A 72,089-nucleotide genomic window follows, 5' to 3' on the forward strand; every position below is an offset into this window, starting at 1 on the left:
GGGCCGTGGCGCGTTTTAATGGAAATACAAAATAAAAACTTGATCGAACTTGTTAAAGCAATACAAACAACGGCATCCGAAACAACAAACAAAAATATTGTGGTGTTACCTAAATTCAACGCGGACCTTGATGGCGCAGACGCAACGGCGTGGTGCTCTACGGCAAATATTATTTTGGCTGAATCAACTATAAAAGGCAGCGCGTTAGTTATGGCTTTAAGTGCAGCGATGGAAGGAAGCGCGACGCAGTGGTTTGCTCAAATATGCTATCCGGAAATAACTTGGGCCGAGTTTAAGGAACTTTTCGTGCAACGTTTTGCTAGTGTGGAAACTCCAGCGGCTATGTTTTTAGCAATGCTAGCAGGTTGTCCAACTGACGGCGAATGTCTCTCCAATTATGCTAGTCGCATGATGACGTCGCTTATTACGAAGTGGCGTGAGATGGATGTGGAGGAAATAGCTGTTTCTGTGACGCTTGCTAAGTTGGCTCATGTAGATAGCAGGCTGCAACGATTAACATTTACTTCAAATGTGCACACAAGAAGTGAATTACAAACTGAGCTTAAAGCATTTACGTTTAATAAACGAAAGAAAACTCAGCAAGAAGAAATGCCTCCAGCTGACATAAAGCGCCAGTGACTTTCAACAATGAGATGCCATTTTTGTGGAAAACTCGGTCACAAGATGATCGAATGTAGAGCTAAACAGCAGCAGCAATTTTCATCTAATGCCAAGGACAGCAACGACAGGAACCCTTTTGGTCACCGTCAAAAATCGGATGTGACTTTTTCTAATTGTGGCGAGAGCGGTCATATTTCAACACACTGCAGCAAGCCCAAAAAGGACAAAGGCACACATCAAGTGAAAAGGTTGGAACTATGCGAGGTTGTTGAACCCAAGGGAGAGATGGTTCATCAAGGCGAGATATTTCAAACAACAACAACAACAACTCAGAGCCCACTCGTTCGTCAGAAATGCCTAATTCGCTGGAATAGAGCAAGGTCCCGAAAAGAAGAGGCACAAAATGCAAACACCGATTAGATGCCATAGTTGTGGTAAACTCGGACACAAGGCAATGGAGTGCCGAAAGAGAAGAGCAGAAGAAAGGAACGAGAGAAACGAGACGAGACCAGGCGATAGCAGTGGCAGATCTAAAGTTACGTGTTTCAAATGTGGCAACGTTGGACATATTGCATCGGCGTGCAGGAACAGCAACAGCGAATATAACCATAGAGAGGAGAGTCGACACGTGTGCGGTAATTAAGCAGAACGGGACAGCAATATAGTTTGGTGAGCGGTTTCCATTTTTCTTTGATTCTTGTTCCGAATGCTCGTTAATAAAAGAGACAATTAGCGAGAAGAGACGCCATAACCTTGTAGTTTTGAGAGGCATAGGCGACAATGTTGTCAAGAGTAATTTGCAAATTCTGTCCACAAAATTTCTGAATTCAATCTTGAATTGTTATTTCACGTAGTTTATAAGAAATGCCTTAAATACGATATGATGATTGAAGCTGTTGAAAGAGACAGTAGCGAAATTGTTGAAGCTGTTGAAAGAGACAGTAGCGAAATTGTTGAAGCTGTTGAAAGAGACAGTAGCGAAATTATTGAAGCTGTTGAAAGAGACAGTATGGATGCCTGAAGGGCTAATAATGAAATTTTTAAGTTAATGTAAGCACAAGTGCAAGGCAAATGTCTTGATCATGGCGTGTTGCGCATTACATATGAATAAGAAGAAAATGAATTATGTTAAAGAAAAGAAATTTTTATCGGAAATTTAAATTTGGATATTTGATTTGTCAATTGGCTAATATTTATTTTAAAATGATGTAAAAATAGTTTTGCAATAAAATTGTAGAGAACGAATCATTTTGGTAATATTTCACGAGGACGTGTAAAGGTCAGGATGGCCGTGTCGGCGCATACTTTTGTAAGCTGGTGGATGTGCTAGAATATTTCACAAGAATAATAATTCCATCAGCTCGGGGAAATCATTGGTATGTCAGCATATTGTATTATGTGTTAGAATATTCCAGAAGTACAGTAATTTCATCATTTTGGGGAAATCATTGGTATTTCATCATATTGCATTATTGCATACTGCGTTGCTATTGGTCGGCTGTATTTTTGTAGCTTTGGCATCTCCCGTTACAGCGCGGCGGCAGCGTGTGGTCGCTGTCGCCGAGTGTGGTTCGAAGGTTAGCACGGAGAAGAAGTGAGTGACACGAATTAATTGTGTGTAGAACTTCGGTGCGTTCGAAACTCGCTGCGCGAAATGGAGAATAATAATTGTGCTCCGACATATACAATGCAAATATAGAAAATAGTGCACAAAGAACTTCAGAAGTATTAAAACTTCTTAAATTTCCATCGTTATTCAGAAGCGATTTAACAAAATTATGCACCGAATATAGCGATATGTTTGGTCTTGAAACAGAAACCATATCAGCTAATAATTTTTATAAGCAAAAATTGAGATTAAATGACAAAACTCCAGTCTATATCAAAAACTATAGAATGCCAGAAAGTCAAAAGCCAGAAATTCAAAGGCAAGTTGTCAAATTAATAAAAGATGGCATTGTCGAACCATCTATTTCAGAATATAATAGCCCACTTCTCTTGGCGGAAAAGAGATGGCGATTAGTAGTGGATTATCGCCAAATCAACAAGAAACTGCTAGCAGATAAATTCCCACTTCCAAGAATAGAAGATATTCTTGATCAATTAGGTCGAGCAAAATATTTCTCGTGCCTAGACCTGATGTCAGGATTTCATCAAATAGAATTAGACGAAAGGTCAAGAAATATAACATCATTCTCAACTTCAACAGGAGCATACCGCTACACGCGATTACCATTTGGTTTAAAAATAGCCCCAAATTCTTTCCAAAGAATGATGACTCTTGCATTTTCAGGCTTAACGCCTTCGCAAGCATTTCTGTATATGGATGATAGGCTGTTCTGAAAAGCACATGCTTAAAAATCTAACCGACGTTTTCAAATTATGTAGGCAACATAATTTAAAACTACATCCAGAAAAATGCACTTTCTTTATGAAAGAGGTTACTTATTTAGGTCACAAGTGTACTGACAAAGGTATATTGCCAGATGACTCTAAATATGAGGTAATAAAAAATTACCCCAAACCAGTAAACGCAGACGAAGCTAGACGATTCGTGGCATTTTGCAATTATTACAGAAGATTTATTAAGAACTTTTCTGAGAAATCACGCCACTTAACGAGGCTTTGTAAAAAGAATGTTCCATTTGAATGGACAAGCGAATGCCATGAGGCATTCGAATATCTTAAAAGGGAATTAATGAAACCAACACTCCTTCAGTACCCAGATTTCAGCAAACAATTTTGCATAACCACAGATGCTAGTAAACAAGCATGTGGAGCGGTACTATCTCAAGACCATAACGGTCAACAGCTACCAGTGGCATACGCTTCAAGAAGTTTTACAAAAGGCGAAAGTAATAAGTCCACTACAGAGCAGGAGCTAGCAGCTATTCACTGGGCACTAAATCACTTCAGACCATACGTATATGGTAGACATTTCTTAGTACAAAGTGACCATAGGCCACTATCATATCTTTTTTCGATGAGAAACCCCAGTTCAAAATTAACCAGAATGAGACTAGACTTGGAGGAGTTTGAATTCACAGTAGAATATCTCAAGGGGAAAGATAATCATGTTGCAGACGCATTGTCCCGAATAACCATCGGAGAACTTAAAGCGATGAATAGACAGATACTAAAGGTCACAACAAGATCTACAACAAGACAGAAAAATACATGCGCAGGTGAAAAATTGCATGAACCAAATAAGAAAGAAAATATAAAAATGTCCAATATTTATCAGGTAATCAATAACATTGATGCCAAAAAATATGTTATACTCAAAATAGACAAGCATAAGTGCTTGTTGAAAAGAGGAAAACAAATTATAACACGTTTTGATATGACTAATTTTTATTCTAATGAAATAATCGATTTAGATCAATTCTTTCAAAGGCTTAATGAAGAAGCAAGAATAAATAGCATCATTCAAACACAATTGTCACCAAGTGAACAAATCTTCGAATTTGTCACTATAAAGAATTTTAAAGAAAAGGGCAATAAAATATTAAAAAACTTAAAAATAGCGCTATTAAACAAGGTGACTAAGATAGATAAAAATGATAAGGTTCAAATAAAAGCAATACTGTCTAAATATCATGATGATTCATCAGAAGGAGGCCATTCAGGAATTTCTAGAACCCTGAGGAAAATAAAAAACTATTATTATTGGCCACAAATGACAAAGGCAATAAGTAAATATGTTAAAACATGTTTAAAATGTCAACAAGCCAAGACAACAAAACATACTAAAACACCTTTGACGATAACAGAAACGCCAGCAGCAGCATTTGATATAGTTTTGATAGATACCATTGGTCCACTGCCAAGATCAGAAAACGGAAATGAGTATGCTGTTACTATCATTTGCGATTTAACAAAATATTTGGTAACGGTACCTATTCCAAATAAAAGTGCAAGATCAGTTGCTAAGGCTATATTCGAAAATTTTTTACTAAAGTACGGTCCAATGAAAACAATAATAACGGACATGGGAACGGAATATAAAAACCAAATTATAGACGACCTGTGCAAATATATGAAGATAAAAAACATTACTTCAACATTAGGAACAATAGAATGAAGTCACAGAACTTTCAACGAGTATGTTCGCTCATATATATCTGTTGACAAAACCGATTGGGATATATGGATACAATATTTTACTTATTGTTTCAACACAACACCATCGGTAGTTCATGAATATTGTCCATATGAATTAGTATTTGGAAGATTACCAAGACAGTTCATAGATTTTAACAGGATAGACAGAATAGATCCTATTTACAACATGGATGACTATTCAAAAGAAGTTAAGCTAAGATTAGAAATAGCATATAGAAGAGCTAAAAATATGTTAGACAAGGCAAAAGCCGATAGAAAGATAAAATATGATAGAAATATTAGTAACTTTGAATTAAAAATAGGAGATAAGATATTACTTAAAAACGAAACGGGTCATAAACTTGACAATAATTATTTAGGACCATATTTAGTTTCAGAAATAGGAGATAATGACAACATTACAATTATAGGAAATAAAAATAAAAAACAGATAGTCCATAAAGATAGGTTAAAAATTTTTAATTCATAATACATTTTGTTTGGTTGGCCAACCACAAATAAAAAACCAATAAAAACATTATAATACAAAACTTTTACTTTGCAAAAATAAAATATATTTTTAATATCTCTTTAATCATTCATTTCAAATATTAATATACATATTAAAAAAAAAAAAAAAAAATTATATACTTGAAAATAACTTCATATTATTACGTTATTTTTCAAAAGGAGGGATTCTGCCGACTCTAAAATCAAAAGAATAAATTGAATAAATATAAAGTCAGCCCGACGGCTGCATTCAACTCAAAACGGACTTGTGTTCTTAATTGGAGTTCATCATTACAACGGTCAGCAAACGCCACCGGTTTGGTCTAAAGCTCTAAAGCTACATGCAGAGCTAGACCACTTGCTGCAATATCAGCAAGAATTAAAGACCCAAAAACTCAAAAAAAACTCACTCAGAAAATATTAAAAATATAACCAAACCTGATGAAGTTCCAAAATCCAAGGCATGTCCAGCACCAGCACTAACAAAGCCTAAGAAGTCCTGCCCCCCGGACTGCGAAGGAATCTGGAGTCAACACTGCCTGAGAACTTGTGAGCAGCCATCAACATCATCGACACCCAAGAAATAGACAGCAGCGAGGGAGTGTCAGCGTGCCACCCCCGGCGACGCCCAGCTGACACCCAAGAAATAGACAGCAGCAAGGGAGTGTCAGCGTGCTACCCCCGGCGACGCCCAGCTGACACCAGATGAACATCAGCAGCACTAGAACATTAAATAAATAACAATAAATATAAAAAAATATATATAAGAAAATTGGAAGAAACATTGTAAAACGGAGCATATACTACTATGCCCTGTTAACCCAATATGGCCCGTGAAGCCATATCTAGAATCAGGCAGGCAATAATGTAAAATAAAATTTTTTTTTACGAACATTGACAAAAATTTAAAATTTAATTCCAAATATAAATGTCTATAGAGACAAATGGAAAAAGAAAACTAAAAATATAAATATATATAAAGAAGATTTTCTACCAAAATATAAAATTAGTATACCCAAAATGGGTCTAATAGACACTAAAACTGTGGACTCAACAGCAATATATAAATATAAATATATAAAGTGGAAGTCCAAAATGCAGACTTGTTCTGGATAACCATAATACTAATTGTAATTGCACTAATTATGGTATCCAATGCATTAATAAAAATATACAAATTACACGACAAGTGTCTTAAGAAACGATACCGTAGCACTGCTAACGGTTTAGATAATATTTAAGGGAAATTTTGAGGAAACTCAATTATGAATACAAATATGAAAAAAAAATTTTTGAAAAAAAATAATAAACAAAAATATAAACGTAATATGGAATTTATTTAGATTAGAATATAAAAATACAAATGCCTAAATTTGAAAGTATGAGTATACCACAGAATGGACTGGGAAAAGCTTATTGATCAGATAAAAGATTCAAAAGAAAATTTCAGAAAATCTTATAAATGCTTAACGCAAAATAGATCAATACAAGCTGTAAAAATAAATAAAAATGACCAAATATTGGTAAATAGTTATAATGAAGTCAGAGAGCTGATCCAACAAAATAGAACGAATTTGGACAGTAATCAGTGTGCTAAAGTTTCGGAACTACTGGCGGCATTAAGAGAAAAATTAATATTAATTAAAAAATAAATTAAGCCTCCAGATAGAAATTCCGACAATAGTAAACACTCCGCTAACAATAAATTTGAATGAAGAAAGCACTGACTCGGACGAAGAAAATGCGACTGTAGTCGAGGAAGATATTAAAGAGGAAGATCTTCACGATCTAACTATATAAGAAGATAAAACAAATAACGCAGCTGACTCCGAAAATAAATTAACCATGGCAGAACAAGTAGCAGCCATTAGATCTTACATTAAGGAAGTAGCTTGCGCAGTGCCAGAATTTGATGGACAAAAGATCCATTTACAACGATTCGTTAAGACAATCAAATTGGTAAACCTAGCTAAGGGACCATTTGAAGACATTGCAGTTGAGGTCATTAAGTCAAAAATAGTTGGCACAATTTTGAACTCAGTTCACAATGAAACGATAATTCCAGCAATTATAAACAAATTGCAGAAAGTAGTTGTCGGTGAGACATCCAGTAATGTCAAAGCAAAACTATCAACAGTTCAGCAAAGAGGTAAAACTGCAATGCAATTTACCGCTGAAGTTGATAGATTGAGAAAGCTATTAGAAGCTTCCTTTATCGATGAGGGTCTACTGGTCTAAGTACTAAAGAGGCAATTGACACCATGATAAATCGGGCTGAGCACGAAAGTATCAAAACAGTACTGGAAGCATGGACTTGCACCACTATGGATGCAGCGATAAGCGCATACATAAGAACGAGTGCAAGAGTTACCGGTGACATCAATAAAGTGATGTACTTTAGAGGTAACAGATCCAACAGAGGATACGGAAATGCCAATAGAGGTGGTAACCGAGGTAGAGGCTTCAATAACAATAGTAATAGAGGCAAATACAATAAAACCAGCCGTTGTTTTTAAAAAATCTTCTTTAATTAACATATTATTAAACATAATTATTAAAGATCCGTTCGCTTCGCGAGTGATTCTTTTGTGATTTGTGCAGTAGTTTACAAAGTAGTTTGCATTTTTCGTCTCTTTGTTTTGTTTACTCTCCCTTTTTATGCGTTGTTCGCACATAAACTGCACTTTTCGCTCTCACTCTCTCCCTCTCTCTTTCGCTCTCCCACACAAAATCTAAATCTAAGGGCGCTGGTTTTAATGGCCGTACAAGTGATGACCAAGCAAAGGGTAAAAATCTAAATTACTGTTGTGATGCTTGCACAGTTTTGGCGTAGCTAGAGATAGTTTTCGTCGAGCCGATGATCTTCTTTCCGCGCTTAATTCACAGTTTATTGGCCTTAAGCTATTAGATGAATCTCCAAAGCGCAAAAAAGCCGCTGGTGGTAGGCCGCCTAAGGCCCCGCAACCACGGGTAAATGATCAACAGGACTCCACAACTGATCAGCTGTCAATCGCAGCAAATCCACATGTGCTGCTAAGATCGGCAGCTAAAAAAGATTCGGAGCAATCCGATCAATCAGCTGTGGATGGACCCCACCCTGTGATTTCTCAAAATTCCGAATTGTCTGCACTGGTTTCTTAACCAGTGATTCCACCCGTCTCGATTAGTTTACCACCTCAAGGGAACATTGAGTCCGGACTACAGGCACAAGTTGGCGCTTCAGAAATACAATCTGCAGGGCCAAAACCCCTCGCGGTGGTTCCACTAAAGAAACAAATTTTTGTTTCTCGGCTTTCCCCTGATCAAACATCGTTGGATGTATTGTCTTATATACAAGACAAAACAAAAGCCGATAATATAAAAGTGGAAAAATTTAACTTCTCTTACGCTAGGGACATATCATCTTTCAAGATAACTGTCCCAAAAGAGCTCTTTTCGACCATATGTTCTGGTGATTTTTGGCCGGATAGTATGGTGGTAAAAGAGTTTGAAGCTAAGATCAAAAATAAGAAAAAGGTGCCCGTGGGAATTAAACTTCCCTCACGTGGCCAGACCACTGCACCATCCGCCTCTTCATCTTCTTCCAAAAAAGTCGATATATGGTCGCTGACGTGTGAAGACGTTTTTTCATCGAGCTCCGTATAAAATCGGTTGTTTTTAGTGAAGTGAATGGTTATTAATATAATACAAACAAATAAATCGAAAGCGAAAGAGACGCTCTGTGCGATGCACCATCGCTCGAATACATATTCTGTGTTTGAAATAGTATAAGCAAGTAGTTTTACACTATGAGCCAGAAAGACACTCGCGTTCAGCGACAACGCGAGCAAGACGATCGCCGGCTCTCATTGCAACGAAACAACGCGTACTTCTCTTATGTCTCCGCGACTTCTGCAGACGGCGAGCGGTCAATCACCCATAACCCGACAAGTTTACCATTGCCAACAACTCAAGAAAGAGCGCGTTCTTGCTCTCCCTCACTACTGTCACAAAACCCCCAATCTCCAAACACTTGCGAAATTTCTTTACGCTTACCTACGGTGACTAGTACTGTGACAACAACAACCACTGCAACTGCAATCACAACAACAACTGGAACTGTATCGTCAGCTCGCTCAATTTCGTTGACTCAAGCATTTGCTCCTACTGAGCCAGCGATCAAAACAAAAACACAATTTAACGGTTCTGCTGCGCTATCAGCAAGCCAAAACGTAAACAAGAACGCCGGGTCCACCATACAGACTGGAATGGATCGCTACATAACAATAAAAAGAAAACTTAGCCCTCAAAATTACAAAAGTCAACAAACAGAAAACAAATCAAAAATTACACGCGACAATGCTAACATGCTCACTAACAAAACGCCAGAAAACACCAACAGATTTGAGCTGCTGGCAAATTCTACTGATGAAAGTATATGTTCACGCCAGAAGGGCGCAAGCAGTTGAGCGGCAGTGTAAGCGGCCAATGCTTGTACTCAAAGCTCCTCCACGGCTCGCAAGCACCGCTGCTCGCGCTCTCCTTCTCTCCTCTCGCTCTCCTCCCTTCCCGCAAGGTATTCACCTCTCCGCGGTCCCGCGGTATTTCCAATGTTAGTTTTAAGGCAGTCTGAATTTTCAAGTGCGAGAATAAAGTGCAAATTTTTGAAGTCGATCCCGTGCGTTTAATTTCTGGAGGAATCAGCCGCACCAACAAGTTTTTTCCGCCCACTCCACTTCAGTATACAACCGGCAAAGTCACCTAAGAAGGTCAAGCCTCCTCCAATATACATTCGCGAAAAAAGCTGAAGTGCATTAGTGAACAAAATAGCCACACTTATAGGAGAAAACTCATTTTACGTAATACCCTTAAGAAAAGGGAACATAAATGAAACAAAGGTTCAAACTGAAACCGAGGATAGCCATCGTCTACTAACCAAATTCTTGGATGAAGCAGGGAAAAACTTTTATACATACCAACTAAAAAGCGCAAGGGGCCTACAGGTTGTTCTCAAAGGGATTGAGGCAACTGTTTCGACCACTGAAATCGTAGAAGCGCTCAAGGAAAAGAACTTTAGTGCAAAAATGGTCATGAACATATTAAACAAAAATAAGGAACCACAACCAATGTTCAAAATCGAGTTGGAGCCAGAGCGCCAGACACTGAAAAAAAATGAAGTTCATCCAATCTACAAGTTACAGCTCCTAATGCATCGGCGTATCACAGTGGAAGAGCCACACAAGCGCAATCGCCCAGTGCAGTGCACTAACTGCCAAGAATATGGCCACACTAAGGCGTACTGTACGCTGAAATCTATTTGCGTAGTCTGTAGTGAAGCTCATAGCACAGCGAACTGCCATAAGAACAAGGAAGACATCTCTGTTAAAATGTGCAGCAACTGCGGTGAAAGTCACACAGCGAACTGGCGTGGCTGTGTAGTATACAAGGAACTAAAGAACCGCCTCAACAAACGCGGAAAATCAATACGCGCTCAGACCACCCACATCGCTCACACTCCGCCTGGCATTGAAACGATGATGATCTCACTCCAGCAAACCGTAAAAGAGTTTATGACATTCATGCAAACCACAATGCAAGAGCTTACGCGAAACCAAAATATGCTGATACAGCTTCTTCTGTCATCCAAATCAATATAATGTCTCCACTTCAAATATCTATGTGGAACGCGAATGGCGTTTCACGGCATAAAAACGAACTTGCCCAGTTCTTATTCGAAAAAAATATTGACGTCAGGCTCCTCTCCAAAACACATCTAACAGACAAGCACAACTTCCATATCCCAGGATACTTATTCTACGCCACAAACCATCCGGACGGCAAAGCCCATGGGGGCACTGGTATACTTATCAGAAGTCGAATCAAACACCACCTTTATAACAGAACTGAAATGGACTACCTGCAATCCACTTCCATAAGCATGCAATCCAGCAGCGGCCCTGTCACTCTGGCCGCAGTCTACTGCCCACCTCGTTTTGTAGTTTCTGAGGAACAATTCTCGGAATTTTTCAACTCACTCGGCGAGCGATTCATAGCGGCCGGTGACTACAATGCCAAGCATACGCACTGGGGATCACGTCTTCTGACCCCAAAGGGCAAACAACTTTACAACGCGCTCATTAGGCCGCGAAACAAGCTCGATTATGTGACTCCGGGTAGGCCTACATACTGGCCAGCAGATCCAAATAAGCTACCGGATCTCATTGACTTCGCAATAACAAGAAAGATTCCAAGAAATAATATTACGGCCGAGTCACTTGCAGATCTATCATCTGATCACTCTCCAGTTCTACTTACTCTCTGGCACCGACCACATATAACTGAGCGGCCCTACAGGCTGACAGGCAACAGGACCAACTGCGCAAGTTACGCGAAATATGTTTGTACTCACATGGAACCAACTCAAACAGTATTCACCGACGAGGATGTTGATCGCCTGGTCAAATCGATAGAGGAAACACTTGTTGCTGCAGCCAAGGCCTCTACACCTCCAGACACACACAAAATGACAAATCATAGCAAGACAAATCGTGAAATCGAACAGCTAGTACTTGAAAAACGAAGACTAAGAAGAGAATGGCAGAATCATAGATTCCCAACGGCTAAAGAACATCTAAAAATAGCAACACGTAAACTAACCAGGGCACTTAAGCTTGAGGAAGCCAACGCCCAGCATCTATATATCAAACTACTATCGCCCACCAGCAAAAGGAACCCTTTGTGGAAAGCACACAAAAGCATACAGCCACCGGCAGAAACAGTCGTTCCACTGCGAGGTCCCTCTGGAAGCTGGATACGCGGCGACGAAGATAGAGCTAATGCGTTCGCCGATCACCTTCAGAAAGTATTCCAACCAAATCCTGCTAGCAACTCATTTGTCCTCCCTGTAGTAACTAAAAGCTTGCCCCCTATAAATCCAGTAACATTCAGCCAAAGTGAGATAGCATCTATCATAAAAGATCTTAATCCACCGTGTGCGGTTCTGACCTTATGCCATCTCTTCAACGCTATTACATAACTTGGATACTATCCCGAAAGGTGGAAAAAGGCGGTTATAGTAATGATTCCCAAGCCAGGCTAAGACAAAACGCAACCCTCATCCTACAGACCAATCAGTCTCCTAACGTGTCTCTCGAAACTGTTTGAAAAGGCATTTTTAAAACAACTAACTCCCTACTTAAGAAGGCGAAATACAATACCATCGCATCAGTTTGGCTTTCGCAAAAATCACGGAACGATCGAAAAGGTAATCGCATCACAAACGAAATTCGTACCGCTTTTGAGCACCGCGAATACTGTTCAGCTATATTCTTAGATGTTGCACAAGCATTTGACCGAGTCTGGGTGGAAGGACTAATGTACAAAATAACAAAACTGCTTCCCCAGAACACGCACAAAGTGTTCGAATCTTATCTCTTCAAAAGAGTGTTCTCAACCAGGTGTAACAGTTCGACTTCACACGACCGCGTTATCAATGCTGGAGTCCCCCAAGGTAGTGTACTGGGCCCCGTTCTTTACACCCTATTCACAGCAGACATGCCTACAAACTATCAGCTCACAACCTCTACGTTTGCTGACGATACCGCAATACTTAGCCGATCTAGATGCCCAGCAAAGGCAACAGAGCAACTTGCCTGCCATCTTAAAATAGTGGAAAGATGGTTTGCGGACTGCCGCATTAAGATAAACGAGACCAAAAGCAGACATGTAACCTTCACACTGAACAGACAAACCTGCCCACCCTGTACCCTGAACAATACATTTATCCCACAAGCAGACGTTGTAACATATCTCGGCGTTCACCTAGATAGACGCCTCACCTGGCGGCGACATATAGAATCTAAGAGGACTCATATGAAGCTTAAAGCAGCCAATCTTCACTGGCTTATTAACTACAACTCTCCCCTTAGTCTGGAATACAAAGTACTCCTCTACAATACCGTGCTGAAACCCATCTGGACATACGGCTGTGAACTATGGGGAAACGCTTCAAAAACCAACATTGAAATCATACAGCGAGCTCAGTCCACGATTCTGCGAACTATCACTGGGGCACCATGGTACCTACGCAGCGAAAGCATCCATAGAGACCTCCACATAAACCTTGTCAATGAGGAAATTCAGATGAAAAAAAGTAAACATCAAGCAAAGCTCGCCGCACACGAAAATCCTCTCGCGAAGTCGCTTTCGCGAGTCTACAGTCAGAGCCGACTGAAGCGCAAAGATTCTCCAGCCCAGCAAAGAAATCCTAGGGCCGTCTCTAACTAATACAATTATTTCACATTGTAATTAATATAAGTTATATAATAAGATTTGAATAATAATTGTTAGTCTCACAAAAAGAGAAGATCCAATAAATAACGCAATAAGTTAAAAAAAAAAAAAAAAAAACAATACAATTTGATTAATTTGCTACGCAAGCCTCTAACATTTTGATAGGAGATAGTCAATTTTGTAGTTAGTTTTTTGAAGAGGAAGAAGATGAAGAGGCGGATGGTGCAGTGGTCTGGCCACGTGAGGGAAGTTTAATTCCCACGGGCACCTTTTTCTTATTTTTGATCTTAGCTTCAAACTCTTTTACCACCATACTATCCGGCCAAAAATCACCCGAACATATGGTCGAAAGAGCTCGTTTGGGACAGTTATCTTGAAAGATGATATGTCCCTAGCGTAAGAGAAGTTAAATTTTTTCACTTTTATATTATCGGCTTTTGTTTTGTCTTGTATATAAGACAATACATCCGACGATGTTTAATCAGGGGAAAGCCGAGAAACAATAATTTCTTTCTTTAGTGGAACCACCGCGAGGGGTTTTGGCCCTGCAGATTGTATTTCTGAAGCGCAAACTTGTGCCGGTAGTCCGGACTCAATGTTCCCTTCTGGTGGTAAACTAATCGAGACAGGTGGAATCACTGGTTGAGAAACCAGTGCAGACAATTCGGAATTTTTAGAAATCACAGGGTGGGGTCCATCCACAGCTGATTGATCGGATTGCTCCGAATCTTTTTTAGCTGCCGATCTTAGCAGCATATGTGGATTTGATGCGATTGACAGCTGATCAGTTGTGGAGTCCTGTTGATCATTTGCCCGTGGTTGCGGGGCCTTAGGCAGCCTACCACCAGCGGCTTTTTTGCGCTTTGGAGATTCATCTAATAGCTTAAGGCCATTAAACTGTGAATTAAGCGCGGAAAGAAGATCATCGGCTCGACGAAAACTATTTCTAGCTACTCCAAAACTGTTGATCAGTTCTTTCAAGCCACCTTTAGTTTGGCGCATAACGATTTCATCTCGTTCGCAACCACAAGGCAAGCATCACAACAGTAATTTAGATTTTCCCCTTTGCTAGGTCATCACTTGTACGGCCATTAAAACCAGCGCACTTAGTATGCACCATTCTATCACATAGCCAACAAGTCATTTTTGGCTGCTCAGGTTTTATAACCTGGCAACAATTTTTATAAAAGCAGACAACATTTACGGTTTCCGTGTTTAACTGAAATCAGACCACTGTGCGTGCACGAAAACGCAAGACCAAAACTTTCAAGCGAGCTGTTAAAAGAACCGCACGAGAGCAGTCTGCACGCTGAGAAATTTAGATTTTGTGTGGGAGAGCGAAAGAGAGAGAGACAGTGAGAGCGAAAAGTGCAGTTTATGTGCATGCAAAAAACAACACCAAACACCACTGCGAACAAAGAGACGAAAAATGCAAACTACTTTGTATATTTGTTTAAACTACTGCACAAATCACAAAAGAATCACTCGCGAAGCGAACAGATCTTTAATAATTATGTTTAAATATATGATAATTAAAGAAGATTATTTAAAAACCACGGCTGGTTTGACAAACACAAAATAAAAACCGGGGAGCAAAAAAAACACGACCGTTCGTTTTGAAAGCTAATAGATGATTTTGATGGTGTATACTCTACGATCTTCTTCTACTGAGTACCTAAAGGCTGTTGCGAGTTTCCCTGATCTTGGATTACTCGTACATTGCTATTATTTTCGTTATAGTTATTCTGGTTGTTGTTACGGCCTCTGTTTCCATTATTGCGGCCTCTATTATAGCTATTATAGCGGTTATTATTTCCATTATAGCGGTTTTGATAACCGTTATTCTGGTAACCGTTATTGTAGTTGCCTCTATTACTATTGATATTGAAGCCTCTACCTACCAAAAGTTGACCAAGAGAATTTTGAATATAATTTACTTGCGACAGCGATAAGTCGAGCAATCCGTCAATAAAGTCATGTTGTGCTAAATGGAGAAGGATATTCGTGTGTTTTTCTGGGGACCACATTGTGCCAGGTACATTAAAATCACCTAGAACTACCAATTGGTCCCTGTCAGAAAGTTTATTCAAGATGGACTGGATAGCAGACAGATGATTCTGATATTCTAGGAATTCAGAAGATGGCGGAATATAGGAGCACGTAATATAAACTGATCTGTCGGAAAAAGACAGCTTTACACATACGAATTCCGAGTTACGGGAATCGTCCAAAAGTAGCTCCTCCGACGCGAGGGTAGATCTAACCGCAATTAAGACTCCACCTCCCCGTCTGGAGGGACGGTCAAACCTATATATAGTGTACATACCTGGGAAGACTTCGGAGTTAAGTATCTCCGGCTTTAACCAAGTCTCTGTGAGCACTATAATATGGGATGCAAATGAAAGACTATCACAATACAATTTGATTAATTTGCTACGCAAGCCTCTAACATTTTGATAGGAGATAGTAAGTTTTGTAGTTAGTTTTTTGAAGAGGAAGAAGATGAAGAGGCGGATGGTGCAGTGGTCTGGCCACGTGAGGGAAGTTTAATTCCCACGGGCACCTTTTTCTTATTTTTGATCTTAGCTTCAAACTCTTTTACCACCATACTATCCGGCCAAAAATCACTCGAACATATGGTCGAAAAGAGCTCGTTTGGGACAGTTATCTTGAAAGATGATATGTCCCTAGCGTAAGAGAAGTTAAATTTTTCCACATTTATATAATCGACTTTTGTTTTGTCTTGTATATAAGACAATACATCCGACGATGTTTGATCAGGCGAAAGACGAGAAACAAAAATTTGTTTCTTTAGTGGAACCACCGCGAGGGGTTTTGGCCCTGCAGATTGTATTTCTGAAGCGCCAACTTGTGCCGGTAGTCCGGACTCAATGTTCGCTTGTGGTGGTAAACTAATCGAGACAGGTGGAATCACTGGTTGAGAAACCAGTGCAGACAATTCGGAATTTTTAGAAATCACAGGGTAGGGTCCATCCACAGCTGATTGATCGAATTGCTCCGAATCTTTTTTAGCTGCCGATCTTAGCAGCATATGTGGATTTGCTGCGATTGACAGCTGATCAGTTGTGGAGTCCTGTTGATCATTTGCCCGTGGTTGCGGGGCCTTAGGCAGCCTACCACCAGCGGCTTTTTTGCGCTTTGGAGATTCATCTAATAGCTTAAGGCCATTAAACTGTGAATTAAGCGCGGAAAGAAGATCATCGGCTCGACGAAAACTATTTCTAGCTACTCCAAAACTGTTGATCAGTTCTTTCAAGCCACCTTTAGTTTGGCGCATAAACGATTTCATCTCGTTCGCAACCACAAGGCAAGCATCACAACAGTAATTTAGATTTTTACCCTTTGCTAGGTCATCACTTGTACGGCCATTAAAACCAGCGCACTTAGTATGCACCATTCTATCACATAGCCAACAAGTCATTTTTGGCTGCTCAGGTTTTATAACCTGGCAACAATTTTTATAAAAGCAGACAACATTTACGGTTTCCATGTTTAACTGAAATCAGACCACTTTCAAGCGAACTGTTAAAAGAACCGCACGAGAGCAGTCTGCACGCTGAGAAATTTAGATTTTGTGTGGGAGAGCGAAAGAGAGAGAGACAGTGAGAGCGAAAAGTGCAGTTTATGTGCATGCAAAAAACAACACCAAACACCACTGCGAACAAAGAGACGAAAAATGCAAACTACTTTGTATATTTGTTTAAACTACTGCACAAATCACAAAAGAATCACTCGCGAAGCGAACAGATCTTTAATAATTATGTTTAAATATATGATAATTAAAGAAGATTATTTAAAAACCACGGCTGGTTTGACAAACACAAAATAAAAACCGGGGAGCAAAAAAAACACGACAGTTCGTTTTGAAAGCTAATAGATGATTTTGATGGTGTATACTCTACGATCTTCTTCTACTGAGTACCTAAAGGCTTTTGCGAGTTTCCCTGATCTTGGATTACCCGTACATTGCTACTATTTTCGTTATAGTTATTCTGGTTGTTGTTACGGCCTCTGTTTCCATTATTGCGGCCTCTATTATATCTATTATAGCGGTTATTATTTCCATTTTAGCGGTTTTGATAACCGTTTTTCTGGTAACCGTTATTGTAGTTGCCTCTATTACTATTGTTATTGAAGCCTCTACCTCGGTTACCACCTCTATTGGCATTTCCGTATCCTCTGTTCGATCTGTTACCTCTAAAGTACATCACTTTATTGATGTCACCGGTAACTCTTTCACTCGTTCTTATGAATGCGCTTATCGCTGCATCCATAGTGGTGCAAGTCCATGCTTCCAGTACTGTTTTGATACTTTCGTGCTCAGCCCGATTTATCATGGTGTCAATTGCCTCTTTAGTACTTAGACCAGTGCAATGTTCTAGAGGTATACCCTCATCGATAAAGGAAGCTTCTAATAGCTTTCTTAGTCTATCAACTTCAGCGGTAAATTGCATTGCAGTTTTACCTCTTTACTGAACACCGACAACTACTTTCTGCAATTTGTTTATAATTGCTGGAATTATCGTTTCATTGTCAACTGAGTTCAAAATTGTGCCAACTGTTTTTGACTTAATGACCTCAACTGCAATGTCTTCAAATGGTCCCTTAGCTAGATCTACCAATTTGATTGTCTTAACGAATCGTTGTAAATGGATCTTTTGTCCATCAAATTCTGGCACTGCGCAAGCTACTTCCTTAATGTAAGACCTAATGGCTGCTGCTTGTTCTGCCATGGTTAATTTATTTTCGGAGTCAGCTGCGTTATATGTTTTATCTCCCTTCTTCAGCATTAATTTTGCTGGTATAGTTAGATCGTGAAGATCTTCCTCTTTAATTTCTTCCTCGACTACAGTCGTATTTTCTTCGTCCGAGTCAGTGCTTTCTTCATTCAAATTTATTGTTAGCGGAGAGTTTACTATTGTCGGAATTTCTATCTGGAGGCTGAATTTATTTTTTATTAATATTAATTTTTCTCTTAATGCAACCTGGCAACAATTTTTATAAAAGCAGACAACATTTACGGTTTCCGTGTTTAACTGAAATCAGACCACTGTGCGTGCACGAAAACGCAAGACCAAAACTTTCAAGCGAGCTGTTAAAAGAACCGCACGAGAGCAGTCTGCACGCTGAGAAATTTAGATTTTGTGTGGGAGAGCGAAAGAGAGAGAGAGAGTGAGAGCGAAAAGTGCAGTTTATGTGCATGCAAAAAACAACACCAAACACCACTGCGAACAACGCACAAAAAAGGGGAGAGTAGACAAAACAAAGAGACGAAAAATGCAAACTATTTTGTATATTTGTTTAAACTACTGCACAAATCACAAAAGAATCACTCGCGAAGCGAACAGATCTTTAATAATTATGTTTAAATATATGATAATTAAAGAAGATTATTTAAAAACCACGGCTGGTTTGACAAACACAAAATAAAAACAGGGGAGCAAAAAAAACACGACCGTTCGCTTTGAAAGCTAATAGACGATTTTGATGGTGTATACTCTACGATCTTCTTCTACTGAGTACCTAAAGGCTGTTGCGAGTTTCCCTGATCTTGGATTACTCGTACATTGCTATTATTTTCGTTATAGTTATTCTGGTTGTTGTTACGGCCTCTGTTTCCATTATTGCGGCCTCTATTATAGCTATTATAGCGGTTATTATTTCCATTATAGCGGTTTTGATAACCGTTATTCTGGTAACCGTTATTGTAGTTGCCTCTATTACTATTGATATTGAAGCCTCTACCTACCAAAAGTTGACCAAGAGAATTTTGAATATAATTTACTTGCGACAGCGATAAGTCGAGCAATCCGTCAATAAAGTCATGTTGTGCTAAATGGAGAAGGATATTCGTGTGTTTTTCTGGGGACCACATTGTGCCAGGTACATTAAAATCACCTAGAACTACCAATTGGTCCCTGTCAGAAAGTTTATTCAAGATGGACTGGATAGCAGACAGATGATTCTGATATTCTAGGAATTCAGAAGATGGCGGAATATAGGAGCACGTAATATAAACTGATCTGTCGGAAAAAGACAGCTTTACACATACGAATTCCGAGTTACGGGAATCGTCCAAAAGTAGCTCCTCCGACGCGAGGGTAGATCTAACCGCAATTAAGACTCCACCTCCCCGTCTGGAGGGACGGTCAAACCTATATATAGTGTACATACCTGGGAAGACTTCGGAGTTAAGTATCTCCGGCTTTAACCAAGTCTCTGTGAGCACTATAATATGGGATGCAAATGAAAGACTATCACAATACAATTTGATTAATTTGCTACGCAAGCCTCTAACATTTTGATAGGAGATAGTAAGTTTTGTAGTTAGTTTTTTGAAGAGGAAGAAGATGAAGAGGCGGATGGTGCAGTGGTCTGGCCACGTGAGGGAAGTTTAATTCCCACGGGCACCTTTTTCTTATTTTTGATCTTAGCTTCAAACTCTTTTACCACCATACTATCCGGCCAAAAATCACTCGAACATATGGTCGAAAAGAGCTCGTTTGGGACAGTTATCTTGAAAGATGATATGTCCCTAGCGTAAGAGAAGTTAAATTTTTCCACATTTATATAATCGACTTTTGTTTTGTCTTGTATATAAGACAATACATCCGACGATGTTTGATCAGGCGAAAGACGAGAAACAAAAATTTGTTTCTTTAGTGGAACCACCGCGAGGGGTTTTGGCCCTGCAGATTGTATTTCTGAAGCGCCAACTTGTGCCGGTAGTCCGGACTCAATGTTCGCTTGTGGTGGTAAACTAATCGAGACAGGTGGAATCACTGGTTGAGAAACCAGTGCAGACAATTCGGAATTTTTAGAAATCACAGGGTAGGGTCCATCCACAGCTGATTGATCGAATTGCTCCGAATCTTTTTTAGCTGCCGATCTTAGCAGCATATGTGGATTTGCTGCGATTGACAGCTGATCAGTTGTGGAGTCCTGTTGATCATTTGCCCGTGGTTGCGGGGCCTTAGGCAGCCTACCACCAGCGGCTTTTTTGCGCTTTGGAGATTCATCTAATAGCTTAAGGCCATTAAACTGTGAATTAAGCGCGGAAAGAAGATCATCGGCTCGACGAAAACTATTTCTAGCTACTCCAAAACTGTTGATCAGTTCTTTCAAGCCACCTTTAGTTTGGCGCATAAACGATTTCATCTCGTTCGCAACCACAAGGCAAGCATCACAACAGTAATTTAGATTTTTACCCTTTGCTAGGTCATCACTTGTACGGCCATTAAAACCAGCGCACTTAGTATGCACCATTCTATCACATAGCCAACAAGTCATTTTTGGCTGCTCAGGTTTTATAACCTGGCAACAATTTTTATAAAAGCAGACAACATTTACGGTTTCCATGTTTAACTGAAATCAGACCACTTTCAAGCGAACTGTTAAAAGAACCGCACGAGAGCAGTCTGCACGCTGAGAAATTTAGATTTTGTGTGGGAGAGCGAAAGAGAGAGAGACAGTGAGAGCGAAAAGTGCAGTTTATGTGCATGCAAAAAACAACACCAAACACCACTGCGAACAAAGAGACGAAAAATGCAAACTACTTTGTATATTTGTTTAAACTACTGCACAAATCACAAAAGAATCACTCGCGAAGCGAACAGATCTTTAATAATTATGTTTAAATATATGATAATTAAAGAAGATTATTTAAAAACCACGGCTGGTTTGACAAACACAAAATAAAAACCGGGGAGCAAAAAAAACACGACCGTTCGTTTTGAAAGCTAATAGATGATTTTGATGGTGTATACTCTACGATCTTCTTCTACCGAGTACCTAAAGGCTTTTGCGAGTTTCCCTGATCTTGGATTACCCGTACATTGCTACTATTTTCGTTATAGTTATTCTGGTTGTTGTTACGGCCTCTGTTTCCATTATTGCGGCCTCTATTATATCTATTATAGCGGTTATTATTTCCATTTTAGCGGTTTTGATAACCGTTTTTCTGGTAACCGTTATTGTAGTTGCCTCTATTACTATTGTTATTGAAGCCTCTACCTCGGTTACCACCTCTATTGGCATTTCCGTATCCTCTGTTCGATCTGTTACCTCTAAAGTACATCACTTTATTGATGTCACCGGTAACTCTTTCACTCGTTCTTATGAATGCGCTTATCGCTGCATCCATAGTGGTGCAAGTCCATGCTTCCAGTACTGTTTTGATACTTTCGTGCTCAGCCCGATTTATCATGGTGTCAATTGCCTCTTTAGTACTTAGACCAGTGCAATGTTCTAGAGGTATACCCTCATCGATAAAGGAAGCTTCTAATAGCTTTCTTAGTCTATCAACTTCAGCGGTAAATTGCATTGCAGTTTTACCTCTTTACTGAACACCGACAACTACTTTCTGCAATTTGTTTATAATTGCTGGAATTATCGTTTCATTGTCAACTGAGTTCAAAATTGTGCCAACTGTTTTTGACTTAATGACCTCAACTGCAATGTCTTCAAATGGTCCCTTAGCTAGATCTACCAATTTGATTGTCTTAACGAATCGTTGTAAATGGATCTTTTGTCCATCAAATTCTGGCACTGCGCAAGCTACTTCCTTAATGTAAGACCTAATGGCTGCTGCTTGTTCTGCCATGGTTAATTTATTTTCGGAGTCAGCTGCGTTATATGTTTTATCTCCCTTCTTCAGCATTAATTTTGCTGGTATAGTTAGATTGTGAAGATCTTCCTCTTTAATTTCTTCCTCGACTACAGTCGTATTTTCTTCGTTCGAGTCAGTGCTTTCTTCATTCAAATTTATTGTTAGCGGAGAGTTTACTATTGTCGGAATTTCTATCTGGAGGCTGAATTTATTTTTTATTAATATTAATTTTTCTCTTAATGCCACCAGTAGTTCCGAAACTTTAGCACACTGTTTACTGTCCAAATTCGTTCTATTTTGTTGGATCAGCTCTCTGACTTCATTATAACTATTTACCAAGGTTTGGTCATTTTTATTTCTTGTTACAGCTTGTATTAATCTATTTTGCGTTAAGCATTTATAAGATTTTCTGAAATTTTCTTTTGAATCTTTTATCTGATCAATAAGCTTTTCCCAGTCCATGCTGTGGTATACTCATACTTTCAAATTTAGGCATTTGTATTTTTAGATTCTAATCTAAATAAATTCCATATTACGTTTATATTTTTATTTATTATTTTTTTTTCAAATTTTTTTTTCATATTTGTATTCATAATTGAGTTTCCTCAAAATTTCCCTTAAATATTATCTAAAGCGTTAGCACTGCTACGTTATCGTTTCTTAAGACACTTGTTGTGTAATTTGTACATTTTTATTAATGCATTGGATACCATAAATAGTGCAATTACAATTAGTATTATGGTTATCCAGAACAAGTCTGCATTTTGGACTTCCACTTTAATTATTTATATTTATATATTGCTGTTGAGTCCACAGTTTTAGTGTCTATTAGACCCATTTTGGGTATACTAATTTTATATTTTGGTAGAAAAGGAAAGGCAGGACTTCTTAGGCTTTGTTAGTGCTGGTGCTGGTGCTGCACATGCCTTGGATTTTGGAACTTCATTAGTTTTGGTTATATTTTTAATATTTTCTGAGTGAGTTTTCTTGAGTTTTTGGGTCTTTAATTCTTGCTGATATTGCAGCAAGTGGTCTGGCTCTGCATGTAGCTTTAGAGCTTTCGACCAAACCGGTGGCGTTTGCTGACCGTATATTAGCCACCTTACGTGGGCTATACGTTTGTTCAGCTTAGTTTTTAAACCGCCACGGTGTTTCCCATAACTCAATATACCATAATACCATAACTCTACTCACTCAGATTTATCCTTAGTTTTGGCAATTCCATGTAATGATTCCTTGGTTATGGGTCTTCTTCCAGTCAGTTGTCCTCCAATATGTGTTTTTTACAGATTTCCCATATAACGTTGCTCACGTTGCTTATTTTTCTTTATTCATAATGTTGATGTATTTTTGTTTTCCTTTTTGTTTTTTACAGATTTAGTCAATTCGTCCATCGTTGGACGACTGTCACGGTCGCCATGTAATGAAGCTCCAATAATAACACAAGTCTTTTTGTTGTTTATTGCAGCCGTCAGGCTGACTTAGGATTTATTTGAATTCTTTCTTATATTTTTGGTTGGCAGAAATGGTTCTGCCAGTTCAACGTCTTCACAGTGTCTGAATTGTCAGTTTTTAATATATTTGGTCTTACGCTAAACCGCGTAGCTGCGCTGCCGGGTACGCCAGCGACGGAGCGGCTTTCTTATGTATATCTTATATATCTAGGCTTATCGGGAGAGCGAGCTATGTATGTACGTATGTAGTATGCATTTGGTCGGCGTGGGAATGCTGACCATGCACTTATACTTTGTGGCCTTCAAGTGTGCGATCATGTTATATCCGCCTTGGGCCTTATTGCTTGCATAAACAGAAACATAGCAACAAAGTGCTGCTATTATGCTTAAATGTTCTTAATATTACACATACTACATCTCCCTCCTTTTGAAAAATAACGTAACCTAGTGAAGTTATTTTAATTATTAAATGCAAATTATTTTTTTTTTTTGTAATTTTGGTCAGCTTGAAATAAAAGTTGATTTTTTAATGCGAAAATAAAAATATACATAGTGTATGGAAAATGTTTGTATAATTGATTAAGTAAAATATAAGTTTAACATCAATTATGAATGAAATTTCTTTAATCTATCTTTATGAACTATTTGTTTCTTATTTTTATTAGTAAGTAGCGTAATATTGTTATTATCTCCTATGCTTTCTATCTTATACGGCCCTGTGTATTTAAAGTCTAATTTATGATCTACCTCATTTCTTAGTAAAACTTTATCTCCTACTTCTAACTCTATGTCATTAACTTTTAAGTCGTAATTTCCCCTTATTTTTCTCTTTATGTGCTTCAAGCAGTTTTCTTGCTCGAGCATATGCTACTTCTAACCTATATTTACTCTTCTTAGCGTAATAATCTATATTATATATTGGTTCTATTCTATGTAGTTTATTAAAATGTTTTGGTAAATTACTTGTTCTACCGAAAACTAATTCATATGGACAGTAATTATGTACCATAGATGGGGTCGTGTTGAAGCAGTATACGAAATATTGAAGCCATACGTCCCAATCGGTTTTTTCCGCCGATATGTAGGATCGTATATACTCTTTTAAAGTTCTATGACTTCTTTCTACTACTCCAACTGTCTGGTGGTGATGAGCTGTTGATGTTATATTTTTGATTTTCAAATATTTACATAGGTCAGTAATTATTGAATTCTTATACTCTGTTCCCATGTCCGTTATGAACGTCTTCATTGGACCGTACTTTAGAATAAAAGATTCAAATATAGCTTTTTCGACTGTTTTTGCGCTTTTATTTGCTATTGAGAGTGACTGCGTACTCGTTACCATTTTCTGACTTAGGTAGTGGACCAATTGTGTCCACGACAACTCTATCAAAAGCATGTTCTGGTGTTTCAGTTATAGTCATTGGGGTCTTTGTATGCTTTGTTGTTTTGGCTTTTTGGCATTTTTGACATTTTCTTACGTACTCTTTTATGTATTTACTCATTTTTTTCCAGTAATAATGTCTCTTGACCTTGGCCAAGGTTTTTATAATGCCTGTATGCCCTCCTTGTATTGGATCATCATGTAGTGTAGACAATATAGCTTCTTTTTCTTTTTCATTATTTATTTGGGTCACCGGGATAAGTAGCGCTACTTTTAAATTCTTTAATATTTTATTGCCCATATTTTTAAATTCATCTATTGAAACGTGTTCAAAGATTTTCTTCCACGCTGCCATTTTGAGTTGGCTGATATCATATATACCAGCTTGCAATTCAAGCCTTTGAAAAAATTGATCTAGTTAAAGAATTCTATTAGTATAAAGATCACCAACATCATATCTTGCAATGATTTTCTTTCCATGTTTAAATAAATATATCGTGTCATTCAATTGCAATGTCACTACTATTCGTACCTCGTCATTTGTTATGACTTCGTATACGTTGGGCTCTGAAGCTTTTTCTTTGGTTTGCTCGTGCAAATCCAATTGTTGTTTTCCTGCGCAGGATTTTTGTCTACTTTGAAATCTTGTAGTGACTTTTAATATATTTCCAGTTATTTCCTTTAGCTCTTTGATAGTTATTCTTGATAACGCATCAGCTACATGATTTTCTTTGTCCTTTAGATACTCTACCGTAAAATTATATTCCTCTAATTCAAGCCTTATTCTTGTTAATTTAGAACTGGGGTTGACCATCGGGAATAAATATGTCAATGGTCTATGGTCTGTTTTCACAGTGAAGTGTTTTCCGTAAATGAATGGTCTAAAATGTACTATTGCCCAATGAATTGCTGCTAACTCTTGTTCTGTTGTACTCTTATTGCTTTCACCTTTTGTAAAAGCTCTTGATGCATAAGCAACTGGGAGTTGGTGGCTATTATGGTTTTGAGTTAAAATTGCGCCACACGCTTGCTTGCTTGCATCCGTTATTATGCAAAATTCTTTGCTGAAGTCTGGGTACTGCAAGAGTGTTGGGTTAATTAGCAGAGATTTTAAGTGTACGAATGCATTTTGACATTCATCTGTCCACTCGAATGGAACATTCTTTTTACATAATCTTGTTATGTGCCGCGAATAGTCGACGAAATTTTTGATAAAACGTCTGTAGTAATTGCAAAATGCTACAAAACAAAATATTTTGCTTGACCAAGTTGGTCCAAAATATCATCTATTCTCGGTAGTGGAAATTTGTCAGCTAAAAGTTTCTTATTAATTTTTCGATAGTCTATTACTAATCTACATTTATTTTTATCTGAATTTGGGCTTGACATTTTAGGTACTAATAGCAAAGGGCTATTATCTTTTATTAATTTCTGAACCTGGGCTTGCATTTCTTCTACTTGACTATGAGGACTTCTATAATTTTTCGTGTATACCGACTCAGCATCTTTTAATCTCAACTGTTTTTTATAAAAATTATTAACCGTTATTGGTTCTGATTCTAATGCAAATATATCTATATATTCGCTGCATATATTTTCTAATTGTGATTTAAACAATTCGGGGAAATTTTTCTTTAATTGAGATTAGACAATTTTTATTTCTGCTTTCACTATTTGCCTGAACTACATTGTAGTTCGAAAATGGCTCATATTTTAAAGTGTCCATATTGACTAATTGGTCAGAATCTGTTATGTTTAAAATTCGGACAACTGTATTACTTGATGTTGCGATTGTATTTGCAAAATAAATACCAATTTGAATTTCCTGGTTTGGAATTAAAATGTTATCATCTTTTGATGATACTATTAATCTTCGGACAACTTGGGATCTTGCTGGTAATAAAGTTGTGTTAATACCAGAGCTGTATGTTATGGGAATATAAATTGGAAATTTCAAATTGTTTGGTCTAATTATAAACCAATCTTCTTCTGGGTTTAAATCAATTTGGCAATTATATTTTTTAAATATTAATTTATTAATTAATAATAATTAATTTAAATCTATTCCTATTATTCCATCACACGGTATGGGTAAATTTATCTACTTTTATTTAATTATTATCTACTAAATGAAAGTTGTGTGGGATAATGTATTTACCTGTCTGTATCTCGAGACTAAAGTTTCTGTTGGATTATGCCTTGAATGTTTATTTTGTTAGTTATTTGAATATTAGAAAATTTGTCAGAGTTCTCTTTGAGAATAGAGATATCTGCACCTGTATCAAGAAGAAAAACTAGTTTTACGCCTGTTTCGGCATGAATGAATGTAGAAAGTATGTTGAGATTATAATTGATGGTGTATACTTTACGATCTTCTTCTACTGAGTACCTAAAGGCTGTTGCGAGTTTCCCTGATCTTGGATTACTCGTACATTGCTATTATTTTCGTTACAGTTATTCTGGTTGTTGTTACGGCCTCTGTTTCCATTATTGCGGCCTCTATTATAGCTATTATAGCGGTTATCATTTCCATTATAGCGGTTTTGATAACCGTTATTCTGGTAACCGTTATTGTAGTTGCCTCTATTACTATTGTTATTGAAGCCTCACCTCGGTTACCACCTCTATTGGCATTTCCGTATCCTCTGTTCGATCTGTTACCACTAAAGTACATCACTTTATTGATGTCACCGGTAACTCTTGCACTCGTTCTTATGAATGCGCTTATCGCTGCATCCATAGTGGTGCAAGTCCATGCTTCCAGTACTGTTTTGATACTTTCGTGCTCAGCCCGATTTATCATGGTGTCAATTGCCTCTTTAGTACTTAGACCAGTGCAATGTTCTAGAGGTATACCCTCATCGATAAAGGAAGCTTCTAATAGCTTTCTTAGTCTATCAACTTCAGCGGTAAATTGCATTCCAGTTTTACCTCTTTGCTGAACTGTTGATAGTTTTGCTTTGACATTACTGGATGTCTCACCGACAACTACTTTCTGCTATTTGTTTATAATTGCTGGAATTATCGTTTCATTGTCAACTGAGTTCAAAATTGTGCCAACTATTTTTGACTTAATGACCTCAACTGCAATGTCTTCAAATGGTCCCTTAGCTAGATCTACCAATTTGATTGTCTTAACGAATCGTTGTAAATGGATCTTTTGTCCATCAAATTCTGGCACTGCGCAAGCTACTTCCTTAATGTAAGACCTAATGGCTGCTGCTTGTTCTGCCATGGTTAATTTATTTTCGGAGTCAGCTGCGTTATATGTTTTATCTTCTTCCTTCAGCATTAATTTTGCTGGTATAGTTAGATCGTGAAGATCTTCCTCTTTAATTTCTTCCTCGACTACAGTCGTATTTTCTTCGTCCGAGTCAGTGCTTTCTTCATTCAAATTTATTGTTAGCGGAGTGTTTACTATTGTCGGAATTTCTATCTGGAGGCTGAATTTATTTTTTATTAATATTATCTTTTCTCTTAATGCCACCAGTAGTTCCGAAACTTTAGCACACTGTTTACTGTCCAAATTAGTTCTATTTTGTTGGATCAGCTCTCTGACTTCATTATAACTATTTACCAAGGTTTGGTCATTTTTATTTGTTGTTACAGCTTGTATTGTTCTATTTTGCGTTAAGCATTTATAAGATTTTCTGAAATTTTCTTTTGAATCTTTTATCTGATCAATAAGCTTTTCCCAGTCCATGCTGTGGTATACTCATACTTTCAAGTTTAGGCATTTGTATTTTTAGATTCTAATCTAAATAAATTCCATATTACGTTTATATTTTTATTTATTATTTTTTTTTCAAAATTTTTTTTCATATTTGTATTCATAATTGAGTTTCCTCAAAATTTCCCTTAAATATTATCTAAACCGTTAGCAGTGCTACGGTATCGTTTCTTAAGACACTTGTCGTGTAATTTGTATATTTTTATTAATGCATTGGATACCATAATTAGTGCAATTACAATTAGTATTATGGTTATCCAGAACAAGTCTGCATTTTGGACTTCCACTTTAATTATTTATATTTATATATTGCTGTTGAGTCCACAGTTTTAGTGTCTATTAGACCCATTTTGGGTATACTAATTTTATATTTTGGTAGAAAAGGAAAGGCAGGACTTCTTAGGCTTTGTTAGTGCTGGTGCTGGTGCTGCACATGCCTTGGATTTTGGAACTTCATTAGTTTTGGTTATATTTTTAATATTTTCTGAGTGAGTTTTCTTGAGTTTTTGGGTCTTTAATTCTTGCTGATATTGCAGCAAGTGGTCTGGCTCTGCATGTAGCTTTAGAGCTTTCGACCAAACCGGTGGCGTTTGCTGACCGTATATTAGCCACCTTACGTGGGCTATACGTTTGTTCAGCTTAGTTTTTAAACCGCCACGGTGTTTCCCATAACTCAATATACCATAATACCATAACTCTACTCACTCAGATTCATCCTTAGTTTTGGCAATTCCATGTAATGATTCCTTGGTTATGGGTCTTCCTCCAGTCCAGTTTTCCTCCAATATGTGTTTTTTACAGATTTCCCATATTACGTTGCTCACGTTGCTTATTTTTCTTTATTCATAATGTTGATGTATTTTTGTTTTCCTTTTTGTTTTTTACAGATTTAGTCAATTCGTCCATCGTTGGACGACTGTCACGGTCGCCATGTAATGAAGCTCCAATAATAACACAAGTCTTTTTGTTGTTTATTGCAGCCGTCAGGCTGACTTAGGATTTATTTGATTTCTTTCTTATATTTTTGGTTGGCAGAAATGGTTCTGCCAGTTCAACGTCTTCACAGTGTCTGAATTGTCAGTTTTAAATATATTTGGTCTTACGCTAAACCGCGTAGCTGCGCTGCCGGGTACGCCAGCGACGGAGCGGCTTTCTTATGTATATCTTATATATCTAGGCTTATCGGGAGAGCGAGCTATGTATGTAAGTATGTAGTATGCATTTGGTCGGCGTGGGAATGCTGACCATGCACTTATACTTTGTGCCGCCTTGGGCCTTATTGCTTGCATAAACAGAAACATAGCAACAAAGTGCTGCTATTATGCTTAAATGTTCTTAATATTACACATACTACATCTCCCTCCTTTTGAAAAATAACGTAACCTAGTGAAGTTATTTTAATTATTAATTGCAAATTATTTTTTTTTTTTTTGTAATTTTGGTCAGCTTGAAATAAAAGTTGATTTTTTAATGCGAAAATAAAAATATACATAGTGTATGGAAAATGTTTGTATAATTGATTAAGAAAAATATAAGTTTAACATCAATTATGAATGAAATTTCTTTAATCTATCTTTATGAACTATTTGTTTCTTATTTTTATTAGTAAGTAGCGTAATATTGTTATTATCTCCTATGCTTTCTATCTTATACGGCCCTGTGTATTTAAATTCTAATTTATGATCTACCTCATTTCTTAGTAAAACTTTATCTCCTACTTATAACTCTATGTCATTAACTTTTAAGTCGTAATTTCCCCTTATTTTTCTCTTTATGTGCTTCAAGCAGTTTTCTTGCTCGAGCATATGCTACTTCTAACCTATATTTACTCTTCTTAGCGTAATAATCTATATTATATATTGGTTCTATTCTATGTAGTTTATTAAAATGTTTTGGTAAATTACTTGTTCTACCGAAAACTAATTCATATGGACAGTAATCATGTACCATAGATGGGGTCGTGTTGAAGCAGTATACGAAATATTGAAGCCATACGTCCCAATCGGTTTTTTCCGCCGATATGTAGGATCGTATATACTCCAACTGTCTGGTGGTGATGAGCTGTTGATGTTATATTTTTGATTTTCAAATATTTACATAGGTCAGTAATTATTGAATTCTTATACTCTGTTCCCATGTCCGTTATGAACGTCTTCATTGGACCGTACTTTAGAATAAAATATTCAAATATAGCTTTTTCGACTGTTTTTGCGCTTTTATTTGCTATTGAGAGCGACTGCGTACTCGTTACCATTTTCTGACTTAGGTAGTGGACCAATTGTGTCCACGACAACTCTATCGAAAGCATGTTCTGGTGTGTCAGTTATAGTCATTGGGGTCTTTGTATGCTTTGTTGTTTTTGCTTTTTGGCATTTTTGACATTTTCTTACGTACTCTTTTATGTATTTACTCATTTTTTTCCAGTAATAATGTCTCTTGACCTTGGCCAAGGTTTTTATAATGCCTGTATGCCCTCCTTGTATTGGATCATCATGTAGTGTAGACAATATAGCTTCTTTTTCTTTTTCATTATTTATTTGGGTCACCGGGATAAGTAGCGCTACTTTTAAATTCTTTAATATTTTATTGCCCATATTTTTAAATTCATCTATTGAAACGTGTTCAAAGATTTTCTTCCACGCTGCCATTTTGAGTTGGCTGATATCATATATACCGGCTTGCAATTCAAGCCTTTGAAAAAATTGATCTAGTTCAAGAATTCTATTAGTATAAAGATCACCAACATCATATCTTGCAATGATTTTTTTTCCATGTTTAAATAAATATATCGTGTCATTCAATTGCAATGTCACTACTATTCGTACCTCGTCAATTGTTATGACTTCGTATACGTTGGGCTCTGAAGCTTTTTCTTTGGTTTGCTCGTGCAAATCCAATTGTTGTTTTCCTGCGCAGGATTTTTGTCTACTTTGAAATCTTGTAGTGACTTTTAATATATTTCCAGTTATTTCCTTTAGCTCTTTGATAGTTATTCTTGATAACGCATCAGCTACATGATTGTCTTTGCCCTTTAGATACTCTACCGTAAAATGATATTCCTCTAATTCAAGCCTTATTCTTGTTAATTTAGAACTGGGGTTGACCATCGGGAATAAATATGTCAATGGTCTATGGTCTGTTTTCACAGTGAAGTATTTTCCGTAAATGTATGGTCTAAAATGTACTATTGCCCAATGAATTGCTGCTAGCTCTTGTTCTGTTGTACTCTTATTGCTTTCACCTTTTGTAAAAGCTCTTGATGCATAAGCAACTGGGAGTTGGTGGCTATTATGGTTTTGAGTTAAAACTGCGCCACACGCTTGCTTGCTTGCATCCGTTATTATGCAAAATTCTTTGCTGAAGTCTGGGTACTGCAAGAGTGTTGGGTTAATTAGCAGAGATTTTAAGTGTACGAATGCATTTTGACATTCATCTGTCCACTCGAATGGAACATTCTTTTTACATAATCTTGTTATGTGCCGCGAATAGTCGACGAAATTTTTGATAAAACGTCTGTAGTAATTGCAAAATGCTACAAAACAAAATATTTTGCTTGACCAAGTTGGTCCAAAATATCATCTATTCTCGGTAGTGGAAATTTGTCAGCTAAAAGTTTCTTATTAATTTTTCGATAGTCTATTACTAATCTACATTTATTTTTATCTGAATTTGGGCTTGACATTTTAGGTACTAATAGCAAAGGGCTATTATCTTTTATTAATTTCTGAACCTGGGCTTGCATTTCTTCTACTTGACTATGAGGACTTCTATAATTTTTCGTGTATACCGACTCATCATCTTTTAATCTCAACTGTTTTTTATAAAAATTATTAACCGTTATTGGTTCTGATTCTAATGCAAATATATCTATATATTCGCTGCATATATTTTCTAATTGTGATTTAAACAATTCGGGGAAATTTTTCTTTAATTGAGATAAGACAATTTTTATTTCTGCTTTCACTATTTGCCTGAACTACATTGTAGTTCGAAAATGGCTCATATTTTAAAGTGTCCATATTGACTAATTGGTCAGAATCTGTTATGTTTAAAATTCGGACAACTGTATTACTTGATGTTGCGATTGTATTTGCAAAATAAATACCAATTTGAATTTCCTGGTTTGGAATTAAAATGTTATCATCTTTTGATGATACTATTAATCTTCGGACAACTTGGGATCTTGCTGGTAATAAAGTTGTGTTAATACCAGAGCTGTATGTTATGGGAATATAAATTGGAAATTTCAAATTGTTTGGTCTAATTATAAACCAATCTTCTTCTGGGTTTAAATCAATTTGGCAATTATATTTTTTAAATATTAATTTATTAATTAATAATAATTAATTTAAATCTATTCCTATTATTCCATCACACGGTATGGGTAAATTTATCTACTTTTATTTAATTATTATCTACTAAATGAAAGTTGTGTGGGATAATGCATTTACCTGTCTGTATCTCAATAAAAGTCTGTCCTCGAGACTTATGCCTTGAATGTTTATTTTGTTAGTTATTTGAATATTAGAAAATTTGTCAGAGTTCTCTTTGAGAATAGAGATATCTGCACCTGTATCAAGAAGAAAAACTAGTTTTACGCCTGTTTCGGCATGAATGAATGTAGAAAGTATGTTGAGATTATAATTGATGGTGTATACTTTACGATCTTCTTCTACTGAGTACCTAAAGGCTGTTGCGAGTTTCCCTGATCTTGGATTACTCGTACATTGCTATTATTTTCGTTATAGTTATTCTGGTTGTTGTTACGGCCTCTGTTTCCATTATTGCGGCCTCTATTATAGCTATTATAGCGGTTATCATTTCCATTATAGCGGTTTTGATAACCGTTATTGTAGTTGCCTCTATTACTATTGTTATTGAAGCCTCACCTCGGTTACCACCTCTATTGGCATTTCCGTATCCTCTGTTGGATCTGTTACCTCTAAAGTACATCACTTTATTGATGTCACCGGTAACTCTTGCACTCGTTCTTGTGTATGCGCTTATCGCTGCATCCATAGTGGTGCAAGTCCATGCTTCCAGTACTGTTTTGATACTTTCGTGCTCAGTCCGATTTATCATGGTGTCAATTGCCTCTTTAGTACTTAAACCAGTGGCATGTTCTAGAGGTATACCCTCATCGATAAAGGAAGCTTCTAATAGCTTTATCAATCTATCAACTTCAGCGGTAAATTGCATTGCAGTTTTACCTCTTTACTGAACACCGACAACTACTTTCTGCAATTTGTTTATAATTGCTGGAATTATCGTTTCATTGTCAACTGAGTTCAAAATTGTGCCAACTATTTTTGACTTAATGACCTCAACTGCAATGTCTTCAAATGGTCCCTTAGCTAGGTCTACCAATTTGATTGTCATAACGAGTCGTTGTAAATGGATCTTATGTCCATCAAATTCTGGCACTGCGCAAGCTACTTCCTTAATGTAAGACCTAATGGCTGCTGCTTGTTCTGCCATGGTTAATTTATTTTCGGAGTCAGCTGCGTTATTTGTTTTATCTTCTTCCTTCAGCATTTATTTTGCTGGTATAGTTAGATCGTGAAGATCTTCCTCTTTAACTTCTTCCTCGACTACAGTCGTATTTTCTTCGTCCGAGTCAGTGCTTTCTTCATTCAAATTTATTGTTAGCGGAGTGTTTACTATTGTCGGAATTTCTATCTGGAGGCTGAATTTATTTTTTATTAATATTATCTTTTCTCTTAATGCCACCAGTAGTTCCGAAACTTTAGCACACTGTTTACTGTCCAAATTCGTTCTATTTTGTTGGATCAGCTCTCTGACTTCATTATAACTATTTACCAAGGTTTGGTCATTTTTATTTGTTGTTACAGCTTGTATTGATCTATTTTGCGTTAAGCATTTATAAGATTTTTTTTTGGTATATGATACTTATACTTTCAAATTTAGGCATTTGTATTTTTAGATTCTAATCTAAATAAATTCAATATTACGTTTATATTTTTATTTATTATTTTTTTTTCATATTTTCATTCATAATTGAGTTTCCTCAAAATTTCCCTTAAATATTATCTAAACCGTTAACAGTACTACGGTATCGTTTCTTAAGACACTTGTTGTGTAATTTGTATATTTTTATTAATGCATTGAATACCATAATTAGTGCAATTACAATTAGTAATATGGTTATCCAGAACAAGTCTGCATTTTGGACTTCCACTTTATTTATTTATATTTATATATTGCTGTTGAGTCCACAGTTTTAGTGTCTATTAGACCCATTTTGGGTATACTAATTTTATATTTTGGTAGAAAATCTTCTTTATATATATTTATATTTTTAGTTTTACTTATTCCATTTGTCTCTATAGACATTTATATTTGGAATTATTTATTTCTTAAATTTTTGTCAATGTTCGTAAAAAAAATTTTATTTAACATTATTGCCTGCCTGATTCTAGATATGGCTTCACGGGCCATATTGGGTTAACAGGGCATAGTAGTATATGATATGCTCCGTTTTACAATGTTTCTTATATATATATTTTTATATTTATTGTTATTTATTTAATGTTCTAGTGCTGCTGATGTTCATCTGGTGTCAGCTGGGCGTCGCCGGGGGTAGCACGCTGACACTCCCTCGCTGCTGTCTATTTCTTGGGTGTCAGCTGGGCGTCGCCGGGGGTGGCACGCTGACACTCCCTCGCTGCTGTCCAATTCTTGGGTGTCGATGATGTTGATGGCTGCTCACAAGTCCCCAGGCAATGAGGACTCCAGATTCCTTCGCAGTCCGGGGGGCAGGACTTCTTAGGCTTTGTTAGTGCTATGGCTGGTGATGGACATGCCTTGGATTTTGGAACTTCATTAGTTTTGGTTATATTTTTAATATTTTCTGAGTGAGTTTTCTTGAGTTTTTGTGTCTTTAGTTCTTGCTGATATTGCAGCAAGTGGTCTAGCTCTGCATGTAGCTTTAGAGCTTTCGACCAAACCGGTGGCGTTTGCCGACCGTATATTAGCCACCTTACGTGGGCTATACGTTTGTTCAGCTTAGTTTTTAAACCGCCACGGTGTTTCCCATAACTCAATACAACTCTACTCACTCAGATTTTTCCTTAGTTTTGGAAATTCCATGTAATGATTTCTTGGTTATGGGTCTTCCTCCAGTCCAGTTTTCCTCCAATATGTGTTTTTTACAGATTTCCCATATTACGTTGCTCACGTTGCTTATTTTTCTTTATTCATAATGTTGATGTATTTTTGTTTTCCTTTTTGTTTTTTACAGATTTAGTCAATTCGTCCTACGTTGGACGACTGTCACGGTCGCCATGTAATGAAGCTCCAATAATAACACAAGTCTTTTTGTTGTTTATTGCAGCCGTCAGGCTGACTTAGGATTTATTTGAATTCTTTCTTATATTTTTGGTTGGCAGAAATGGTTCTGCCAGTTCAACGTCTTCACAGTGTCTGAATTGTCAGTTTTTAATATATTTGGTCTTACGCTAAACCGCGTAGCTGCGCTGCCGGGTACGCCAGCGGCGGAGCGGCTTTCTTATGTATATCTTATATATCTAGGATTATCGGGAGAGCGAGCTATGTATGTACGTATGTAGTATGCATTTGGTCGGCGTGGGAATACTGACCATGCACTTATACTTTGTGGCCTTCAAGTGTGCGATCATGTTACATCCGCCTTGGGCCTTATTGCTTGCATAAACATAAACATAGCAACAAAGTGCTGCTATTATGCTTAAATGTTCTTAATATTACGCATACTACATCTCCCTCCTTTTGAAAAATAACGTAACCTAGTGAAGTTATTTTAATTATTAAATGCAAATTATTTTTTTTTTTTTGTAATTTTGGTCAGCTTGAAATAAAAGTTGATTTTTTAATGCGAAAATAAAAATATACATAGTGTATGGAAAATGTTTGTATAATTGATTAAGTAAAATATAAGTTTAACATCAATTATGAATGAAATTTCTTTAATCTATCTTTATGAACTATTTGTTTCTTATTTTTATTAGTAAGTAGCGTAATATTGTTATTATCTCCTATGCTTTCTATCTTATACGGCCCTGTGTATTTAAAGTCTAATTTATGATCTACCTCATTTCTTAGTAAAACTTTATCTCCTACTTCTAACTCTATGTCATTTACTTTTAAATCGTAATTTTCCTTATTTTTCTCTTTGTGTGCTTCAAGCAGTTTTCTTGCTTCTTCTAACCTATATTTACTCTCCTTAGCGTAATCATCTATGTTATATATTGGTTCTATGCTATGTAATTTATTAAAATGTTTTGGTAAATTACTTGTTCTACCGAAAACTAATTCATATGGACAGTAATTATGTACCATAGGTGGGGTCGTGTTGAAGCAGTATACGAAATATTGAAGCCATACGTCCCAATCGGTTTTGTCCGCCGATATGTAGGATCGTATATACTCGTTTAAAGTTCTATGACTTCTTTCTACTACTCCAACTGTCTGGTGGTGATGAGCTGTTGATGTTATATTTTTGATTTTCAAATATTTACATAGGTCAGTAATTATTGAATTCTTATACTCTGTTCCCATGTCCGTTATGAACGTCTTCATTGGACCGTACTTTAGAATAAAAGATTCAAATATAGCTTTTTCGACTGTTTTTGCGCTTTTATTTGCTATTGAGAGTGACTGCGTACTCGTTACCATTTTCTGACTTAGGTAGTGGACCAATTGTGTCCACGACAACTCTATCAAAAGCATGTTCTGGTGTTTCAGTTATAGTCATTGGGGTCTTTGTATGCTTTGTTGTTTTGGCTTTTTGGCATTTTTGACATTTTCTTACGTACTCTTTTATGTATTTACTCATTTTTTTCCAGTAATAATGTCTCTTGACCTTGGCCAAGGTTTTTATAATGCCTGTATGCCCTCCTTGTATTGGATCATCATGTAGTGTAGACAATATAGCTTCTTTTTCTTTTTCATTATTTATTTGGGTCACCGGGATAAGTAGCGCTACTTTTAAATTCTTTAATATTTTATTGCCCATATTTTTAAATTCATCTATTGAAACGTGTTCAAAGATTTTCTTCCACGCTGCCATTTTGAGTTGGCTGATATCATATATACCAGCTTGCAATTCAAGCCTTTGAAAAAATTGATCTAGTTAAAGAATTCTATTAGTATAAAGATCACCAACATCATATCTTGCAATGATTTTCTTTCCATGTTTAAATAAATATATCGTGTCATTCAATTGCAATGTCACTACTATTCGTACCTCGTCATTTGTTATGACTTCGTATACGTTGGGCTCTGAAGCTTTTTCTTTGGTTTGCTCGTGCAAATCCAATTGTTGTTTTCCTGCGCAGGATTTTTGTCTACTTTGAAATCTTGTAGTGACTTTTAATATATTTCCAGTTATTTCCTTTAGCTCTTTGATAGTTATTCTTGATAACGCATCAGCTACATGATTTTCTTTGTCCTTTAGATACTCTACCGTAAAATTATATTCCTCTAATTCAAGCCTTATTCTTGTTAATTTAGAACTGGGGTTGACCATCGGGAATAAATATGTCAATGGTCTATGGTCTGTTTTCACAGTGAAGTATTTTCCGTAAATGTATGGTCTAAAATGTACTATTGCCCAATGAATTGCTGCTAACTCTTGTTCTGTTGTACTCTTATTGCTTTCACCTTTTGTAAAAGCTCTTGATGCATAAGCAAATGCATAAGTTGGTGGCTATTATGGTTTTGAGTTAAAACTGCGCCACACGCTTGCTTGCTTGCATCCGTTATTATGCAAAATTCTTTGTTGAAGTCTGGGTACTGCAAGAGTGTTGGGTTAATTATCAGAGATTTTAAGTGTACGAATGCATTTTGACATTCATCTGTCCACTCGAATGGAACATTCTTTTTACATAATCTTGTTATGTGCCGCGAATAGTCGACGAAATTTTTGATAAAACGTCTGTAGTAATTGCAAAATTTTAATCTCAACTGTTTATAAAAATTATTAACCGTTATTGGTTCTGATTCTAATGCAAATATATCTTTATATTCGCTGCATATATTTTCTAATTGTGTTTTAAACAATTCGGGGAAATTTTTCTTTAATTGAGATAAGACAATTTTTATTTCTGTTTTCACAACTTGGGATCTTGCTGGTAATAAAGTTGTGTTAATACCAGAGCTGTATGTTATGGGAATATAAATTGGAAATTTCAAATTTTTCGGTCTAATTATAAACCAATCTTCATCTGGGTTTAAATCAATTTGGCAATTATATTTTTTAAATATTAATTTATTAATTAATAATAATTAATTTAAATCTATTCCTATTATTCCATCACACGGTAAGGGTAAATTTGTATCTACTAAATGAAAGTCGTGTGGGATAATGTATTTACCTGTGTGTATCTCAATAAAAGTCTGTCCTCGAGACCTAATTTTCTGTTGGCTTATATGAGATTATAATTGATGGTGTATACTTTACGATCTTCTTCTACTGAGTACCTTAAGGCTGTTGCGAGTTTCCCTGATCTTGGATTACTCGTACATTGGCATTATTTCCGTTATAGTTATTCTGGTTGTTGTTACGGCCTCTGTTTCCATTATTGCGGCCTCTATTATAGCTATTATAGCGGTTATTATTTCCATTATAGCGGTTTTGATTACCGTTATTCTGGTAACCGTTATTGTAGTTGCCTCTATTACTATTGTTATTGAAGCCTCTAATGATCTGTCGGAAAAAGACAGCTTTACACATACGAATTCCGAGTTACGGGAATAGTCCAAAAGTAGCTCCTCCGACGCGAGGGTAGATCTAACCGCAATTAAGACTCCACCTCCCCGTCTGGAGGGACGGTCAAACCTATATATAGTGTACATACCTGGGAAGACTTCGGAGTCAAGTATCTCCGGATTTAACCAAGTCTCTGTGAGCACTATAATATGGGATGCAAATGAAAGACTATCACAATACACTTTTATTAATTTGCTACGCAAGCCTCTAACATTTTGATAGGAGATAGTAAGTTTTGTAGTTAGTTTTTTGAAGAGGAAGAAGATTTTTTTTTTTTTTTTTAACTTATTGCGTTATTTATTGGATCTTTTTTTTTTTGTGAGACTAACAATAATTATTCAAATCTTATTATATAACTTATATTAATTACAATGTGAAGTAATTGTATTAGTTAGAGACGGCCCTAGGATTTCTTTGCTGGGCTGGAGAATCTTTGCGCTTCAGTCGGCTCTGACTGTAGACTCGCGAAAGCGACTTCGCGAGAGGATTTTCGTGTGCGGCGAGCTTTGCTTGAAGTTTAGTTTTTTTCATCTGAATTTCCTCATTGACAAGGTTTATGTGGAGGTCTCTATGGATGCTTTCGCTGCGTAGGTACCATGGTGCCCCAGTGATAGTTCGCAGAATCGTGGACTGAGCTCGCTGTATGATTTTAATGTTGGTTTTTGAAGCGTTTCCCCATAGTTCACAGCCGTATGTCCAGATGGGTTTCAGCACGGTATTGTAGAGGAGTACTTTGTATTCCAGACTAAGGGGAGAGTTGTAATTAATAAGCCAGTGAAGATTGGCTGCTTTAAGCTTCATATGAGTCCTCTTAGATTCTATATGTCGCCGCCAGGTGAGGCGTCTATCTAGGTGAACGCCGAGATATGTTACAACGTCTGCTTGTGGGATAAATGTATTGTTCAGGGTACAGGGTGGGCAGGTTTGTCTGTTCAGTTTGAAGGTTACATGTCTGCTTTTGGTCTCGTTTATCTTAATGCACCAGTCCGCAAACCATCTTTCCACTATTTTAAGATGGCAGGCAAGTTGCTCTGTTGCCTTTGCTGGGCATCTAGATCGGCTAAGTATTGCGGTATCGTCAGCAAACGTAGAGTTTGTGAGCTGATAGTTTGTAGACATGTCTGCTGTGAATAGGGTGTAAAGAACGGGGCCCAGTACACTACCTTGGGGGACTCCAGCATTGATAACGCGGTCGTGTGAAGTCGAACTGTTACACCTGGTTGAGAACACTCTTTTGAAGAGATAAGATTCGAACACTTTGTGCGTGTTCTGGGGAAGCAGTTTTGTTATTTTGTACATTAGTCCTTCCACCCAGACTCGGTCAAATGCTTGTGCAACATCTAAGAATATAGCTGAACAGTATTCCCGGTGCTCAAAAGCGGTACGAATTTCGTTTGTGATGCGATTGACCTGTTCGATCGTTCCGTGATTTTTGCGAAAGCCAAACTGATGCGATGGTATTGTATTTCGCCTTCTTAAGTAGGGAGTTAGTTGTTTTAAAAATGCCTTTTCAAACAGTTTCGAGAGACACGTTAGGAGACTGATTGGTCTGTAGGATGAGGGTTGCGTTTTGTCTTTGCCTGGCTTGGGAATCATTACTATAACCGCCTTTTTCCACCTTTCGGGATAGTATCCAAGTTATGTAATAGCGTTGAAGAGATGGCATAAGGTCAGAACCGCACACGGTGGGAGTTCTATGATCATTTTTGGTGCCACCAAGTCATGTCCAGGTGATTTTTTGGGATTAAGATCTTTTATGATAGATGCTATCTCACTTTGGCTGAATGTTACTGGATTTATAGGGGGCAAGCTTTTAGTTACTACAGGGAGGACAAATGAGTTGCTAGCAGGATTTGGTTGGAATACTTTCTGAAGGTGATCGGCGAACGCATTAGCTCTATCTTCGTCGCTGCGTATCCAGCTTCCAGAGGGACCTCGAAGTGGAACGACTGTTTCTGCCGGTGGCTGTATGCTTTTGTGTGCTTTCCACGAAGGGTTCCTTTTGCTGGTGGGCGATAGTTGTTTGATATATAGATGCTGGGCGTTGGCTTCCTCAAGCTTAAGTGCCCTGGTTAGTTTACGTGTTGCTATTTTTAGATGTTCTTTAGCCGTTGGGGATCTATGATTCTGCCATTCTCTTCTTAGTCTTCGTTTTTCTAGTACTAGCTGTTCGATTTCACGATTTGTCTTGCTATGATTTGTCATTTTGTGTGTGTCTGGAGGTGTAAAGGCCTTGGCTGCAGCAACAAGTGTTTCCTCTATCGATTTGACCAGGCGATCAACATCCTCTTCGGTGAATACTGTTTGAGTTGGTTCCATGTGAGTACAAACATATTTCGCGTAACTTGCGCAGTTGGTCCTGTTGCCTGTCAGCCTGTAGGGCCGCTCAGTTATATGTGGTCGGTGCCAGAGAGTAAGTAGAACTGGAGAGTGATCAGATGATAGTTCTGTAAGTGACTCGGCCGTAATATTATTTCTTGGAATCTTTCTTGTTATTGCGAAGTCAATGAGATCCGGTAGCTTATTTGGATCTGCTGGCCAGTATGTAGGCCTACCCGGAGTCACATAATGGAGCTTGTTTCGCGGCTTAATGAGCGCGTTGTATAGTTGTTTGCCCTTTGGGTTCGGAAGACGTGATCCCCGGTGCGTATGCTTGGCATTGTAGTCACCAGCCGGCCCCGGCCGGCAACATATTCAACTTTACCTCATTCCGAACAGCCATACTCTTATGCGGTATCTACTGAAACTGTTTACCTTATCTTTGCAATCTTTACAATTCCCTCATATAAGGAAGGAGTCCTTTGTGATTCCTCTTCACAAAAAAGGTAGCAAACTGGATGCAAGCAATTACAGAGGAATCTCTAAATTGTCGGCTATCCCAAAACTTTTCGAAAATGTTATCACTCCTCATTTGCAGCACCTTTATAGATCAATCATATCACCGTGTCAACACGGTTTTATGAAACGCAGATCTACAACCACTTACCTCTTGGAGCTAACTTCTTTCGTAATACAGGGTTTCAAAAATAATCTTCAAACAGATGTCATCTACACTGATTTTAGTAGAGCATTTGACTCTGTCAATCATTACCTTCTAATAAGAAAACTTGATCTTATAGGTTTCCCTGTTGATCTTCTAAATTGGATTTCAAGCTATCTGAATGGCAGGACACAACAAGTCCTCTTTAAAAATTCGTTATCTTCTATTCTCCGAGTCACTCCGGTGTCCCACAAGGGAGCCATCTTGGTCCGCTTCTTTTTACCTTATTCATTAACGACCTCCCCTTAATAATAAAACATTCGCGTGTACTTATGTACGCAGACGATGTTAAATTATGCCTCCAGTACAAGGACACTTCTTGCCATTTGGACTTACCATCCGATCTAGACCGATTTCAAATATGATAACATATTAGACTTAAAGGGCTCCAAGTGTAAAGTTATGACCTTTTGTCGTGCCAACCCAATACTCTGGACAGAATAACACGAGTTGATGATCTTGGTGTTCTTCTGGACCCAAAACTAAAATTTTCTGACCATATTTCGTCTATTGTCTATAAGGCCAGGGGTGTGCTTGGTTCTAAGGAATTTGATGACCCTTACTTGACTAAAACCTTATTTATTTCGTTAGTCCGTCCGATTCTTGAGTACGGATCACCTGTTTGGAGTCCACAATACGCAGTCCACTCGGACGCAGTCCAATCGGTCCAAAAAAACATCTTATGTTTTGCCTTGCGGCGCCTAAATTGGGATGCAAACCATATATTACCAGTAGACTACTTTTAATTAATTTACCATCCCTAGCTAACCGTAGAACTATGCTTGGAACAGTCTTTATTTGTAAACTTATTCGTGGGGATGTTGAGAGTCCCGACTTGATTAGTCGGCTTAACTTCTCGGTTCCAAGTAGATTCACTAGAAACTATATACCCCTTATCTTAAATCATTGTAGATCTAATTATGAGTTGGTTGCATGACCCTTACAGAGTTTTATGTTCTGACTATAATAGACTATAATATCCTATTATCTGTAATCTTGACTCTCTGCCGATATTAAAGCAATCGATTTTATCTTTTCTATTACATAAATAGATCCTACTAACACTAATATTTAACATAGTTATTCCACATTATATTCATTTCCTCGTTCCTGTTCTCTTTTTTATATCGCGTCTATATCTTCTCGCGAATCGAGCCGTACGATACACGGAAGCGCCCCTCGGTAGGTTGGGCGGGAGGTGTGGCCGTGGAACCCGTGCGATTAAAAAAAAATAAAAAAAAATATATTCTCAACATATTTTCTACATTCATTTATGCCGAAACAGGCGTAAAACTAGTTTTTCTTCTTGATACAGGTGCAGATATCTCTATTCTCAAAGAGAACTCTGACAAATTTTCTAATATTCAAATAACTAACAAAATAAACATTCAAGGCATAAGCCAACAGAAAATTCAGTCTCGAGGACAGACTTTTATTGAGATACAGACAGGTAAATACATTATCCCACACGACTTTCATTTAGTAGATAAAAATTTTCCCACACCGTGTGATGGAATAATAGGAATAGATTTAAATTAATTATTATTAATTAATAAATTAATATTTAAAAAATATAATTGCCAAATTGATTTAAACCCAGAAAAAGATTGGTTTATAATTAGACCAAACAATTTGAAATTTCCAATTTATATTCCCATAACATACACCTCTGGTATTAACACAACTTTATTACCAGCAAGGTTCCAAGTTGTCCGAAAATTAATAGTATCATCAAAAGATGATAACATTTTAATTCCAAACCAGGAAATTCAAACTGGTATTTATTTTGCAAATACAATCGCAACATCAAGTAATACAGTTGTCCGAATTTTAAACATAACAGATTCTGACCAATTAGTCAATATGGACACTTTAAAATATGAGCCACTTTCGAACTACAATGTAGTTCAGGCAAATAGTGAAAACAGAAATAAAATTGTCTTATCTCAATTAAAGAAAAATTTCCCCGAATTGTTTAAATCACAATTAGAAAATATATGCACCGAATATATAGATATATTTGCATTAGAATCAGAACCAATAATGGTTAATAATTTTTAAAAACAACAGTTGAGATTAAAAGATGATGAGCCGGTATACACGAAAAATCATCAGTCTCACAGTACAATAGCCCTTTGCTATTAGTACCAAAAAAGTCAAGCCCAAATTCAGATAAAAAGAAATGGAGATCTTTTTCCACCAACAATGGCTCATATCGCTTCACGCGATTGCCATTTGGCTTAAAAATAGCGCCTAATTCATTCCAAAGAATGATGACTATAGCATTCTCCGGAATAGAACCGTCTCAGGCATTCCTTTATATGGATGACTTAATAGTCATCGGTTGTTCCGAAAAACATATGCTTAAAAACCTCACTGAAGTTTTTGGTAAATGCAGGGAACACAACCTAAACTTACATCCTGAAATATGTTAATTTTTCATGCATGAAGTCACATTTTTAGGACATAAATGCACAGACAAAGGAATTTGACCGGATGACAAAAAATATGATATCATTCAGAACTACCCAGTTCCACATGATGCGGAAAGCGCTAGACGTTTTGTAGCATTTTGCAATTACTACAGACGTTTTATCAAAAATTTCGCCGAATATTCGCGGCACATAACAAGATTATGTAAAAAGAATGTTCCATTCGAGTGGACAGATGAATGTCAAAATGCATTCGTACACTTAAAATCTCAGCTAATTAACCCAACACTCTTGCAGTACCCAGACTTCAGCAAAGAATTTTGCATAATAACGGATGCAAGCAAGCAAGCGTTTGTCGCAGTTTTAACTCAAAACCATAATAGCCACCAACTCCCGGTTGCTTATGCATCAAGAGCTTTTAAATAATTTAAAAATAAGGCTTGATAGTGGTTCGTTCGGGATTTCGGGCTAATTTGTGTTATTATCACTTATTAAAACAACTCACGTAAAGAAAAACCACCGAGGGGTAGACGAGATTTCCCACCTAAAAAGGGAAATCTATGTGCCCCACTTTAAAACTCTCATCGCACAGGCAATTCGGGACTGCGAGACATGCCTTACACTCAAGTATGACAGGCACCCGCAGAGACCACCCTACATAATGCCCGAAATCCCGAACGAACCACTAGATATCCTGCATACGGATATCTATAGAATCAATTAAAACTACAACCTCACAATCATAGGCAAATTCTCTAGATTCGCGCAAGCATTCCCCCTACCCAATAGAAATTCTATCAGTGTTACCAAAGCATTTAAAACATTCTTCTGCCAATTCGGTATACCCAAAAAGGTCATATTCGACCAAGGAGCCGAATTCGCGGGAACCGTTTTCACGGATTCCCTAGAGCAATACGGTGTAGAGGTGCACGTGACATCCTTTCAACAGTCAAGCAGTAACTCGACAGTCGAAAGGCTCCACTCAACACTGACGGAAATATACCGAATCATATTCGCAAAGAGGAAGGAGGGGAAACTGGACTTGGACCGTGAAGAAGAAATCTTATCAGAGACAGTTGTCACATACAACAATGCGATCCACTCGAGCACGAACCTAACACCGTTCGAACTCTTCAGCGGTCGTACCCACGTTTTCACAAAAACAGTCAAGTTCAATAAATAACGAAGAACTAAATATTGTACAAGACCCATGTATCAAAGTAAACTCAGAATTTGTATGCGAAACCCCCAGCACTCCTGGTAACCAGCCCTGCATACACAACCTACTCAACAACAAACCAGCGACATGCGACACTGTGGAAACCGCAAGGAACCAGCAAATCTACAGCCCAATAGAAGGAATACTCATCATCACCAACGCAGTAAGCCTCAACATAACAACAAACTGCGCACCGGAAAGAATAGTAAACGGCTCGTTTATCGTAAGATACGACAACTGCTCTATCCTGGCAAATGGAACGAGATATGCCGACACCATCACCACAATCACAGAGAAACTACAGATTAACTTGATCAAAGCCGAGGAGGTAAAAACCATACCCGCAGGAGAACCACTTAGCCTGCGGAAACTACAAATAAATATGCTGAAAACCGAATAAACCTCGCAACAATATACGCCAACGCAACGACCCACCTTACAGTCATCTACGTCCTGCTTGCCGGCTCTGCGGCATTGGCCGCCGCCGCCTGGACGTTAAGGAAGAACAAAACGACGTACACCAACACGCATGTCCTTCTTACCGCAACTCCGGCCATACCTTCGATATGGCCCTCGTTCCGTCTTGAGGGAGGAGGAGTTATCGGGGACGGCACAAGCATGCCTTCACCTCCCCCGAAACCCCCCACGGGCAGCGACCTACTTATGAGACACTCAACCCGGACACACACCGCAGCGAAGTCATCAACCCACACTGGATCAGCGGAGTCAGGATTCCAAGAATCAAACCGAAGCACTGGAAGGGGCATCCGGGCGAAAAGCGCCAACGCAAGGGGTTTCGCAGAACAAAAAGAATTGTACGCTAGGCTAAGAGGAAAATTATTCTGTAAGTAAAATTCATTCTGTTACCGAACTTCGAGCGACCTACACTAGTGGGCATAAGTATTTGGACAAGAAATATATTCAATATATTTGTTTGTAACTCATTGTTTACTTAAAGCAAAATTGTTTAATAATTTTAGTAAATAGGTAGACTATCGTAGTTAAATTAGGTAACATAAACATATGGATAACTTCATTGTTGATTTAACAAAAATTACTTTCTTACAAATTAGCAGTGGCATAAGTATTTGGACAAATTATTTAAATGTTATAAATTAAATAAAAAAAAGTCAACAAAAAAATTATGACAAATTAATAAAAAATATACCCTCCCTTTGCGTCTATCACCTTTTGAAGACGTTTTGGTACAGACTGTACCAAGCTGTGGATATAATCTATTGAAATATTCTTCCATAAGGTTTGAATTTCCAAAATAGTTTCTTCGCGACTTCTAGATAAGTTTGCACCCCTTTTTCTTTATAAATATGACCAGAGGTTTTCTATTATGTCGTGGTCTGGACTTTGAGGTGGCCAATCCAATGTGTTTACGCCAACATCTTTCAGAAACTTCGTAATCAGTTTGGCCTTATGACAGGGAGCATTATCCTGCTGGAGTATGAAGGACTCTCCAATCAATTTATCACCAGAGGGGAATGCATGATTATTAAGGACATCTAAATATTTTCTTTGATTCATGGTTCCATCAACAGGAACCAAATCTCCCAAGCCAGTGAAGGCTACGCATCCCCAAAACATAACAGACCCTCCTGAATGATTTACTCTCTGAAATACTTGTGCCACTTTTTTCCGATATTGCTTCGGTAATCTAACAAAAATTTTTTTTCAAATGACTTAATAAGTATAATAAATAATTAAAGCAAATACAAAGGAAATTGTTATAACTACTGTAATTTGAAATATAAATTTTCAAAAAAGTAGACATTACATTGAGAAATAAATATTTCATAAAAATAATAATTAATTTTTAATTTCATTAAAAAATAATAATTTTAATAATAAATAATACAAATATTATTTTTATAATAATAATTATTAAAAAATAATAATACATGTACGTACCAGAAAATAAAAATTATTAAAATAAATAAAAATATGAAAACTTTATTGCAAAAGTCATATCTGGAGGCACGAAGTGCGGTCACAAGCACTCAACAATCACTGCCTAATTAATTTTTCTTACGTCGCAAGCTGAATACCCTAATGACAAGTATTCTAATATAAAGTCATTTTCGAAATTTATTTTGTGATGTACATAGATTCGGTTATTACTATTTCTAAGCTTTATTTAAATAATAATAACGTTAAGGAAAATGCAAAAAATGAAAAAAAAAATTGATAAAAAATAATATAGATTTAAAGTCTACGAACTTCTAAGGTGAAGGTGAAGCATTATCCTGCTGGAGTATGAAGGACTCTCCAATCAATTTATCACCAGAGGGGAATGCATGATTATTAAGGACATCTAAATATTTTCTTTGATTCATGGTTCCATCAACAGGAACCAAATCTCCCAAGCCAGTGAAGGCTACGCATCCCCAAAACATAACAGACCCTCCTGAATGATTTACTCTCTGAAATACTTGTGCCACTTTTTTCCGATATTGCTTCGGTAATCTAACAAAAATTTTTTTTTGAGCAGTGAAACTCAAAAGAATTTTCATCGCTCCACAAATCACTGTTTCAGAATGATGCAGGCTGAACAACATATTTTTTGGCAAAGTCGAGGCGCTTTAACTCATTTCGTGGAGTTATAAGTGGCATAACTCTGCTAAAATATTTTCCAAAATGGGCTTCCTTAAGAAGTCTGCGAACTTTTCTTTCACTGATATCGATTTCTGCTCCTTCTTTTAGTTCTTTGGCAACCGATCGGGGAGTTTGTAGAACATTCTGCTTAGACATCCGTAAAATATAACCATCGTCCTTTTGAGTTGTTTTACGTGTTCGGCCACTACGCGCAACGTTTTTGGTTGTGTGATTTTTTTTATATTTATTTATTTGGTAATACACCGTTGCCCATGGAATTTTGTATAAATCAATGATATTTTGTACCGAAATACCAGAGTTATACTTAATTATTATTTTATTTTTTATAAATTCGCTCAGTTCCTTTGTTTTCCCCATGTTTAACAAATTTATGAATAAAACAAAAATAAAAAAAAAACCAAAATAAAAAGGTAGCAACACGTTATCAAGACCAAATGTTCAAATGATCATGATCAAATAGTCAAAAATTTGATATTCTTCGAACAACAGATCAATGCGAACTAATTAAATGTGATGTCTAAATACTTTTGCCACCGCCCAAATCGTTGTCTGTTTAGCTTTTTTATCAGCAAAAGGAAAATTGAAAAGGTAAAAAGCAAAACATACCCCTCACGTGTAACTGTAATTGCACTCTGTTTTATCATCAATAGTTTACTTATTTATTTGACTGTACTATGAAAAGCATAGCCCGGCAGTTGCAAGCTAATGGTGTCTAAATACTTATGCCCACTAGTGTACTTCAATATCGAAAATCCTCCTCGCGATCAACATAAAAAGAAGCTAAAAAGAAGCAGGAATCCTCAGACCAAGACTTAACTCGCCCTTTTTAAAAATATCAAATTGGAATAGCCCAAAAAAAAAAAATAAACTGAAAGCTGAATATAATGCGCATTTTAAATAATAAAAATGGTTCATTTACATACATCATATTAAGTCAAATGACTTAATAAGTATAATAAATAATTAAAGCAAATACAAAGGAAATTGTTATAACTACTGTAATTTGAAATATAAATTTTCAAAAAAGTAGACATTACATTGAGAAATAAATATTTCATAAAAATAATAATTAATTTTTAATTTCATTAAAAAATAATAATTTTAATAATAAATAATACAAATATTATTTCATAATAATAATTATTAAAAAATAATAATACATGTACGTACTAGAAAATAAAAATTATTAAAATAAATAAAAATATGAAAACTTTATTGCAAAAGTCATATCTGGAGGCACGAAGTGCGGTCACAAGCACTCAACAATCACTGCCTAATTAATTTTTCTCACGTCGCAAGCTGAATACCCTAATGACAAGTATTCTAATATAAAGTCATTTTCGAAATTTATTTTGTGATGTACATAGATTCGGTTATTACTATTTCTAAGCTTTATTTAAATAATAATAACGTTAAGGAAAATGCAAAAAATGAAAAAAAAAAATTGATAAAAAATAATATAGATTTAAAGTCTACGAACTTCTAAGGTGAAGGGCACATTTTGTCAAATTTACAATGCATGAGCATACGTGTGCACACATACCGTTGTCTGCTCTCACTGTAAAAGAGCTGTTTGCTGTAGCGCTCTCCGCTCTTTCTCTCTGGAACAAAAACTGGAGAGAGCCTGGAGCTACCTCTAGAGCCCAGCCAAAAAATCGCATGTCAAAAATTTTTATGGCGTTACGCATCTTGTTATTCTAGTGTCTTTGGTTGTGTTGTTGAGTTGGTTTGATGATTAGTTACTTGGTTTTTATTTAAGACTTCGGCATAGGATATAGCTGGCGTCTTTAAGCTTACTACGTTATTTGTTGCACTGTATTGTATCGTTTGATGAGTTGTTTCTGTTACAGGTTTTTTTTTCCGATGAGTTGGGTATTTTTGAATTTGCAGTGCTACTACACCATACAACCTTTATTGTTTGCAGTGTGGTTTTCACTGCATAGTGCACATTTGATTCTTGTTCTGTCCGATCTTGTGTTTTGTTTATTGCTGTTGAAGCGGGTATTGAGCTTGTGGGCGTTATAATATTCGCTAAAGAGGAGCATATTGAAGCATAGCAAACTGTAATTGTTGTTGCTATAGTTGCTGCAGTTGTGGTATTGTTTTCTGAAGTTGCTGAGAGCGGAAGAGTTGAGAGTGGGAGAGCTGAGGGTAACTGCTGTGAGCGGGATGGTTAAGTGTGTGTTTATTGGTTTAGCGGAAGTTGCTCTTTCATCACTTTGAGGGTCTAATAATAATTGTCTGTGTAGTTTGATATGTGGGCGAATGAAAGGTAGGAGTTGTTTTTGTTTTGTTTAGTTTGAAGCTCTCGCTTCTTATTTGAGCGTCGGATGCGCTCATATTTTTTCACTTGTTTTTTTTGTTTTTTTATCTTGTTCACAGAGATATTTAAGGTTTTTAACACATATATAATTAAATGTTTGCAATACTCATATGTGAAAAAAATATAATTTTATTTCACTGAATTTTTTTTTTTTTTTGGATGTATTAATTTAAAACTGTCCTTCGCGGACAATCATTAAATTTGAGGACTAAACTTAACGGTAGAGAATTAATTAATTAATTTGTTGCGAAACTTTACAATAACTGTCGATATTGTATGTATGATGTATATAATAATGTATGTATATAATTTAATTTAATGTGCGTGTCTAATCCCAGAGAGGTCCAAAGAGTGGGATCGGTGCAGCCTCCTGGTGCGTTGACTGGGGTCCAGCAGGTCTTGTGCCAGGTTGTTTGGGTGGTCTTGAAGCCTCTGCATGTACTGCCTGCTGCTTTTCTTAATCTCATCCTTCACCCAGGGGAAGCTGAGGACCTCGTGGATAGTGGCATTATCGTGGAAAGGGTGAGCGTTTGTGACTGTGCGGAGCGTTTTGTTTTCGAATGTCTGGATAATGTTGATGTTGCTTTTCGATGCAGTGCCCCACAGTTGATCGCCAATAATAATATTAATAATAATATTATAATAATATTTGACAATGATTTTCTTAGGTATATTTTTGAGCTTATATGCTAAATACAGAGTCAAACTAATTATCATGATGACAAATGTTGTAATGCATATAATTTGAAAAAAGTTATAGTGTTTTACATGGGATTTTATCATTTCTTTTGCTTGTAAGTGATTTATTGGTTCTAAGCGTGTAACATTGTTGGTGATATAAATTGTTTGTGTAAAATCTGCTAGATTATTTGAAATTAGGAACTCATCTATTTGCATAGTACAATTTTTAATTTTAATAATGTTGTTTCCTGAGATTACTATTTTGTTATTTGTACAATCTTGGTTGACAATTGTTTCAGGAATATTCCATGTTAAAAGTATATTTGGTTCTATGTAATTTATTTGAAAATTTCTATGGGTTTTAGTGTATTTGCATTGAGTTTGCTCTTGTTTTATAAGTCCAACAATACATTTGTCGAATATTACATTATCTGTATCTGAATACTTGGTAATTGAATATATAAAATTTATCGAATTTATATTTCCCGTTTTAGTTTATCGACTAAATATTGTATCTGTGGGGCATTGGGATAATCATTTGCTTCAGTTACTAGTTTTCGAACATTAGCATTGTCTTTGTTATGTTTATACTCAAATAATGGTATTCGTAGCTGTTTGGAATTTCCATTGTTCCAGTTTGGAATATAAGATATCAATTTTTCGCGCTTATTGGGTTTACTTCGATATTGCTGCATTTAACCATGGTGATAAATGATAAGATGCAACTAAGCATTATTAGGAATGTGCTGTGTATCTTGCTCTTCATTGGTTAGTCTGGAATTATCGTATTTAATCTTATTAAATTTTTTCTGTTTCTTAAACTTAGATTTATAATGTACGATTTTCCTGTCGCGATTTGTCTCTTCAAAATGTTTACTATCCACTTGTTCAATTTTTCCTGTCTTTTTAAATGGATTAGTGATTTTACTATTTACAAGTGGAGACTGTCTATATTTTATTTCAACTTCGAAATCATGCCTATTCTTATTAAGGTATTCTATCTTATCAATTTTGTTTTGTTCTACGTTAAAGACTGGACTACCTGCATATAGAAAAATGTCCGCTGGATATCGTTTAGTACTATTATGTTTGGTTTTGTGATTGTATACGTATAATATTGTTTCGAATTTTGTACACCTATCTTAAATATTTTGTTCGTTTCCAATGATTCTTAGTTTTTCGTTTACGGTCTTATGAAATCTTTCTTTCATTTTTACTAGTTGAAAGAAATCTCAACACCTTCGGATCTTAACCAGTTTTGCAAAGCTATGCACATAAAAGCTGAGTTTTTGTCTGCTTTAATTTCCTGTGGCTCTCCCATGTCATTGAATATTTTGGTAATGGCTCTTTTTGCTTCTAGCCAATCTCTACTTTTTACTTCTACTAGTGAGGCAAATTTCAAATAAATATCAATACAAGATAGGAATTGGTTTCCCGTGAGATAAAAATCTATCACGTATTTTTCCCTTGTGTTAAATATTTCGGGTGTTGTTTCGTATGTCAGTTTTGTGTCTCTATGTTCTGTTTTTGCCAGATTACAGATTTCACATTCATTTATAATATTTTGGATTAGCTTTTGACTATCAAGGTAATAGTATTTTTATTTATACCAATTAACGGTTTTTTATATACCTGGATGTAAAAGTTCCTTATGTTTCTTTAAGATTAAGTCCTTAAATTCCGCATAAGTTAGTATGTCAATTTGCTTGGTTGTACATCTCAATAGTTTTGTGAAATTGTTAGGGCTTATGATTTCAGTAAATGCGCTCTGAAAAATCAGAAAATCTTCATCATTAGGGAAGTAAATTGCTTTTTTCTTGGTGCACACATATTCCTTAATGAGGTTTTTGGCGTATTCAAGTGTCATCTCTTTATAGATTATTTTAATCTTCAATTTTTGAAAGAAATGGCTTACACTTGTTGTGTCACTGTCGCCTTTTTTCTATCTCTATTTGTCTAGAGAAGAAATAGATTGGTCTCTCTGTTATGGATATATAATTCAAGTTATCTTCATTGGCACTATGTATAGTTGCGTCTGCGCTGTTTGCGACTTCGCCAACCATGACTTCTTCTATCTTTGTGCGGGAAAGAGCATCCGGGACAAAATTTTCTTTGCCTGGAAGATATTTTATTTTATAATCAAATTCATTAAGTTTGATTTTCCACCTTTGTAGTTTCATGTTCGGTTCTTTTATATTATTGAGACATACCAATGGCTTGTGATCACTCATTATTTCAAATGGCCTTCCGATTAAGTATGACCTGAAATATTTTGTCGCCCAAACTATAGCTAACAATTCTTTTTCAATAGTAGCATAGTTAATTTCGTGTTCGTTTAGCGTTCTGCTGGCATAACAAACGGGCTTATGGTTCTGTGATAGCAATGCACCAATATCTACATTACTTGCGTCAGTTGTTAGAGAAAAGGGCTTTGAAAAATCAGGGTAGATTAATATCGGGTCTGATGTTATCAAAACCTTTAGTCTCTTAAATGATTCGATGTAGTCTTTGCATTTCATATCTATTACAGCCCCTTTCTTTAGTTTGAGGGTCATGGGTTTAACTATTTTTGCAAAGTTAGGAATGAACTTGCGATAGAATCCACATAATCCCAAAAATGATTTTATTTGTTTAGGTTTCTTAGGTAATGGAAAGTTTGTGATCGCTTTGGTTTTGTTTGTGTTCGGTTTGATGTCGTTTGTTGTGACAATGTGTCCTAGGAATTCAATTTCTTTCTTCATGAATTCACATTTATCTAGCTGCAATTTCAAATTGGCTTCTCTCAGTTTTTCAAAGACTTTCTTTAGAGATTAAATGTGCTCTTCCAATGAAGTGGAATAAACAATAATATAGTCTAAATAAAATAAACAATCTTTGTAGATCAAATCTTCCAGAAGATTATTCATACATCTCTGAAAAGTAGCTGGAGCATTTTTTAGACCAAAGGGCATACATAATGCCCATGCTTAGTGGAAAAAGCAGTTTTTGCAATAGAATTTTCATCCATCTGGATTTGGGGAAAACCTTTAGCTAGATCTATTGTTGTAAAATATTGGCATCTACCCAATTTGTCCAATATCTCGTCCATTCGGGGAATGGGAAAATTGTCATTAACAGTTATCTCATTTAGATTCCTGTAGTCGACTACCAAACTGAATTTTTGTTTCCCAGAGGCGTCTGCCTTCTTGGGGACCACCCAGATAGGAGAACAATAAGGGGATTTTGATTTTCGAACAATCCCTTGTTCTATAATTTCTTTGATTTGTTTGTTGACTTCTTGGTCAACGCTCTGGGGGTACTTGTAGGGTTTACGGTATATTGGATCTTCATGATGAGTTTGGATGATATGTTTAATGGTACTTGTGAAGGTCAAATTTTCGACCTTTTGTACTGAATGTCTCTATATTCGTATAGGACCTTCTATAAACATTCAACTTCCTCTACATTTAAATGTTCGGGTCTATACTCGTTACATTCGAGTAACTCATTGTTAATCGCGAAGTTGACTACATCGTCGTCAACGGACATGGAATCGAGATGTGTTACATCATTGTCCACTGTGTCACTAACAACATTTGAAATGAGGCATTTAGATGATGCGGTCTCCTTCTTTTGTTGTTGACGCTTTGGTTTAAGGCCTTTAGATGTGGTCTTAACCTTTTGCATCTTTGGATTGATTTTCTACACTGGGGCAGAATCAATCAATCAATCTTTTGCTGTGTGTCGGGGCATTTGGATAAGTTCTCGCCTTTTTTTTCTTCATACAAAAATTTAAATGTTTTTGAGCCTAAAATTACTGTATTATTATCTTAGCTTTTGTATCTTCTAAATACTTTCGACCTAACAGGAAATCAAAATTGTCGGAAAATTTATATTTTCAAAATTCTTTTATATTTTCAAAATTTTCCCTTATAATATTTATTGATGATCATGTGTCGATCATTCCTTTGTAGATCTTATTATGATAACTTATTTCTACATAGGGACTGGTGTGTCCTTCTGTGTCACTTAAGTGTCCGAGGCAGCTTGATGAAAATTTACATCCATTCTGCACTGGTCACTTTGACTCTCGCGTTGTCTTTTTATCGGTTTTTGACTATTAAAATTATTTGAAGTCGAGGGTTGGAAGTTAAGGGGATTATTTTGTTGGGCTTCTGTTAAATCCCTTCTTTGTGTGTGATAATTTCCTCTTAGAGGATTTGTTATGAAACGAGGGTAGTACTGGTTTTGATTTGGCATAAATTGGTTCGAATTTTGAGGTGGTTGTGTATTATTGTTCGGATTCATGCCAGAATGATAATAATTGTGATTTCTGTTACTGTAATATTTTTGATTATTGTTTCCCACTAGTGTACTTCAATATCGAAAATCCTCCTTGCGATCAACATAAAAAGAAGCTAAAAAGAAGCAGGAATCCTCAGACCAAGACTTAACTCGCCCTTTTTAAAAATATCAAATTGGAATAGCCCAAAAAAAAAATTAAACTGAAAGCTGAATATAATGCGCATTTTAAATAATAAAAATGGTTCATTTACATACATCATATTAAGTCAAATGACTTAATAAGTATAATAAATAATTAAAGCAAATACAAAGGAAATTGTTATAACTACTGTAATTTGAAATATAAATTTTCAAAAAAGTAGACATTACATTGAGAAATAAATATTTCATACAAATAATAATTAATTTTTAATTTCATTAAAAAATAATAATTTTAATAATAAATAATACAAATATTATTTCATAATAATAATTATTAAAAAATAATAATACATGTACGTACTAGAAAATAAAAATTATTAAAATAAATAAAAATATGAAAACTTTATTGCAAAAGTCATATCTGGAGGCACAAAGTGCGGTCACAAGCACTCAACAATCACTGCCTAATTAATTTTTCTCACGTCGCAAGCTGAATACCCTAATGACAAGTATTCTAATATAAAGTCATTTTCGAAATTTATTTTGTGATGTACATAGATTCGGTTATTACTATTTCTAAGCTTTATTTAAATAATAATAACGTTAAGGAAAATGTAAAAAATGAAAAAAAAAAATTGATAAAAAATAATATAGATTTAAAGTCTACGAACTTCTAAGGTGAAGGGCATATTTTGTCAAATTTACAATGCAAATTAAAATTGTTACTCTTTATTTATTTAAAAAAATAAATTTTATTTTTTATTATTTAACATTTATTTGGTGATAAACTTTTTCACTTATACTATTACGAGACACTTGGTAACTTATGTTTAACTTCGAGCTGTTGACGATCTCGTCCCGATTCTTTCAGACTCCCGATTCAGACTCCCGATTCAGACTGATCTTCAAATTCTAAGTCCTAATCCAATCAACCTCGGCCAGAAGCTTTTCTTTCGGAAAATTACCGAACTTTCGATAAAAGCTTTATGCTGGAAATTTTCCACTGCATTGTGAAATTCAATTATGCTGATCGATGCAATTTTTGATTGATACGCAATAAGTCGGCCGTGGCTTGGTCTCCAAGCGGAAGCTGTGTTTACGTTAAGTTTGGGTTGCTTATGTTAGCGGGTAGCTGAGTGCTGGCAAAGGCAATGACAAAAACAAAGACAAGGGCAATTCCGACGAGATTGAGAATTGGAATTTGTTTATAAATTGTGGAAGGGAGCTATGTTCATGGGTTGGATAACTCTCCCCCCTCTAAAATGACGCGTCCCGCTTCATTATTAATTTCGTTTAAACGTTCATTTAATTCTGTTAAAAATTCTACATCATTATTTGGTTTTTCTGGTTCTGGCCGTTTTTGTTTGGTTACAAATATATAATACCTGATTTTTATTATTAATATAGTAATGAAATACAAAATGATTAAAATTAATAATATAAATGAAATTGAAATTTTCCAATTGTAAATTTCAATAAATGGGTTTAAAATATTAATGTTGTCAAGAGAAAGTTCTGAATTGTTTTTAAAGTGGTTGGTAGTTATGTACTCAAGTATTTTGTTTTCTGAATTGGTGTATGAAATATTATTTATTGTAGTTGTGCTGTTAAATGTTATTAAATATGACCCATTTAAATGTGAATCGTTCACAATATTATTTCCATTTATTAGAATGGCACCTTCTTGAATGATATCTATATTCTTATTCTTTTCTAGAATTTTAGTGCAAATTGATTTTTCTCCATTTAGTAAGCGGGTAAAACAAGTCTTATCTTTACTTATAGTACAATAGTTGTTCAAAAGTTCGTTCTTAAAATTAGATATTTCATAATAGGTATTTTCGCATTTTGCGACACCTGATTACTTATAAGTAATTTTCCATCATTATGTGAAATGGATCTGGCATAGTAAATTTTTTGTTATAACGGGGTATTTTATATAAATTATTAAGAGTTCTTTATGCAATACAATTTTGAATATGGCGATGTCCATTAAGTCTGCAATAAGTACAGGCTGTTGTTCGTGATCTAATATTTCTTTGATGTCTTCATTGTTTAAAATTTTTGTGTTGAATAAATCAATTTTGGCCAGTGTGATAGTATCAATAATGTTTTGTAAGTCAAATGTTAATAAACGTAGGCGATGTTTTCTTAATGGCAATTCTTGATCGATAAAAATGTTTTTAAAATGATCGGAAAGTGATTTTATCTCTTTAAACAATTTGGAATTAATAATAAATTGTTGGTTATTGTTTTCAATTAAATCATTTATTTTATTCTGTATTTTAATGAAATCATCGTGATCCGGAGTTCCAGCTAACCATTTCCAAACAGTGCCTAACTCATTTATTCCCCTTTTTGATCTAGTTGGTATCAGTTGTGACAAAATTAATTCTATTATCTGTATTTCGTAAGTAATTTCCCATTGTGTCCGTGTATTTTTATCTTTTCTTACATATCCTGATTCTAGATTGATTATTTCTTTATAAAAACTTAAGTTAGTTACGTGGTATAAGTCAGCATATGATTCATAGGTAAGGACATCCTTTTTGTCTTTGAACAGGAAAAATTCGTGATTGGAGTAATCAATTATTTCTGAAGTGGTTATCATTACGAATGTTATTAAAAGTAATACGAAATGCATTTTCTGTAATTTAATAAAAAAAATATGGTATTTGTTAAAACTTAATGTTGTCTTTGTGAATAGTCCTGTTTCTACTATTTATTATAACTTTGTTAGGTAAGTTTTCCTTAACAACCTGTTTTTTATATCTAGTTTTTAGCTTATTTCTTTCGCCGTGTTTTTTCTCATAAACAACTTGACCTACGTGATATTCTTTTTCTCTGCGACCTTCATTGTGTGTTACTAACATTTTTTCTTGTGTATTCTTTAGAATTCTTGAAATGTTTTCGTGATTAATTTTATTATATAGAATATCAAAGGGTTTTTGGTTTGTTGTAGAATGAATGCTTTGATTGAATTCTTTTGCGGCTCTAATAATTATTTCAGAATAGTCAGTGAGATTAAATTCTTCTTTTATACAACGAGCTAATTCTGTTAATGTTGAATGTGCTCTTTCTACTTGTCCGTTCGAGGTACTGTGTCTGGGGTCGGCGAAATGTAGAGTTTAACCACATCTTTGTGCAAAGGATTTAAATTGAGCAGAGGTGAAGCTCGGTTCATTATCTGTCATAATTACTTTGGCGTGGGGAAAATGTTGGAGTAATTCCATTACTTTATTCTCGATGTTTAGTTTATTTTGAATTTCTTTTACAACCAGGAATTTTGAATATGCGTCAATACAGGTTAAGAAAATAAGACTTTGCGCGTAAAAAATGTCGATGTGTAAATTCTCTCCTTCTTTAGTTGGAATAGGAGCTTCTCCAATAGGGATTTTAATTGGATGCCGGTTGTATTTATTTTCGTTGCAAATTGTACAATTTTTTATGTATTCCTTTAATTTGATATATAAATTTGGCCAATAAAATAATCTATTAATTTGTTTATAATTTTCGTCTAATCCTCTGTGAGCACGACTATGTGTTTCTTCTATTATGATAGCCTTATCTTCGTTATTTTCCACGTCTTGTAGAAATATTTTAGTATAAAGAAATTTGTTGTTAAAGTTATTTTTTAATGGTAATTGAATATGATAAAGATCTTCTAAAGTGAAATGAATTCCTACCGTTATGTTTGGTTTTAGATATTCTCTTAATATTTCTATTACGTTTTCTGGCGTATCATATTCAATTATATGTCTAGTCTTATCAAAAACATTCAATGACTCATGTATTGTATACCTCCCCTTTGTTAATAACAGTTGTTGTTGAAACTGATTTACCATAACGGTTTTCGGGTCTCTTGTATTACATTTTCAAAACTACTTTCGGCAGAACGCTGTGTATTTTGATCTGAGTTTGATTGTTCTAAGTCGCTGTTAGTAATATTATTTATTTTTATTCGAGATAATGCGTCGGCTACGACATTAGTTGTTCCGGGTTTATATATTATTTTCGGGGTGAAACTTTCTATAAAGGAGTACCATCTTTTCATTTCTACGTTCGGGTTTTTATCTGATATTGTGAAAGATAAAGATTGATGGTCTGTTTGTATTTCTATACCAATTACATCATATAAGTAATTCCTGAGATTTTTAAGAGCCCAAACTATTGCCAACAATTCTTTTTTATTTGTGGCATAAAGTTGTTCGGTTTTATTTAAAGTTTTGGATATGAAAGTAATTGGTTTATTATCCTGTGATAAAACTGCTCCGATAGCTACATCTGATGCGTCTGTCGTTAAAGTGAATTTTTTGTTATAATCTGGTTGAACTAATTCCACTTGTGCTATTAGATTATCTTTAAGTTCTTTAAAAGCTTTAACAGCTGGGTCGTCTAACTGTATTGTAATTTTTGTAGACATTCTCCTATACCTCCTAGGTATTTGGTTAAAGGTTTTGCAATTTTTGCATAATTTCCGACAAATTTACGGTAATAGCCGGTGAGGCCTAGAAAACTTCGAAGTTTTCTAATGTTTTGTGGAATCGGATACTTCATAATTGTGGAGATTTTCTCAGGATCTGTTTTAATTACATTGTGAGATACTATATAACCTAGAAATGCTGTTTCTAATTTAAAGAATTTGGATTTTTCTAGAGAAATTTTCATATTTGCTTGTTGTAAAATATTTATTATTTGAATTAAATCTGTGTAATGTTGTTCAATTGTATTAGAAAATATTATTATATCATCCATATAAACATGACAAGTTTTTCCGACTTGTTCTCTCAATATGTCATCCATTGCTCTTTGAAATATTCTAGGGGCGTTTGTTAACCCAAATGGCATACGTAAGAATTCAAATTTTCCGTTATTTATAGAGAATGCTGTTTTTTCAATATCTGAATTTTTCATTAAAATTTGGTGGAATCCTGATTCCAGATCAATGGTTGAGAAATATTTTGACTTCCCTAAGTTAGATAATATTACAGACGGATCTTGCATCGGATATCTGTCAGGTATTGTGCTTTCATTTAATTTTTTGTAGTCAATAACTAATCGATGTTTTGGAGATCCATCTTCGTTTTGACCTTTTTTAGGCACTACTAAAACTGGTGAATTGTAGGGGCTTCTACTTGGTCTTATAATTTGTTCTTTTAACATTCTATCGATTTCATTATTAACGAAATCTGAGACCGACATGGCATAAGGATATTGTTTGCTATAAATTGCTCTGTCATTGACTGTATTTATTTCTCCTCGAATATCGGTACGAAAAGGAATTTGCGTATTTATTTTAGAATGCTCCTTTTCAATTTTATTCATAACTTTATTTTCAAATTCTTTTATTTGATTTGAAATTATATTTAGGTTATGAATTTTTTCTTTGTCGGAAAACTCAACGACTGCGTGCTCGGTATTTGTGGATTCCAAGCTATTTGATTTAAGACTGACGGAATTAACATCGTCGGCTTGTTCAGGATTTTTTAATCCCAAACTGATATATTTTTTATTAGCGGATAAATCTACGCTGGCGTGCTCAGGATTTTTTGATCCCAAACTGATATATTGTTTATTAGCGGATAAATCTACGCTGGCGTGCTCAGGATTTTTTGATCCCAAACTGATATATTGTTTATTTGCGGATAAATCTACGCTGGCGTGCTCAGGATTTTTTGATCCCAAACTGATATATTGTTTATTAGCGGATAAATCTACGCTGGCGTGCTCAGGATTCATTGATCCCAAGCTATATAAACTGCCTTCAGCAATTACTGTTTCGGTTTTATATATCTTTTGCTCATCTAAATATTTTTTAATTATATATTCTTTTAATGGAAGAATATTTTTTTCCTCAATTAAACACAAATCGTTTTTATCCTCGTCAAAATATTGGAGTTTCTCTTTATTTCCCTTATACTCCATGATTCCTTTCTCGATATCTAATTTAGCTCCAATCTTTCTTAACAAATTGAATCCAATTAATAGATCAGATTCTAAACCCTCAATTTCATAGAATAAATGTTGTTCCCCAAATATATTTATCAAATGATAATATTTTATGATTGAATATCCATGAACTGTAGATACTCTTTTATGTATTGATAATTCCCTTTTATTCTCATAAATACCCTTTTTTATATAACACGCGGTGGCTCCTGTGTCTATTAATATTTTGAATTGTCTTTTAGTTTTTCTGTCTACCCTTGTGATATGAGGCATCCCTCTGTAAGGTGCTGATCTAAAAAATGGTTCTCGTTGATATTATTTACTCTCATTGTTTTATGAGCTGGCTGGTTGACTGTTCCCGTTGATTCCCGTTTTATCGGGGGGTGTGTTTCGGACTGATTTACAAGGCCTGCGCTTGTGTTATGTTTTTGCACTGGGTATTGATTATAATTATTTCTTTGGAAATTACTATTAAAATTGTGTCGGTTATTATTATAATTCCACTGGTTGTTATTATTCCTAGGATGATTATAATTTTTAAACGGACGATTTTGAACTCTTATGGAGTCGTCTACTTCCATAGGTTCTGGTGGTGGTTGAACTTTGGAATTATTATTAAAATTCCAATTGTTATTCGTTCCGAAGTTGTGGTGTGGTGGTGGTTGAACTTTGGAATTATTATTAAAATTCCAATTGTTATTCGCTCCGAAGTTCCCGTTTTGCGGCCAATTATTATTTATCCTATTTGGTGTATTATTAATCTGTCTAGGGGCAAATCTAAGGTTGTTTCCTTGATTTCTGTTTTCACTCCTAAATCCATTATACCTATTTGCAAATTGAGCTCTAAAGTTGTTAGACTCTAATTCCTGACACTTTGCCAAAGCATTTGGCAAATCTGGTGGGTTGAGAGAGAAGAGTGTTTCTGAGATTGAACCGTTTAATCCAGAAATAAAAATTCTTAGCGCGTTGCTCCTAATTGTTTTATTTGTTTCCTTGGTTATTAGGCTGTCCTTTCCATAAGTCATTATAGTTTTATTTATAAGTAACGTCATTTTCTTATTTACTTCGTTGTAGAATTCGTTAATGGTCATGCGTCCCTGTCTTAAGATGCTTAATTCTGTTTCGAGTATATGGATTGGTCTTTTATCGCTATAGATAAAATCCAATCTAGAAAGAATCGCTTGAAAGTTTAAAACGGTACCATGGTTGGTTAGAGCATCGTGTGCTGCTCCCATGATTTTATTACGTAAAATTGTTAAAGCGATAAAGTATTGTTCACTTTCAATTTTATATAGACTCATTGCGGTTTCCGCCGCTTCTCTCCAGCCTACATATTGGGTTATTTCTCCTGTGAACTTTGGTAAGGATTTAATTACTTCTAATGTAGTTTCGCATTTTATGGTTCGGTCTATTGTTTGGATCTTATAGTCTTCTACCTCATTTTTGTTAGCGGCTAACTGCTCTTCTAACCCTTCAAGTTTTCTGGTTACTTCACTCAACTGTACATTTATTAATCTGTTTATTAATTCCATTGTCAGATTACTGGCGCTGGATATCCCGCCCGCAGAAAGGGTTGATACTGAACCTCCGGTTGCCATTGTTAAATTTAAATTATCAAAACTATTTATCAAATCTTCCAGATTGTTTTAAATTAAATTGATATTGTAATATTTAATTTCAAAGTAGTATTCTCTGTATCTTAATCTTAATTTTTTAAAATTTTATTTAAAGACTTAGTGTTGTTTTTATCTGCTCACGATACTTTCCGTGGGAGTTCTTCCTTCAGCGTAGTTGGTGGAGGGTAGGGGTCTTCCTTCAATTGGTTGTTCTTAATAATTCTTTTTTGGTGTCTTCCTTCAATTGGTTGTTCTTAATAATTCTTTTTTGGAGTTTTCCTTCAATTGGGTCGTCTTGATAATTATTTATTGGGGTCTTCCTTCAATTTTTTATATAGCCTTTTTATTTTTGAATTTGAATTTTGAAATTGAATTTGTTTGAATTTCTTTGGTTTCGTAGTTGAGTTCTGAATTTTTATTATGTTATGTTTATGTTATTATTATTATTGTTTATTATTATTATGTTCTCGTAATTTGTATTAAGTATTCAGTCCACCTTTTTATGTTAAATACTTAATTGGATTATTGCATTTATTGATTTCCAATTAAGTTTTTTATCACGATCACTTTCACATTAGTTAGGCGTCGTTGTATTGTTGTGGATGTTTTAATTTTTCCACTAAAAATATGGATTGTTGGCGGCGCGAGTTCCGTTTTATTTTTAACTTATTATCGTTAATATTTATTTAGAACTTTTGAATACGCCGCCCCACGTTGGGCGCCAATTAAAATTGTTACTCTTTATTTATTTAAAAAAATAAATTTTATTTTTTATTATTTAACATTTATTTGGTGATAAACTTTTTCACTTATACTATTACGAGACACTTGGTAACTTATGTTTAACTTCGAGCTGTTGACGATCTCGTCCCGATTCTTTCAGACTCCCGATTCAGACTCCCGATTCAGACTGATCTTCAAATTCTAAGTCCTAATCCAATCAACCTCGGCCAGAAGCTTTTCTTTCGGAAAATTACCGAACTTTCGATAAAAGCTTTATGCTGGAAATTTTCCACTGCATTGTGAAATTCAATTATGCTGATCGATGCAATTTTTGATTGATACGCAATAAGTCGGCCGTGGCTTGGTCTCCAAGCGGAAGCTGTGTTTACGTTAAGTTTGGGTTGCTTATGTTAGCGGGTAGCTGAGTGCTGGCAAAGGCAATGACAAAAACAAAGACAAGGGCAATTCCGACGAGATTGAGAATTGGAATTTGTTTATAAATTGTGGAAGGGAGCTATGTTCATGGGTTGGATAACTTGCATGAGCATACGTGTGCACACATACAGTTGTCTGCTCTCACTGTAAAAGAGATGTTTGCTGTAGCGCTCTCCGCTCTTTCTCTCTGGAACAAAAACTGGAGAGAGCCTGGAGCTACCTCTAGAGCCCAGCCAAAAAATCGCATGTCAAAAATTTTTATGGCGTTACGCATCTTGTTATTCTAGTGTCTTTGGTTGAGTTGTTGAGTTGGTTTGATGATTAGTTACTTGGTTTTTATTTAAGACTTCGGCATAGGATATAGCTGGCGTCTTTAAGCTTACTACGTTATTTGTTGCACTGTATTGTATCGTTTGATGAGTTGTTTCTGTTACAGGTTTTTTTTTCCGATGAGTTGGGTATTTTTGAATTTGCAGTGCTACTACACCATACAACCTTTATTGTTTGCAGTGTGGTTTTCACTGCATAGTGCACATTTGATTCTTGTTCTGTCCGATCTTGTGTTTTGTTTATTGCTGTTGAAGCGTGTATTGAGCTTGTGGGCGTTATAATATTCGCTAAAGAGGAGCATATTGAAGCATAGCAAACTGTAATTGTTGTTGCTATAGTTGCTGCAGTTGTGGTATTGTTTTCTGAAGTTGCTGAGAGCGGAAGAGTTGAGAGTGGGAGAGCTGAGGGTAACTGCTGTGAGCGGGATGGTTAGTTGTGTGTTTATTGGTTTAGCGGAAGTTGCTCTTTCATCACTTTGAGGGTCTAATAATAATTGTTTGTGTAGTTTGATATGTGGGCGAATGAAAGGTAGGAGTTGTTTTTGTTTTGTTTAGTTTGAAGCTCTCGCTTCTTATTTGAGCGTCGGATGCGCTCATATTTTTTCACTTGTTTTTTTTGTTTTTTTATCTTGTTCACAGAGATATTTAAGGTTTTTAACACATATATAATTAAATGTTTGCAATACTCATATGTGAAAAAAATATAATTTTATTTCACTGAATTTTTTTTTTTTTGGATGTTCTAATTTAAAACTGTCCTTCGCGGACAATCATTAAATTTGAGGACTAAACTTAACGGTAGAGAATTAATTAATTAATTTGTTGCGAAACTTAACAATAACTGTCGATATTGTATGTATGATGTATATAATAATGTATGTATATAATTTAATTTAATGTGCGTGTCTAATCCCAGAGAGGTCCAAAGAGTGGGATCGGTGCAGCCTCCTGGTGCGTTGACTGGGGTCCAGCAGGTCTTGTGCCAGGTTGTTTGGGTGGTCTTGAAGCCTCTGCATGTACTGCCTGCTGCTTTTCTTAATCTCATCCTTCACCCAGGGGAAGCTGAGGACCTCGTGGATAGTGGCATTATCGTGGAAAGGGTGAGCGTTTGTGACTGTGCGGAGCGTTTTGTTTTCGAATGTCTGGATAATGTTGATGTTGCTTTTCGATGCAGTGCCCCACAGTTGAATGCCATACGTCCAGATTGGCCTTATGATCGCCAATAATAATATTAATAATAATATTATAATAATATTTGACAATGATTTTCTTAGGTATATTTTTGAGCTTATATGCTAAATACAGAGTCAAACTAATTATCATGATGACAAATGTTGTAATGCATATAATTTGAAAAAAGTTATAGTGTTTTACATGGGATTTTATCATTTCTTTTGCTTGTAAGTGATTTATTGGTTCTAAGCGTGTAACATTGTTGGTGATATAAATTGTTTGTGTAAAATCTGCTAGATTATTTGAAATTAGGAACTCATCTATTTGCATAGTACAATTTTTAATTTTAATAATGTTGTTTCCTGAGATTACTATTTTGTTATTTGTACAATCTTGGTTGACAATTGTTTCAGGAATATTCCATGTTAAAAGTATATTTGGTTCTATGTAATTTATTTGAAAATTTCTATGGGTTTTAGTGTATTTGCATTGAGTTTGCTCTTGTTTTATAAGTCCAACAATACATTTGTCGAATATTACATTATCTGTATCTGAAATACTTGGTAATTGAATATATAAAATTTATCGAATTTATATTTCCCGTTTTAGTTTATCGACTAAATATTGTATCTGTGGGGCATTGGGATAATCATTTGCTTCAGTTACTAGTTTTCGAACATTAGCATTGTCTTTGTTATGTTTATACTCAAATAATGGTATTCGTAGCTGGTTGGAATTTCCATTGTTCCAGTTTGGAATATAAGATATCAATTTTTCGCGCTTATTGGGTTTACTTCGATATTGCTGCATTTAACCATGGTGATAAATGATAAGATGCAACTAAGCATTATTAGGAATGTGCTGTGTATCTTGCTCTTCATTGGTTAGTCTGGAATTATCGTATTTAATCTTATTAAATTTTTTCTGTTTCTTAAACTTAGATTTATAATGTACGATTTTCCTGTCGCGATTTGTCTCTTCAAAATGTTTACTATCCACTTGTTCAATTTTTCCTGTCTTTTTAAATGGATTAGTGATTTTACTATTTACAAGTGGAGACTGTCTATATTTTATTTCAACTTCAAAATCATGCCTATTCTTATTAAGGTATTCTATCTTATCAATTTTGTTTTGTTGTACGTTAAAGTCTGGACTATCTGCATATAGAAAAATGTCCGCTGGATATCGTTTAGTACTATTATGTTTGGTTTTGTGATTGTATACGTATAATATTGTTTCGAATTTTGTACACCTATCTTAAATATTTTGTTCGTTTCCAATGATTCTTAGTTTTTCGTTTACGGTCTTATGAAATCTTTCTTTCATTTTTACTAGTTGAAAGAAATTTCAACACCTTCGGATCTTAACCAGTTTTGCAAAGCTATGCACATAAAAGCTGAGTTTTTGTCTGCTTTAATTTCCTGTGGCTCTCCCATGTCATTGAATATTTTGGTAATGGCTCTTTTTGCTTCTAGCCAATCTCTACTTTTTACTTCTACTAGTGAGGTAAATTTCAAATAAATATCAATACAAGATAGGAATTGGTTTCCCGTGAGATAAAAATCTATCACGTATTTTTCCCTTGTGTTAAATATTTCGGGTGTTGTTTCGTATGTCAGTTTTGTGTCTCTATGTTCTGTTTTTGCCAGATTACAGATTTCACATTCATTTATAATATTTTGGATTAGATTTGACTATCAGGGAAATAGTATTTTTCTTTAAACCAATTAACGGTTTTTTCTATACCTGGATGTAAAAGTTCCTTATGTTTCTTTAAGATTAAGTCCTTAAGTTCCGCATAAGTTAGTATGTCCATTAGCTTGGTTTCACATCTCAATAGTTTTGTGAAATTGTTGGGGCTTATGATTTCAGTAAATGAGCTCTGAAAAATCAGAAAATCTTCATCATTAGGGAAGTAAATTGCACTTTTCTTGGTGCACACATATTCCTTAATGAGGTTTTTGGCGTATTCAAGTGTCATCTCTTTATAGATTATTTTAATCTTCAATTTTTGAAAGAAATGGCTTACACTTGTTGTGTCACTGTCGCCTTTTTCTATCTCTATTTGTCTAGAGAAGAAATTGATTGGTCTCTCTGTTATGGATATATAATTCAAGTTATCTTCATTGGCACTATGTATAGTTGCGTCTGCGCTGTTTGCGACTTCGCCAACCATGACTTCTTCTATCTTTGTGCGGGAAAGAGCATCCGGGACAAAATTTTCTTTGCCTGGAAGATATTTTATTTTATAATCAAATTCATTAAGTTTGATTTTCCACCTTTGTAGTTTCATGTTCGGTTCTTTTATATTATTGAGACATACCAATGGCTTGTGATCACTCATTATTTCAAATGGCCTTCCGATTAAGTATGACCTGAAATATTTTGTCGCCCAAACTATAGCTAACAATTCTTTTTCAATAGTAGCATAGTTAATTTCGTGTTCGTTTAGCGTTCTGCTGGCATAACAAACGGGCTTATGGTTCTGTGATAGCACTGCACCAATAGCTACATTACTTGCGTCAGTTTTTAGAGAAAAGGGCTTTGAAAAATCAGGGTAGATTAATATCGGGTCTGATGTTATCAAAACCTTTAGTCTCTTAAATGATTCGATGTAGTCTTTGCATTTCATATCTATTACAGCCCCTTTCTTTAGTTTGAGGGTCATGGGTTTAACTATTTTTGCAAAGTTAGGAATGAACTTGCGATAGAATCCACATAATCCCAAAAATGATTTTATTTGTTTAGGTTTCTTAGGTAATGGAAAGTTTGTGATCGCTTTGGTTTTGTTTGGGTTAGGTTTGATGTCGTTTGTTGTGACAATGTGTCCTAGGAATTCAATTTCTTTCTTCATGAATTCACATTTATCTAGCTGCAATTTCAAATTGGCTTCTCTCAGTTTTTCAAAGACTTTCTTTAGAGATTAAATGTGCTCTTCCAATGAAGTGGAATAAACAATAATATAGTCTAAATAAAATAAACAATCTTTGTAGATCAAATCTTCCAGAAGATTATTCATACATCTCTGAAAAGTAGCTGGAGCATTTTTTAGACCAAAGGGCATACATAATGCCCATGCTTAGTGGAAAAAGCAGTTTTTGCAATAGAATTTTCATCCATCTGGATTTGGGGAAAACCTTTAGCTAGATCTATTGTTGTAAAATATTGGCATCTACCCAATTTGTCCAATATCTCGTCCATTCGGGGAATGGGAAAATTGTCATTAACAGTTATCTCATTTAGATTCCTGTAGTCGACTACCAAACTGAATTTTTGTTTCCCAGAGGCGTCTGCCTTCTTGGGGACCACCCAGATAGGAGAACAATAAGGGGATTTTGATTTTCGAACAATCCCTTGTTCTATAATTTCTTTGATTTGTTTGTTGACTTCTTGGTCAACGCTCTGGGGGTACTTGTAGGGTTTACGGTATATTGGATCTTCATGATGAGTTTGGATGATATGTTTAATGGTACTTGTGAAGGTCAAATTTTCGACCTTTTGTACTGAATGTCTCTATATTCGTATAGGACCTTCTATAAACATTCAACTTCCTCTACATTTAAATGTTCGGGTCTATACTCGTTACATTCGAGTAACTCATTGTTAATCGCGAAGTTGACTACATCGTCGTCAACGGACATGGAATCGAGATGTGTTACATCATTGTCCACTGTGTCACTAACAACATTTGAAATGAGGCATTTAGATGATGCGGTCTCCTTCTTTTGTTGTTGACGCTTTGGTTTAAGGCCTTTAGATGTGGTCTTAACCTTTTGCATCTTTGGATTGATTTTCTACACTGGGGCAGAATCAATCAATCAATCTTTTGCTGTGTGTCGAGGCATTTGGATAAGTTCTCGCCTTTCTTTTCTCCATACAAAAATTTAAATGTTTTTGAGCCTAAAGTTACTGTATTATTATCTTAGCTTTTGTATCTTCTAAATACTTTCGACCTAACAGGAAATCAAAATTGTCGGAAAATTTATATTTTCAAAATTCTTTTATATTTTCAAAATTTTCCCTTATAATATTTATTGATGATCATGTGTCGATCATTCCTTTGTAGATCTTATTATGATAACTTATTTCTACATAGGGACTGGTGTGTCCTTCTGTGTCACTTAAGTGTCCGAGGCAGCTTGATGAAAATTTACATCCATTCTGCACTGGTCACTTTGACTCTCGCGTTGTCTTTTTATCGGTTTTTGACTATTAAAATTATTTGAAGTCGAGGGTTGGAAGTTAAGGGGATTATTTTGTTGGGCTTCTGTTAAATCCCTTCTTTGTGTGTGATAATTTCCTCTTAGAGGATTTGTTATGAAACGAGGGTAGTACTGGTTTTGATTTGGCATAAATTGGTTCGAATTTTGAGGTGGTTGTGTATTATTGTTCGGATTCATGCCAGAATGATAATAATTGTGATTTCTGTTACTGTAATATTTTTGATTATTGTTTCCCCTGTTCCTATGTTTGTTCACTTCTGATCTAATTGGACGGTAGTTTTCTGGACTAGCATTATAAAGTCCTGCCTCCATTGATACTTGGTTTAATTTATAAATGGTGTCAATATCTTTACGTGCCAATGTCATATAAAATCTTTCCGACAGTTTTCGATCTATTACAGTTTTGACAGTCCTATTCAACATATCTGTATAATTTGATTTATCAACGGGATCATTTTGTAATTCTAACTTATCAAATATAATCCAATACTGTATTTCTAATTTCTCTGTAAACTTACTGATGCTTCCTGGGTATGGTGTTTCTTCTAATTGCTTTATGATGGTTATATATGGTCTGTGGTCCTTGAATGCCATTGCCAATGCTTCCTTCATGTCCATCCATGTTTTCGCTCTTTCCTGGGTTACGACTTCTAATGCTGCATCCACTCGCATCTTGGGTTGGATATAGATTGAGTAATTGTTCCACTTGATTTACGAATCCAGATAGTCTACCAGGTGTGCCATCGTAGTAGTTTAATTCTTTAATTTGATTTAGTAGTTGGTTTAAAATGATTTCCGATAGTTGTGGAACCGACATGGTGTATTTGTTTTTTTGTTTTGGTATTTGGTTTTTAAATTTTAAGTTTTGAGGTTTTTAGGTATTTGGTTTTTAAACTATAAGTTTAAGTTTAGATTACGGAATTGAAAGTTTTTTAATTAACTTTGTTTCCGACCGCAGGGGATTTTACTTAATTTTCACAAGCACTCAACAATCACTGCCTAATTAATTTTTCTCACGTCGCAAGCTGAATACCCTAATGACAAGTATTCTAATATAAAGTCATTTTCGAAATTTATTTTGTGATGTACATAGATTCGGTTATTACTATTTCTAAGCTTTATTTAAATAATAATAACGTTAAGGAAATGCAAAACAAGAATTTTTCGCATGGTGCCAATTGATAAAAAATAATATAGATTTAAAGTCTACGAACTTCTAAGGTGAAGGGCAATTTACAATGCATGAGCATACGTGTGCACACATACAGTTGTCTGCTCTCACTGTAAAAGAGCTGTTTGCTGTAGCGCTCTACGCTCTTTCTCTCTGGAACAAAAACTGGAGAGAGCCTGGAGCCACCTCTAGAGCCCAGCCAAAATATCGCATGTCAAAAATTTTTATGGCGTTACGCATCTTGTTATTCTAGT

At 35.6% G+C, this 72,089-nt stretch overlaps 1 long non-coding RNA gene across 1 annotated transcript; it reads left to right on the plus strand.

Moving 5' to 3' along the window:
* Positions 1–35,872: 35,872 nt before the first annotated feature.
* LOC117149737 lies at positions 35,873–40,289 on the plus strand. The gene is made up of 3 exons (XR_004460486.1): positions 35,873–35,953; positions 39,705–39,708; positions 40,278–40,289. It is a non-coding gene; the product is annotated as an uncharacterized LOC117149737 (long non-coding RNA).
* Positions 40,290–72,089: the final 31,800 nt, after the last annotated feature.

The sequence above is a fragment of the Drosophila mauritiana genome, unplaced genomic scaffold, assembly GCF_004382145.1.
Source record: "Drosophila mauritiana strain mau12 unplaced genomic scaffold, ASM438214v1 U_304, whole genome shotgun sequence".
In the NCBI taxonomy this organism is placed as follows: domain Eukaryota; kingdom Metazoa; phylum Arthropoda; class Insecta; order Diptera; family Drosophilidae; genus Drosophila; species Drosophila mauritiana.